A 72,089-nucleotide genomic window follows, 5' to 3' on the forward strand; every position below is an offset into this window, starting at 1 on the left:
CTATGTTGCTTTCAAAGTATGATTGTATTGACATTATACTATCATTAATGACAATGAGGCCCCAATAGGCATCACATGGTAAAAAATAACATAATAGCCACTAATATTATTTAAATATATGATTGATTAATGCATGAAGGATTTGAATAAAACATGTTAAATCATCTACAATAGATGAGAGTAAAAAAATGTATAAGATGATACGTATTGAAATGTCTTGATCAAGAAAGTAGTCTTTAATAGAAGAATAGGCCTCTAAATCATATTCCTCTTACATACAAATTTTGTCATACATAAAAGAAACCTTAGGAGAGGGACAAGTATAATTTTTTAGGGAATTATTTCTATAAGAAAGGGTATGAATAGAAGGTAAAGCCTCATAATTAGGATTTTCAATGTCTTGGGGAGATTCATAATGAGACTTGTCAATGACCATAATTTTGTTATGAGTAGGATGAGTGTTGAGAGATGTAGAGTATGATCTCATTGAGATGAAGCCATCATCACTACTAAATATAGCATTCACATTGAGAGATGGTATTTTTTATGCTTTGGTTGGATTTGAAGGATTATATCCAAGTCCAAATGAAGCTTCACGTATGGTGTTTTCTAAAGGAACCTTAATTCCTTGTTCATTTACGCCACAATCAATTCCATTATATCCACTCTTAGCTAAAATGTAAAAAGTCAAACCATAAAGAGATGCCATATCAGAAAGAGATGGTGAGGCCTCATAGGTCTCAATATCATTATTAGATGAATTAGAAGAAGATTTTGAACATTAATTTGAATTAGAAGAAGCCACAAAATGGTTACTAAGATTTTTAGACAAATTAGGTTTCTTTTTAGTTTTTACAATATCATCTTCCGTTTTAGTCTTAGGCTCTCTTGGGGGGATTTAATATTCTCCTATAAAGGTAGGCATAAACTCCAAGGACCCCCAATCATCTTCCAAGATTACTATTTGCTTCACCAATAGGAACAATAACTATAGCTAAAGTCTCAACTCGAAGTTTGGACATTCACTCTATAAATTTATTATCTCTGTAACTAAATTTCATATGTTTATCAACGTAGGGACGCATTACTTGAAATGGATCCGCACCATATATGCACTAAGTTTCTGCGATAGCTATTCTATATTACTATAGCAACTAAACCTATTTGAAATAAGCAAGCAATAATTATAACAACTGATTGGATACAGGAAAACTTTAAATTAACATAAAACCCAATTAAATAACTATTAACTAAGTCCAAAGTTGACAAATAGGAATTACTATGTTTGCTTTCGCTATAGGAAAAATCACATGATCTGTTTCCAATGGCTGCAGGAATAGTCAATTGCCAAAACACCTACTGCAACAGAAAGGGAAACTAAGTTTAAAAAATGCACAGGAATACTCACCAAGTGGGCCCCCTTGGATGAGTGTATCCGGGCTTCCAAAGATAACTCTAAATACTTAAAATAGAATCATTTTATTCATTGTTTTTCAAAGGTCGATACAACACACCTAATGAAAGAAAGCTAAAAATACTCTGCAACTTTATTTCTAAATCTTTTGTCTCTCTTCTCCTTATCTCTAACCTATGAGAAGAGGCACAAACTCTTATTTAAAAGAAAACTACAAAAACTTCCTACAATCTAGGTCACATAGATGAAATAAGGTGGAAAATATTTATGACAGAGAACAAACAGAGTTAAGCCACTAAAAACATGAATTTATACTACACCGAAACCAAGAATATAGCATGGAGGTATTACAAGATTTTATGTTTACTGAAGACAGACATAAATGAGTCTTGCACACCCTGTTATTCCTTTACCGCTCCTTATGCCCATTATTCTCTTTGTTGTTTCGAACTTTTAAACATCCCTTGAATATATATAACTTACTTCATCATGTGACACAATAACCACCTCTACAAAATCTTTTTTATTCCTGCAATTAAAAAGATAGAACATACAAGAATACGCATATATCTATTTTAATTAATCAAAAAACTTATACATTTCACACATGATATCACCTATGATAATCCGCATAGCAATAGGAATAATTCACATGGCAACAGAAATAATTGGTCAAGACAAAACAAGATTTAATGGATTCAATTAACATCTGGAATGCATATAGTAAAACTCTAATAGATCATTACTATCCCATTATATGAATTAAAACATGGTAAAATCTTATAATTTCTAAGAATAAAAGGAGCTTAATATCTCATCTCATCATGCCCCCCAACTTAGTGTCTTGTTGATCCTCTGGCAAGAGGAAAATTTCTAATCCGGGCACTTACTTGCAAGTCACCAATAGTTCCCTATCTTGTCCCTCCTGTAGCCAAATTCCAATAAAATACCTTAATTTTTTCCATTCTGGCACATCTAGCTTCTTCTGGGGCTTGCTCATATGGTTATTCTACAACCCTGCATCCCATTAATGACCACATAAGGAAGGGCGGCTGAAATATCAAGGGTATCCAGTTCTTGCTCTTCGCCCTACCCAAATGGATGTACTTAGGAGGTCTTTCTATAGCTGCATAAAAATTAGGTAGTGAATGAGGTTCACCCTGTTTCAGGTCTTCTAGAAGATTATTTCAACACTGAACCAAATATTCAACTACAGCTACATTTTCATTTGTTATCAAGCGTTAATATTTCTGGTATGTTTCCTGTCTTATTGGTAACACCTGGCTCCCTAGATTAGGTCTTGCTAACAATTTTTGCCAATCATAATAAAGAAGCCTTGGATTCTTGGCTTCAGATTTGAGTGGTAATGGACAATCAAATTCTAAATTTCTATATATTTTAGCCTGAGTACCCATACTAATTTCATTTTTCACCCATGGCATTAATGCTTTTATGTGAATGTTGTGTGTGTGTAAAGTGAACTTGTATCTGTATCTGCAATACACAACACTTCAATCAAGTCATTACATGCATGGTTAGTCAGATATAATCAATGAATAATAAACCATAAAAAATCGACCCATTGCCTTCTAAAAGATGTGAGTATAAGTTTGCTCTCAGATTATAAGCAATACCAGTGACTGGACAACATCAAGATGAAGGATTTAATCTATATGAACATGATGAATGCTAGATGGATGCAATATTAATCTAACAAGATTTAAGCAATATTAAGCTAAATGATTTAAATCAATGAGATAATTAATATGCAATATTCAATGAGTCTAGAGTAAAAATAGTATAATAACAATATATTCTCCAGCCTCCCTTTTGAATGAGATATGAACCTGAATTTATAGAAAATTCAGAAAGAAACCAACGGTTGAGATCAAATGATGATGAACGGTCAAGATTTTGCAAGAGGAAGCACAATACAGGTGAATTGATGTGATTGGATGCTTTTCTTAGTTTTAATGGAAATTGAACTAAAATTAAGATTAAATAAAGAAAAAACTAATTTAAAGGAAATTGAACTAAAATTAAGAGAAAATCAGGAAAAAACGGATTTATTATCTATTTCATTCAATTTTAATATTTAATTGTTTTGATTGCTTTCTTTAAGATTGTCGATCAATTTTTAATTTGTTTTTTCAAGATTATCTCCAATTGATTTCTTTTCTCAAATTTTAATTCTTTTTTGTCAATTAATTCCTTTTTTGATTTATTTCCATTTTTGAAGATTTGTGCTCAATTGATTTATTTAATTGAATTAATTCCTCTTTCTTGATTTGTTTCCTTTTTTGAAGATTTATGGCAATTTGATTTATTTAAATAAATATTCTAGGATATTTAATTAAAATAAATAAGATAATTGTTTAAAATGATTTACATAGAATGATTTAATTAATTAAATAAATATTTGATTAATGTTGAGTGATTGATTTGCCACATGACATTTGATGATTTTAGGAATTAATTGTGTGCTCAAGATTTATTTAATTGCCTTTGGTTAGGACCTTGGTGACATTGTCGAGATTAGGGGCTCATGGTTTAGATGACCATTTTTAGGGTATTACATTTGACCCTCTTTGAATTAATGTGCAAGCAGCACGTTGGTTCAAAGAATAGTTGATGTCTAGGAGATGCCAGGTCTGAACTTGATTGATCACAAACTACATAAAAAAGTGAGGTGTTTAGTTTGATTCGAAGCGACAAAGATGAATAAAGTTTGTTTAATGTGATACCATTCTGGAACTTGATTGAACTTGGGAATGATAGAAAACAAAAGATACTGAACTTGAACTTCATTGATCAAGAAGCGGATATGTTCAGCTTGATCAAGAAATGAATAAAATATAACACATGTTTAGATTTAGCATGATCAAAGATACTCTTTAAACCCTGATTGAGTTTAAATGAAAAATCAGCTTGATGAAAAGTGATGGAACTGATTAACGTAAAGAGATTGATTCAGATAAAAGACAAATATTAGCTTGATATGAAGCGATGAAACTGATATGCCCCTAGAGATTGAATTGATTTAGATGATCTTGAAATCTCAACTTGATATAAAGCGATGAAGTTGAGATGCCCCTAGCGATGAGGTCTTATTTGATTTTCTTTATTTGAAAAGATTTTTATTTGCTCAACTTTCGATGAAGATTTGAAAAAATTTTCGACATTGAAGAATGTGAGGTCATAAGGTGTATGTGTGAAAAGTGAACCTATATCTGCAATACACAACACTTCAATCAAGTCATTACATGCATGGTTAATCAGATATAATCAATGAATAATAAACCATAACAAATCGACCCATTGCCTTCTAAAAGATGCGAGTATAAGTTTGCTCTCAGATTATGAGCAATACTAGTGACTAGACAACATCAAGACGAAAGATTTAATCTATATGAACATGATGAATGCTAGATGGATGCAATATTAATCTAACAAGATTTAAGCAATATTAAGCTAAATGATTTTAATCAATATGAAATAATTAATATGCAATATTCAATGAGTCTAGAGAAAAAATAGTAGAATAACAATATATTCTCCAACCTCCGTTTTGAATGAGAGATGAACCTGAATTTATAGAAAATTCAGAAAGAAACCAACGGTTGAGATCAAATGATGATGAACGGTCAAGATTTTGCAAGAGGAAGCACAATCCAGGTGATTTGATGTCATTGGATGCTTTTCTTAGTTTTAAAGGAAATTGAACTAAAATTAAGATTAAATCAAGAAAAAACTGATTTAAAGGAAATTAAACTAAAATTAAGAGAAAATCAGGAAAAACTTATTTATTATCTATTTCATTCAATTTTAATATTTAATTGTTTTAATTGCTTTCTTTGAGATTATCTATCAATTTTTAATTTGTTTTTTAAAGATTATCTCTAATTAATTCCTTTTTTGATTTATTTCCATTTTTGAAGATTTGTGCTCAATTGATTTATTTAATTGAATTAATTCCTCTTTCTTGATTTGTTTCCTTTTTTGAAGATTTATGGCAATTTGATTTATTTAATTAAATATGCTAGGATATTTAATTAAAATAAATAAGATAGTTGTTTAAAATGATTTACATGGAATGATTTAATTAATTTAATAAATATTTAATTAATGTTGAGTGATTGATTTGCCATGTGACATTTGATGATTTTAGGAATTAATTGTGTGCTCAAGATTTATTTAATTGCCTTTGGTTAGGACCTTGGTGACATTGTCAAGATTAGGGGCTCATGGTTTAGATGACCATTTTTAGGGTATTACATTTGCCCCTCTTTGAATTAATGTGCGAGCAGCGCGTTCGTTCAAAGAATAGTTGATGTCTAGGAGATGCTAGTTCTGAACTTGATTGATCATGAACTACATAAAAAATTGAAGTGTTTAGTTTGATTCAAAGAGACAAAGCTAAATAAAGTCTGAATAACGTGATACCATTCTGGAACTTGATTGAACTTGGGAACAATAGAAGACAAAAGATACCGAACTTGAACTTGATTGATCAAGAAGCGGATATGTTCAGCATGATCAAGAAATTAATAAAATATAACACCTGTTTAGATTTACCATGATCGAAGATACTCTTTAAACCCTTGATTCAGTTTAAATGAAAAATCAGCTTGATGAAAAGTGATGGAACTGATTAACGTAAAGAGATTGATTCAGATAAAAGACAAATATCAACTTGATATGAAGCGATGAAACTGATATGCCTCTAAAGATTTATTTGATTTAGATGATCGATAAATCTCAACTTGATATAAAGCGATGAAGTTGAGATGCCCCTAGCGATGAGGTCTTATTTGATTCTCTTTAGTTGAAAAGATTTTTATTTGCTCGACTTTCGATAAAGATTTGAAAATTTTCTCGACATTGAAGAATGTGAGGTCATAAGGTGTATGTGTGAAAAGTGAACCTGTATCTGCAATACACAACACTTCAGTTAAGTCATTACATGCATGGTTAATCAGATATAATCAATGAATAATAAACCATAGCAAATCAACCCATTGCCTTCTAAAAGATGCGAGTATAAGTTTTCTCTCAGATTATAAGCAATACCAGTGAGTAGACAACATCAAGATGAAGGATTTAATCTATATGAACATGATGAATGCTAGATGGATGCAATATTAATCTAACAATATTTAAGCAATATTAAGCTAAATGATTTTAATCAATATGAAATAATTAATATGCAATATTCAATTAGTCTAGAGCAAAAACAGTATAATAACAATATATTCTCCAGCCTCCCTTTTGAATAAGAGATGAACCTGAATGTATAGAAAATTCAGAAAGAAACCAACAGTTGAGATCAAATGATGATGAACGGTCAAGATTTTGCAAGAGGAAGCACAATCCAGGTGAATTGACGTGATTGGATGCTTTTCTCAGTTTTAAAGGAAATTGAACTAAAATTAAGACTAAATCAAGAAAAAACTGATTTAAAGGAAATTGAGCTAAAATTAAGATAAAATAAAAAAAAAACTGGTTTATTATCTATTTCATTCAATTTTAATATTTAATTGTTTTAATTGCTTTCTTTGATATTATCTATCAATTTTTAAATTGTTTTTTCAAGATTATCTCCAATTGATTTCTTTTATCAAATTTTAATTCTTTTTTGTCAATTAATTCATTTTTTGATTTATTTCCATTTTTGAACATTTGTGCTCAATTGATTTATTTAATTGAATTAATTCCTCTTTCTTGATTTGTTTCCTTTTTTGAAGATTTATGGCAATTTGATTTATTTAATTAAATATGCTAGGATATTTAATTAAAATAAATAATATAATTGTTTAAAATGATTTGCATGGAATGATTTAATTAATTAAATAAATATTTAATTAATGTTTAGTGGTTGATTTTCCATGTGACATTTGATAATTTTAGGAATTAATTGTGTGCTCAAGATTTATTTAATTGCCTTTGGTTAGGACCTTGGTGACGTTGTCAAGATTAGGGGCTCATGGTTTAGACGACCATTTTTAGGGTATTACATTTTCCCCTCTTTGAATTAATGTGCGAGTAGAGCGTTGGTTCAAAGAATAGTTGATGTCTAGGAGATGCTAGTTCTGAACTTGATTGATCACAAACTACATAAAAAAGTGAGGTGTTTAGTTTGATTTGAAGTGAAAAAGTTGAATAAAGTCTGATTAACATGATACCATTCCGAAACTTGATTGAACTTGGGAACGATAGAAAACAAAAGATACCGAACTTGAACTTGATTGATCAAGAAGTGGATATGTTCAGCTGGATCAAGAAATGAATAAAACATAACACCTATTTAGATTTAGCATGATCGAAGACACTCTTTAGACGCTTGATTGAGTTTAAATGAAAAATCAGCTTGATGAAAAGTGATCGAACTGATTAACGAAAAGAGATTGATTCAGATAAAAGACAAATATCAGCTTAATATGAAGTGATGAAATTGATATGCCCCTAGAGATTGATTTGATTTAGATGATCAAGAAATCTCAACTTGATATAAAGTGATGAAGTTAAGATGCCCCTTGCGATGAGGTCTTATTTGATTCTCTTTAGTTGAAAAGATTTTTATTTGCTCGACTTTCGATGAAGATTTGGAAATTTTCTCGACATTGAAGAATGTGAGGTCATAAGGTGTATGTGTGAAAAGTGAACCTGTATCTGCAATACACAACACTTCAGTCAAGTCATTACATGCATGGTTAATCAGATATAATCAATGAATAATAAACCATAACAAATCAACCCATTGCCTTCTAAAAGATGCGAGTATAAGTTTGCTCTTAGATTATAAGCAATACCATTGACTAGACAACATCAAGACGAAGGATTTAATCTATATGAACATGATGAATGCTAGATGGATGCAATATTAATCTAACAAGATTTAAGAAATATTAAGCTAAATGATTTTAATCAATATGAAATAATTAATATGCAATATTCAATGAGTCTAGAGAAAAATAGTATAATAACAATATATTCTCTAGCCTCCCTTTTGAATGAGAGATGAACCTGAATTTATAGAAAATTTAGAAAGAAACCAACGGTTGAGATCAAATGATGATGAATGGTCAAGATTTTCCAAGAGGAAGCACAATCCAGGTGAATTGATGTGATTGGATACTTTTCTCAGTTTTAAAGGAAATTGAACTAAAATTAAGATTAAATCAAGAAAAAACTAATTTAAAGGAAATTGAACTAAAATGAAGATAAAATCAAGAAAAAACTGATTTATTATCTATTTCATTCAATTTTAATATTTAATTGTTTTAATTACTTTCTTTGAGATTATCTATCAATTTTTAATTTGTTTTTTCAAGATTATCTCCAATTGATTTCTTTTCTCAAATTTTAATTCTTTTTTGTCAATTAATTCCTTTTCTGATTTATTTCCATTTTTGAAGATTTGTGCTCAATTGATTTATTTAATTAAATATGCTAGGATATCTAATTAAAATAAATAAGATAATTGTTTAAAATGATTTACATGGAATGATTTAATTAATTAAATAAATATTTAATTAATGTTGAGTGATTGATTTGCCATGTGACATTTGATGATTTTAGGAATTAATTATGTGCTCAAGATTTATTTAATTGCCTTTGGTTAGGACCTTGGTGACGTTGTCGAGATTAGGGGCTCATGGTTTAGATGACCACTTTTAGGGTATTACATTTTCCCCTCTTCGAATTAATGTGCGAGGAGTGCATTGGTTCAAAGAATAGTTGATATCTAGGAGATGCCAGTTCTGAACTTGATTGATCACGAACTACATAAAAAAGTGAGGTGTTTAGTTTGATTCGAAGCGACAAAGCTGAATAAAGTTTGATTAATGTGATACCATTCCGAAACTTGATTGAACTTGGGAATGATAGAAAACAAAATATACCGAACTTGAACTTGATTGATCAAGAAGTGGATATGTTCAGCTTGATCAAGAAATGAATAAAACATAACACCTGTTTAGATTTAGCATGATCGAAGATACTCTTTAAACCCTTGATTGAGTTTAAATGAAAAATTAGCTTGATGAAAAGTGATGGAACTGATTAACGTAAAGAGATTGATTCAGATAAAAGTCAAATATCAACTTGATATGAAGCGATGAAACTAATATGCTCCTAGAGATTGATTTGATTTAGATGATCGAGAAATCTCAACTTGATATAAAGCGATGAAGTTGAGATGCCCCTAGAAATTAGGTCTTATTTGATTTTCTTTAGTTGAAAATATTTTTATTTGCTCGACTTTCGATGAAGATTGTAAAATTTTCTCGACATTGAAGAATGTGAGGTCATAAGGTCATGAGTATGCCCCCTCGGGAGCGAAATCAAAAGATAGCGAGGGTACATGATGATTATGGGCAATTTTGAGCGATGATAAGTTGTTTGAGCACAAATTGATTCAGAGGAAATTTTGAAAATTTAGCGAGAAATTGAGCGCAAAGTTGATTTGTAGAAATTAAATTGAGATTCAGTGTTGATTGATGAGAAATTAAGCACAAAGTTAAAGAAAGAGCATTTGATGAAAAGAGCGCTAAGTGGTCCAAATTTTGAAATTGACTAGCAAAATGATCTCGATTTTTGATTTCTATCCCAAAAATGGACTCAAGATAGCCAATTTACAAGCTCATGATTTGATTTCATCATACTTGTGTTGATTAATTATGAGATGTTCTATATGCTTTATTCTATATGTATGCATTTCTTTTCAGCATGAATGTATGAATGCAAATGGAATATGAGTTTTTATTTTTGTTTCTTTTCATATGCAAATAAATGAATGTGAATGAGTAATGAGAATGAGTAATGCAATTTTTTTTTGTTTTTCTATGCAATAAGATGAATGCAAATGAATGCAAATGAATGATAGTGAATGTATGAATTGATATAATATGCTTATGTATGCAGCTAAACATCTCAAAACATAAGTACTCGATTAGAGAAATGATGAAAAGAGACCACTTAGGGAAGAAATAATGATGCTCCAACTCTCATTCAGTAGACAAAGAGGAAGCATTGTTACTATACCAAAATCACTCGAAATTCACAAAATGCAGAATGAAATTCAAGATGAGATGCAAAATGAGATGCAACCTAAACCTAGTCATTGGACTTTGAAAAGCTTAATTGTCATCATTGAGCGTTTTACAAGTATAGCACGTAGAATAGAGTTCATTTCTTTTCATGTGCAATATTAATTATCTTGTCTGCAATGACCCTTTTTTTCTCATTCATATCCCTGGACAAATTACGCATGGACCCGGATTGCACAATAAAGAAATTTCCTCAAAATAGACAAAGAAATGATGGGAACCTCCCTATAGCATTCAAATAAGTGGAGTCAAGGTATGTGTGGTGATCTCACCTTGATGTGAAGGCTCTTATCATAGACACCCAGCTAATTTAGATGTTCCCAGATCATTGGAATCATTCCTTCAAGGAGAAAACAAAGAAAATATTATGCACCCAATCCTTGCTCCTCTTAGTCAAGATAGACTTCCTCGAGTTACTCAGAGGGATAATAATTGAAAACCAATATAGAAGATGACACACAAAGAAAATTTCCATGCATAGCTCAAACTGTTTAGTGATTGTTTTTCATTATGTTGTTTTGCTAGTTAACTCAGTGATAAAACTCTTCAGTAGTCAGGAGATAGGTAACTGACTTGAAGTGGGCGACCAGGTTTCACTAATATAAGATTGACTTGGTTGACACTGATTAGGACATGTAATGTGCTCTTGTCGATGGACCTAAGACTACGACAATGATCGGTTTCAATATATCAGGGTTCCAACGAACTAGGATGTCACAAAAGTGACTGAAATATGTACAAGCAAAAGCAAAGATGCATGAAAGTAGGAATTCCAATGTTGCATTGATAGATGGAGCGCTTGAGTACCTGTTTACCAAGTTTTCACCTGCTTGGCAAAGATTCATATATTTTTTTTTTACCAAGGTGCCTGTTTACCAAGTTTTCACCAGGGCATTTTCTCTCTTTTTTCCTTGTTTTTTTTTCCTTTTCTTCAGGACTTTTTCTGGTTTTTAGGATTTCTTCAGGACATTTTCTAATTTTTATGATTTCTTCAGGACATTTTCTGATTTTTAGAATTTCTTTAGCACATTTTCTGATTTTTAGGATTTCTTTAGGACATTTTTTGATTTTTATGATTTCTTCAGGACATTTTCCGCTATAAAAGCTGCTGGAACAGAGAATATCTAGGTGAAGAATTTCTTCAGATGGATGGTGTTAATCGATTCACGAAGCTATTCTCCTTCCGATGTTGAGAGTTGATAGGCACTAGAGCTGAAAGCTACAGTGACGATATAGGGACCTAGCCAATTGGGTTCAAACTTCCTTTTGTTATCTCGAAACTATTGATTTTTAGGATTCTCTCTAAGAACTAAGTCACCAACGTGAAATTCTCAGTGTCGAACTTTCTTGTTATATCCTCTGGACATCCTCTTTTGATACACTGTGAGATGATCAAACACCACTTGCCAATGCTCATCTAGCAATTCAAGCTCTTGCAATCTAGATATTCTATAGTCTTCATCAGTAACAAGACCTTGCAAGGAAACTCTTAGAGATGGTATTTCTACTTCAATGGGTAATACTACTTCAGACCCATACACCAAAGAAAAAGGTGTAGCCCCAGTAGGTGTTCTGATACTTGTTCTATAAGCCCACAGTATAGGATTGAGCTGCAGATGCCAATCCTTCCTAGATTTGTTCACTGTTCTGTGCAAGATAGTTAGTAGGTTTTTGTTAGATGCCTCTGCTTGTCCATTACCTTGAGGGTATTATATTGAGGACCAACGTTGTTTGATTTTAAACTTCTCATAGAGTTCATCTAGATCTTTGTTCTTAAACTATCCTCCATTGTCTATTATAATTGATGAAGGTATACCATATCTACAGATGATATAGTTAAGAATAAATAGAGCTACTTGTTTTCTTGTTGCCTTGATGAGTGGAACTGCTTCTACCCACTTAGTGAAGTACTCAGTGGCAATGATAATAAATTTATGTCCATTAGATGACACAGGATATATTTGGCCTATTAGATCGAACGCCCACTATTGGAAGGGCCAGTGCATTACAAATGGTATAAGATCCCTTGCAGGAGCGTGGATAAGGTGCCCATGTAACTGACACTTTTCACAGGTTTTAGCAAATTTTATGGCTTCCTTCTCCATGTTTGGCTAGTAGTAGCCAGCCCTTAGTATTTTTTGTGCTAAATTTAGACTGTTCGAATGAGATCCACAAACACCTTCATGAACTTCGGATAATGCGTGTTGGGACTCCTCAGTTTCTAGACATCTAAGCAAAGTATTATCTAAACCTCACCTGAATAAGTTGTTAGCAATAATGACGTACCATGACGCATTTCAGATTAGGTTTCTTTTTTCATTTCAGGAAAGATTGGCAGGGACAACTTGGTCATGTAGGTGTGAGTAAATGTGGCTATAACAAGATGAGTCATGTCCAATAATAGAACAAACTACCTGGGACTCGGGAGAATCATAGGCAGGGTAATGTAACTCTTCCACCAGGAATTCAAAGTGAAAATTAGACTCTTATAGCTGTGGTATAGATGTCAAAGTGGCCATTGCATCTGCCGCTCTATTTGTTGTTCTGGGTATCTGCTGAAATGATACGAAGGTGAAATATTTCTTGAGGTCATCCACCATCCTCTTGTAAGGCATTAGTTTCTCATCTTTCATCTGATATAGGTCATTAATCTAGTTGATAATGAGTTGAGAATCTCCATAGATGTGTAATTCCATGATCTTCCACTCGATGGCCAGCTTGATCCCATTTACCAAAGCTTCATACTCTGCAATATTGTTTGTGCAAAGGAAGAGAAGTTTGTAAGCTTTTGGAATTGAGTATTTTTGGGGAGTAATAAATAGTATCCTAGCACTAGAGCCATGTTGAGTACAAGACCCATCAAAGAACATCTTCCATGATTATTCAGTAAGGTGCATGATTGATTCATCTGGGAATTCTATATGTAGGGGTTCATCGTCTTCAAGTGGAGCTTCAGCAAGTTGGTCTGCGATAACCTATCCTTTGATAGTTGTACATTCTACATATTCAATGTCAAATTTTATAAGGACCATGACCCATTTAGCCAGTCTTCCTGTAAGTGTTGCTTTACTGAGAAGGTACTTAAGTGGATCAATCTTGGCTACCAGCTTAATAGAATGTGTCAACATATAGTGCCTTAACTTTTGTGATGCAAAGACTAATGCTAAGCATGATTTTTCTATTATAGTGTAATTCATTTCATATGACACCAATGTTCGACTAATGTAATAGATAGCTCATTCCTTTTTATTGTCATCCTGTTGTGCCAGAAGTGCCCCCAGTGAAGTATCTGTAGCTGATATATACATGATCAGTGGCTTACATTGAATCGGTGGCATTAATATGGGTGGATTAGAAAGATATTCTTTGATTTGTTGTAAATGTAGTTCACAATCTTTATCCCAGTTGTATTGAATCCCTTTCCTTAATACCTTCATGAAGGGTTGAGCCTTGTCAGCTAGCTGAGATATAAAATGCCTTATGGACTGAAGACGACCTTGTAGACTTCTCATCTGACTGATATTCTTGGGTGGAGGCATGTCCATTATAGCTTGGACCTTTTTAGGATCAACCTCAATTCCCTTTTTTGAAATTATGTAACCAAGTAATTTTCCTGATGTGACTCCAAATGCACACTTTTTTGGATTCAAGCGGAGCTTGAATCTTTCCATTCGATCTAATATGATGCCTAGCTCTTGAATGTGTGTAGATCTCTTCATAGTTTTTAAAAGGGTGTCATCTACATAATCTTCCATATTTTTATGCATAATATCATGGAAAATAGTGGTTACTGCTCTTTGGTAAGTTGCTCCTGCGTTCTTTAGACCAAACAGCATAACATTCCAGCAGAAGGTTCCCCACGCACATGTGAAGGTTGTCTTCTCTTGATCTTCAGGTGCTATCTTGATCTGATTGTAACCAGAGAATCCATCCATTAATGAATACATCTCATATCTAGTAGTCATATCTACTATCATGTCAATTTTGGGCAATGGAAAATCATCTTTTGGACATGCCTTGTTGAGATCCCTAAAATTTGTGCAAACTCTAATAGATTTATCTACTTTTGATACAGGTACTATGTTGGATATCCATTATGCGTAGTCTATAGCTCTGATAAATCTAGCTTTTAGCAATTTCTGTAGTTCAGCCTTGACTAGTAGTGCCACATGAAGATGCATTTTGCGGAGTTTTATTTTGATTGGTTTAACTCCTAGCATAATAGAGAGATGATTCATGATGAGATCAGGATCTAGTCCTAGCATATCTGAGTATGTCCATGCAAAGTTAATCTTCTTTTCTAAAAATAGATTGGTGAAATCTTTTAACTCTTCTGCTAACAGTGATTGGGCTAAATGAATGACATGCGGTATCTCTTGACTCCCAATGTTCACTGGCTGAGTTGGTTTGATCAATATGGAAGATCTCTCCTACAAGTGGCTCAGTAGTATATCAAGTACCTCACCTTTAGGCACCTCATAGAGGTTTTCACCTTTGGGTACGTCCTTTATTTTCTCTTTTTTAGAGTCTGACATCGCCACAATGTGGTTTTTGCTATCAGATCTTTTATTCTTATTTTTCTTGTTTTTGTGACTAAGATACTTGATATTTGCTTCAGTCATGTTTTCATTTTGTTCGCTGGTGGAAGAGTACATGGGTTCAACTACATTGAGATAGTAGGCTAGTGTATAGTCATTGGCAAAAGTAGGCACGTTCAAGGGTTGGTTATAAAGAGTATTATCAATCAGTTTTGGATGTATTAAGGATAAGGTTGGGACAGGCTCAAGAGAGTTCACGGTACTATCATCATTGTTTCAAACCGACCAATCGAGTTCCAGAATACTACCTTACGTATGTGTTTCGAGACTTGAAAGAGTTATGACATGGTTATTGTCATTCATGTTAGTATTTATTGGACCTAACTCAATCGACCTACTTCCAACATCGTCATCTACTTCAGACTAGGCTACATACTGTGGTATAACAGTAGACAATATTTCATTATTCATGATAGAGTAGTCACAATGTGTTGTTGAAAAGTTGTTGTCATAGATAGAGCTCCTGTCTGAGCCATCAGAGTCATAGGATGGAGTTGCTGACTCATCTTCAAGTGGTTTAGTGAAGGTATATATAGTATCAACACCCACATCCTTGATGTTGCAAGTTCCTTCTTGATTTGGTTCATTGATTGCTTGCATTTGACACACTTGTGGACATGACTTTGACGATTCTGTTAACCCCTGTCATATGTTCCATTCAACTTCTTCTAGACTGATGACTGGTTCTCTTGCTCTAGCTTCTAGTTCTTCTTGTGTGATTCTGTACTTGATTTGTCCTGTCTCATTAGGAGAATTGGTAGGTGAATGACTTGCTTATGTCCTTTCTTTCTTCAGTTGTTAGTCATAGTCTTCTTGTCATTTTAATCTGATTTCTTCTTTTCCTTTTGCATTCTTAGGCGTATCAGCTCTTGTGCGTCATCTGCGGTATCCCTAAGTTCTTCAAGCATTTCTGTAGTAGATGTATCTGAGATGTGATCTGGACCCCATTCATACTCATTTGAATCAGTTTCTGAGTCATCTACTTGTTGTCTGCTAGTATATGTCACCAGAATGTTCAGTGGTGCAAACAATTCTCTGATTCTATATATTTCATCTCTCATATCCTTTGGAGCTTCTACTTCATGTGGTATCATAGCTAATACAATTGGAACTTGATTACCATCTGTTTCCTTTCCCTGGGTGGGTAATTCTTTTTGTTCACCATCACATTCCTCTTGAGTTTGTTGAGTATTTATTTATTGTGTTGTTAGAGGTAGTACCCTTTTCTTCCACTTACGTTGATGGCAAGGTGTGTGCTTCTGATCTAATGAATTTCATGGATCATATCCCAGTCCAACTTTATCATTGGTCGAGTTAGTTTGTAGCTGAATAGGTTCAACAATACCTTTTTGACATTTATCGAGAGGACCAGTACCTGAATATCCCATGCGTTGAAGCATCTTATAGCTTGGACCATATTGCGTTGGAGAAATCTCACAATGTCGTATTTCTTTATCTACACTATCTTCTTTGAAGAGAGATTTAAGGACATCATCCCCTTCTATTTCATTTGCAAGAGAAGTAGAGGACTCTATAAAGGTGCCATCATAAATGACTTTTGGAGTTGAATTTTATGGCCTCATGCCCTCTGATGGTTTTCCTAACTGTCTTGGTGATGGAGGAAGAGACGTGAGTGAGAGTATAGGCTCTATCTTGTAACCATCCATGCTAGTGTTTGTGATTTTCAGTTTCTTTTCCAAATCTTTTAGCAGAGATTCTGAACTTTCAGCTGTGGAAGCTACTCTATTATTAGGAACAAAAGCATTAGCACCTAGCATTAATGCTTTGCAGGCATAGCTTGTATCAGCAGGAATACTGACCTCTACTCCATTATCAGGAAACTTCAGACATTGATGGTACATAGATGGTACTACTTTCATTTCATGAATCCATGGCCTACCCAGTAAGATGTTGTATCAAAGATGAAGATCCAGGACTTGAAAAATGATATCTATCTCCATAGGTCCTACTCTGATTGGTAATGATACCAGTCCCTTAGAAGTTCTTTCTTCTTCATCATAAGCCTTGATTGTTATCTTCTTTGTTGGATCAATAACATTTTCAGAGAATCCCAGCTATGTTAATAGATTGTAAGTACAAATATTCAACCCAACACCTCCATCTATCAAAACACGTTTAACGCGGTGTTTGTGGATCATGGCTTCAATGTGTAATGGTTGGTTATGTGGATGACTTGGTGAGTTATCATCTTCTTCAGAGAACATGAGGTAATGAGGGGAGGTCAAGTGACCTACTGTAGATTGAAACCGATCTACATCTAAATCTTTAGGAACACTGGTGATAAGAAGAGCCTTGTCTAGGACTTCTTTATGAGCAGAAGAGATCTTAAGTAGTTCTAGAATGGAGATCTGAGCATTGGTTCTCTTTAATTGTTCAACAATAGTATAGCTAAGAGAAGACAATGAAACTAGTTGCTTTGATTTGGCCATGATTGTGTCTATTTGTTTATTTGGTGGTTTTGATGTTGTTTGATCAAAAGTGGAGGAACTATCTCCTGGGAGAGAAATCTTCCTTTGAGCACGAGTCATAGCATTAGCAGCTTGTTCTTATTTTTTATGCTCCTGGACTATGATCGCATTGCAATATTTAGGTTGAACAGATTCAATCATGCTGATCACATTCTCATTGTTAGTGTAAGTATAATTGACTCTAGCTCCTCCCTTGGATTTTGAGGAATCTCCTTGTTCATAAGTGGGTAAGGGATCTTTAAAGGCCTTATGATCAACATTAGTTGTGTGATTTCCCACAATGATCTTGCCTGCATCAATGAGATCTTGTATTTCATGTCAGAGTTTCATGCAGTGGTTTATGTTATGTCCCTTGTTCCGATGGTAGTCACAGTACTCATTTTCTCTCCACCATTTGGGTCTAATTTCTGGGTCATAGGGTCGGGAATTGTCAGGCAATGTTATCAAATTATTTGCCAATAAAGTTTTAAAAGTTGATTCATATGACTCATCTAGAGGAGTAAACTCACACTTAGGCTTTGAGACCCAAGGTTTGTCTTTAAACCAATCTCTTGTTTTCTTTGGGGGATTCTCTGTTGTAGTTTTAGCTACCTTGAGTGCTTGTGTGCCACTGGCTAAGTTAAATATTGTGGATTTTGTTTTTTCCTGAACAGTATCTACCACTCCATCACTAACAACATTCTTGTTGTTGTCTTTGCTATATTTCCAGTATTTAGTCTTTTCTTTAGAGCTAGAACCTTGCGATGTTTCTTTCCAAAGTGATATATCTCCCTTTCTGATAAGTACATCTTCCATTCTGAGGGTGTTATCTACCATTTTGTTGAATGAAGGGTGAACTTGCATCTAGACATTGTATTTCAATTCAGGGACTAAGTTGTTGACGAAGATGTCCATTTTCTCAAGATCTAGGATAGTCCTTGAATATCTAGAGAACATCTTTCTCCATCATTGGAGGAAAGTGAGAAAGGGTTCTCCTGTCTTTTGTCTAGTATTGCAAAGCTCTATCATAGTGACTGGGTGATGAATGTTGTATGAGTATTGCTGTAAAAATAGTTGGATTAGTTCTTCAAATGTTTTTATCCCTTTGGGTAGACTTGCGAACCATTCCATTGCTTGACCTCCTAAGCTCCTTGGGAAAAGGTGCATGAGGTACGTTTGATCGTGCATGAACTCCATACAAGTGACACAGAACTCTCTGACATGATCTTGAGGATCTAAGGTACCATCATACTTGTCAAATTTTGGTATCTCAACTCGTGAAGGAAATGGAGACATGTAAAGGTTTTTGTCAAATGGGAATGGGGATATTGTATCCAAAGAATATTGTTTTGGCGTTTTATCTTTGTTTTCTATTCTTGTGATCATAGTTTGTAATGCTTGCATTTGTTTGCTCATTTTTCCCCATGGTGTCTCTTCCTCTTTAGCAACGAGGGCCTCCACATTATAACCAATAGGGAGTTTGGCACCTTGTTTTGCTAATTCTAGGAAATAGTCTTCTTTTTCCCTAGCCATGATGACCTTCATCATTTTCCAAAATTCTTTATTATTCTGACATCTATGTACTTCATCTTCAGGAGGTTCAGCTTGCTCAAACTCAGTTGATGAATCGCTGTCAATGGCATGATTGCTGAAGTCGTCATGAGTGTTTTGTTTATTACCTTCTCTTTCTTGTCTTTCCCTAGACATGGTGGGAGATAGGGGCCAATCAAGGATTGGTATATCGTAAACTAGTATCTGTGATGAGGACGGTATCTATGACGAGGATAGTTTATTGTAAAAGGGGTTTTCTTTGAAGAATAGACCGTCTTTGGTCGAAAAGGGGGTTTCTTTTTCTTTGTCTTTTTTATTGCGAGAACTTCTGGTTTGAACAGGCATTTCCAACCAACAAGACCAAGAGCGAGATGTTTTGCAGAAGTCAAGATCAAATTGTAGCTAGTATTTTGTTTAACATAGTAATTAAGAGAAGTAACTTAAGATCTGGTCTGGTTTCAGGAATGATCTATCCTATGTAAGATGTTATCCAAGTTGACTTAGGTTTGATAAAATGTTCATTTGAACTAGCTTAAAGATGATTGACAAAATCATCCAATGCAATGACAGAGGTAGACTATCAAGGTTGTTTGTGCTCAAGAGGATGGTAACCAATTTTAGGCTCACTGTAGACTATTTTGACAATTTTGACAATTTTGACTGATAAGATCAGGAATTCATATGACAGAGGATTGGATAGAGATGAGATTCTGACAGACAGAGTTTCAATGACTGACGACTACTAGTTTTTGATAAGGATTGATGTTTCAATGACTAACAGAGACCAGTTTGGACACAGACAGAGTTTATCACTAATTTTGTTTGTTGTTTTCTCTAGTTTTGGTATTCCAGTTTTAGTTTTAGGGATGAAAACATAGAAAACACGCAAGATATATAATAATTCAATCACAACACGCTAACCCTATGGAAGTTGGCTTAGAGAAGAAAACCTTTTATTCCTGACTTAGGTACACACCTAATAGCTAATTAGAATATAGTCGTTGAGTCTCACGCAATGGATTCTCAATGTTGTATTAGCCGACTCCAAATGCTAATGGGGGCACGATATGGCAAGTGTCTTGGGAGAATTACTATCTCTCTTGCACAAATATTATCAACCTTTCAGAGGTGAATCGAGCAGCTTCTATCTTATAGTTCTTAGTCAGGAATTTCATTTGAAATTACCACTTGAAGTCACGCAAGCATGATTGAGGCCTATAGCCCAACAAGGTACCAAAACAAGATGTAGTCACGTAAACGTGATCGAGACCACGAGGCCCTACAAAATGCTCGATATGAGAGATCTCAAAGAGAAAACTCAAATAATCCCATCCTTTGAGACTTTAATCACCAAAGGCTTATTTATTATAATGAGTTGGAATGCTCAGGTCCAGCTGTACTCACTTGGGTCATTCTCATAGGGTGATTACTTTTTCCCACTGTGACAGGCCCGCTAAAGGTACACAAATCTCAAAACTTAGAAAAAAGCTTCGAGGGTCTAGATTTCTGATTGTCTATAAAAGACAAGAGCATACTCTCCTACCTCTTAGATTTTTCTAAAAACATGAAAGATAGATTTGTTCTTTAACCAGATAGCAATTTAAGTGCCTAAGAAAATACTAAATGAATACACAATGTTTAGTCGATTCTCCTTAGGCAACCTGCAAAACCAATATGTCAGTAGTCATTTTCTTCTATATTCTTTGGCAAGCGTATGTTTGAATGATAGATTCTTTGACAAGTGTCCTGCAAACATTAAAAGCCCAAAATTAGTTGCCAAAATAACATAAACAAAATCATCAAAAGAAAACTCTATCATGTAAACTGTAAATTCAACTAATCTAGCAAGAATTTCCATTTTATGAATATCCTAGTTATGACAATTTTTGATAGTACTGCACTCTGTCATTTATAACTTTTTTACCAAAATTAATTTGGGAAATTGTGTCAGTGGAAATGTGGAAAACTTAGTTTTACAAAACATTTTAAAATTTGGGTTAGATCCAACGGTTCAATAAAATGTTATGCCCTCTGAATCGAGACAATTTTTGACTGTCACAAAACAATAAATAAAATGACAGTCCTACACTTTGTCAATCATAACTTTCAAATCCGTTCGGTGAGCTTGTAGAAAACGTGGTTTTCAACAACCTACCAAAAATTGATTGTGATCTAACAATTAAATAAAAGGTTATGCTCTCCAAACTGAGACCCTTTTTTGACTATCATAGCTAGAACAAACAAAAAGAAAGATTTTTATCTGCAAATTTAACACATGTTTATTAGTTATAAAAACCAAACATTAAATTTGTTCAAGAAACATTAGAAATCTTGTAGTTGTGGGTTTGAGCCCCACAGTGGGCGCCAAAAAATGTGTGTGTGGAAAGTGAACCTGTATCTGTATCTGCAATACACAACACTGCAATCAAGTCATTACATGCATGGTTAGTCAGATATAATCAATGAATAATAAACCATAACAAATTGACCCATTGCCTTCTAAAAGATCAAGTATAAGTTTTCTCTCAGATTATAAGCAATACTAGTGACTAGACAACATCAAGACGAAGGATTTAATCTATATGAACATGATGAATGCTAGATGGATGCAATATTAATCTAACAAGATTTAAGCAATATTAAGCTAGATGATTTTAATCAATATGAAATAATTAATATGCAATATTCAATGAGTCTAGAGCAAAAACCGTATAATAACAATATATTCTCTACCCTCCCTTTTGAATCAGAGATGAACCCGAATTTATAGAAAATTCAGAAAGAAACCAATGCTTGAGATCAAATGATGATGAACGGTCAAGATTTTCCAAGAGGAAGCACAATCCAGATGAATTGATGTGATTGGATGCTTTTCTCAGTTTTAAAGGAAATCGAACTAAAATTAAGATTAAATCAAGAAAAAACTGATTTAAAGGAAATTGAAGTAAAATTAAGATAAAATCAGGAAAAAACTGATTTATTATCTATTTCATTCAATTTTAATATTTAATTGTCTTAATTGCTTTCTTTGAGATTATCTATGAAATTTTAATTTATTTTTTCAAGATTATCTCCAATTGATTTCTTTTCTCAAATTTTATTTCTTTTTTGTCAATTAATTCCTTTTTGATTTAGTTCCATTTCTGAAGATTTGTGCTCAACTGATTTATTTAATTGAATTAATTCCTCTTTCTTGATTTGTTTCCTTTTTTGAAGATTTATGGCAATTTGATTTATTTAATTAAATATGCTAGGATATTTAATTAAAATAAATAAGATAATTGTTTTAAATGATTTACATGGAATGATTTAATTAATTAAATAAATATTTAATTAATGTTGAGTGATTGATTTGCCATGTGACATTTGATGATTTTAGGAATTAATTCTGTGCTCAAGATTTATTTAATTGCCTTTGGTTAGGACCTTGGTGACATTGTCGAGATTAGGGGCTCATGGTTTATATGACCATTTTTAGGGTATTACATTTGCCCCTCTTTGAATTAATGTGCGAGTAGCGCATTGGTTCAAAGAATAGTTGATATCTAGGAGATGCCAGTTCTGAACTTGATTGATCACGAACTACATAAAAAAGTGAGGTGTTTAGCTTGATTCGAAGCGACAAAGCTGAATAAAGTCTGATTAACGTGATACTGTTCCAGAACTTGATTGAACTTGGGGATGATAGAAAACAAAACATACCGAAATTGAACTTGATTGATCAAGAAGCAGATATGTTCAGCTTGATCAAGAAATGAATAAAACATAACACCTATTTAGATTTAGCATGATCGAAGATATTCTTTAAACCTTTGATTGAGTTTAAATGAAAAATCAGCTTGATGAAAAGGGATGGAACTGATTAACGTAAAGAGATTGATTCAGATAAAAGACAAATATCAACTTCATATGAAGCGATGAAACTAATATGCCCCTAGAGATTGATTTGATTTAGATGATCGAGAAATCTCAACTTGATATAAAGTGATGAAGTTGAGATGCCCCTGGCGATGAGGTCTTATTTGATTTTCTTTAGTTGAAAAGATTTTTATTTGCTCGACTTTCGATGAAGATTTCAAAATTTTCTCGACATTGTAGAATGTGAGGTCATAAGGTGTGTGTGTGAAAAGTGAACCTGTATCTGCAATACACAACACTTCAATCAACTGATTACATGCATGGTTAATCAGATATAATCAATGAATAATAAACCATAACAAATCGACCCATTGCTTTCTAAAAGATGCGAGTATAAGTTTGCTCTCAGATTTTAAGCAATACCAGTGACTAGACAACATCAAGACAAAGGATTTAATCTATATGAACATGATGAATGCTAGATGGATGCAATATTAATCTAACAAGATTTAAGCAATATTAACCTAAATGATTTTAATCAATATGAAATAATTAATATGCAATATTCAATGAGTCTAGAGCAAAAACAGTATAATAGCAATATATTCTCCAGCCTCCCTTTTGAATGAGAGATGAACCTGAATTTATAGAAAATTCAGAAAGAAACCAACGGTTGAGATCAAATGATGATGAATGGTCAAGATTTTCCAAGAGGAAGCACAATCCAGGTGAATTGATGTGATTGGATGCTTTTCTCAGTTTTAAAGGAAATTGAACTAAAATTAAGATTAAATCAAGAAAAAACTGATTTAAAGGAAATTGAACTAAAATTAAGATAAAATCGGGAAAAAACTGATTTATTATCTATTTCATTCAATTTTAATATTTAATTGTTTTAATTGCTTTCTTTTAGGTTATCTATCAATTTTTAATTTGTTTTTTCAAGATTATCTCCAATTGATTTCTTTTCTCAAATTTTAATTCTTTTTTGTCAATTAATTCCTTTTTTGATTTATTTCCATTTTTAAAGATTTGTGCTCAATTGATTTATTTAATTGAATTAATTCATCTTTCTGGATTTGTTTCCTTTTTTGAAGATTTATGGCAATTTGATTTATTTAATTAAATATGCTAGCATATTTAATTAAAATAAATAAGACAATTGTTTAAAATGATTTACATGGAATGATTTAATTAATTAAAAAAATATTTAATTAATGTTGAGTGATTGATTTGCCATTTGACATTTGATGATTTTAGGAATTAATTGTGTTCTCAAGATTTATTTAATTGCCTTTGGTTAGGACCTTGGTGACGTTGTCGAGATTAGGGGCTCATGGTTTAGATGACCATTTTTAGGGTATTACAAATGTCACCAATGTATAATAAGGGATTCCACTCATTGTTTGAAGTCACGGCATAGTTATGCAAATAAAATTGAAATAAAAAATTCTGAACAATTGTTGGAGAGGTTTGATAATTGTTTTAAAATTACTTTTGGGTATCTAAAGAAGGACTAAGGTCTCTAGCAATTCAGTTTATCTTAAAACTTAAATACTTGTTTTCAGATGAAAATCATAAACCCTTGGAGGAGCCCTACTTTGTATCAACTCAGGAACCATACTGGCAATTTTGTCAACTTTAGCTTTCAGTTCCACAATTTGATTATCCCTCTTTTCAATTTATTTTTGTTGCTTATCAATAATTCCATGTAACCTAGCCCTCTCTATCTCCCACTGCCTATAAAATGCAAGCACAATAGACAAACTAGTGAGGGATGAAGGAGGTCTATTAGTTGTTACCTGAGGGCGTGGGATTTCTTCAATATGTTCTCCAAACTATTCTGCTACATGTGCCAAATTTGAAAGTTTATTGGCTCCATTTTCTTCTTGTGATTTAATCTCTATTTGACTCTCATGCCCTTCTTCTGATGTTTCTACTGAAATGACTTCCACTGCATCCCCTGTTGCTTGAACTTTTTGTTTACTCTGCTGAGTCCTTCTTGCATTCTTTCTCAGAGTGGCTGCAGGAACAGTTTCGGCAAGAGGTGTTGTCGCAGGAGAATTTTCTTTTAGCTTTCTCCTTTTAGCAGCAGGAGAAACCTGCAATGCTTGAGGTTACACTATGGTTTCTTCCTCCACGTCAATTGTATCTACTTCTTTCCTTTTCTTTTAAAAGATATCACTCCACTTTGAAAATGAGTGGACGGTTTCTCAATATTTGTTTCAATCACCATTTCTTCTACAATAGTCAAAGCTTCATTGGCAACAAGAAGTTCATCATTTGCAAAAACCCTACGAGATGAGGGTTCTCCAATATCCTCCTCTGGGGCTACTAATTCTACTGCAGGAGGAGCATTTTTCTCCCTAAATTGTAGTCTATCTTTGAATACCCCCCATTCCATTTGAGAAACATCCCTACGAGAACATTCTACTAACCATTTTATCAGGTCATGATGACTAACAAAATGATTTCCACCCTTTCGTGTTTCTTTTTCACTTATTGAAATAAGGTGATATAGAAAATTGGGAACATTTACCCTTTGGCCATGGCGTAAATGACTAAGAAATTTAAAATGAACCAAATGCAAATTTGAGTACCTTCCATCACAAGTAATGTATTTCATCACATACAATACCACTTAGGGCCCTTCCGCTGGAAAACACATCCATCTGGTTCGTTGTTTGTCCACCCTTAGGGGTCCACCTGCTAGGTGTGTAAATTTTGTTTGCATTACAATGGGAGATTGTTGGTATAAGATTAATGAGAAGGTTGTTGGAGATTATTGATATAATTGATAAAATGATGATTACTGTCTTAACAATATTATTTTGTCATTGATGTCAAGCAATTGATTTTTTGATTAAGTATGATGTTGCCATATCTTAAGAAGTATGTTTTGATGAATATAAAGATGTCGGTAAGTGACACAGAAAGAATGAGAATGTGAAGGGGAATAATAAGTTATTCAATGGGCAACTATTACCAAGTTAGACAGTGATGAGATTTTATTGTTTTGATTGTTTTGATATCTTATATATATGTATTCATTGGCTGAATAAAGATTTCATTCAGTGGATGAATATAGGTCTAATACTGTTCTATGTTACCAAGCAAAGAACCTAGTCAGTAAAACCTAAGGTTATCGATATCAGTTAAAGAATACAGAATGTCTACCGAGTGAAGTTCAGTATTTACCAAGTTACAACCGAGTTCCAACTGAGAAGTAACAGAATGCATTGGATGAATAAAAGCATTATTTAATGAAGGATTCCTATTAGCTATAGATGAATAGATGATTTGGTATGACGTGCAAGAAGTTTGTTGAGGATCTATGACAAAGATAATACAAAAATTAGATCTACGACATAGAATAAATGGTCATAACCTAGCACAAGTACCAATGGAGGAATACAAGTTCCAAGGCGAGATAAAACATTTTTCAGATCAAAGGATACAATGAACCTAGTCTATTTTGAAGATCTGATGGTTAAGATTGATCATAGGAAATGTGATCAAGGAGATTAAGCGGTTAGGAGTTGTTTATAAATAAGGAATTGTTGATAAACAATGTATGCGGGCAAATGTAAGCACAGTGATGCTACAAGGTGATTATAGAGCATAGAAGCTTGAAGATCTGTTTGATGAATAGAGTGAGAACCCCAATAGGAGGAAAGACAAGTCTTTTAACAAGATTATTTTGACCACATAGAATCTACTTTAGCATTTTAGATGTTAAGTTGCAGATATATTTTTACTGTTGTTTATTTTGTAAGTAACAAAAAATCTCTTAACCGAGTGGACTTAACAGCCTTATTTGTAAATCCTCTAGAAAGGTAACATTCTAGTTGAGTGTTTGAAATCCTTTTACAAGGTCACTTCTAACAAAGTGAAGATTCTAACAAATCTGAGGGAAATCCCTTAACCGGGTCACATCTAGCAATGTGTATGTAATCTGTAATAGGATTGGCTTTAACCGAGCATACTCTAGAAGGGTATATTTCTTAGTGGATCTGAAATCCCACAATGGTTTTTCCCTATTTGGTTTTCCACGTTAAATCTGGTGTTAAATGTGTTATGATGTTTTTTATGGTTATCTGTTTATAAGTTTCAATGATTTATAGTTTTGGATACATATATGTGTAAAGGCTACCAAGGTTGAATCGGTTGCATATATTCACATTTGAGTTTATATGATTCACCCCCCCCTCTCATCTTATTAACAATTGGTATCAGAGATTTGGACTCTAGAAGAAAAGTTTAAAGGAACTTGAGGCAAGATCCGAAGATGTATAAAAGGGATGTACCAAAGCTGAACAAGTCTAGTTTCTCCACATGGCAGAAAAGAATGAAGTTGCACTTATCAGGGATTGGAAAATATTCAACACATTATCTAGAGAATGACTATACTGCACCTAGCATCTACTCGATGACAATGGAAGAGATAAAGGCAAAGCAAGAACATATAGAAGCATTGATTGAAATAACGTCTACTTTGACCGATTCAGAGTTCAATGATCTGGAAGGTTGCAATGATGCCAAGGCGATGTGGACTAAGCTCATATTGGTGTATGGTGGTGATGAACATGTTCAAAGAGAAAAAGTAGATAGTCTAAGAGGTCAACTTGAATCCATGAGAATGAATGAAGGTGAGAACATAACCCAATACAGTACAAGGTTAAAGGAAATTGTCAATCAAATTAAAGGAGCAGGGGGAACTATTGAAGAAAACGATATAACAAGTAAGTTGCTTAGAACACTTCTACCTACCTATGCCATTCGAGTTTCTATGATTAATGAATTAAGGTATGTACCAAACATGCCAGTCTCTTTGGATGCTACCATCGGTAAGCTACATGCATTTGAGCTAAGTAATTTTGATAACAGTGGGTCTTTGGTAAACAAAATTGAATCTGCATTCAATTATTTTCATCTTGGTGAAAATAATGATTACAATGATAGACTGCATAAGTATATTGAAGGAAATCATAGTGGAGCAAGTGAGAGATTTCACAAAAACATGGAAGAGGTACACAAACTATATGAGGAAATCAGAAAGCAAGAAGAGTTTGAAGCATTATTATCTAAGGTTACCAAGAGGCAAAGGTAAGTATAAAGGAAAGTTACCTTTAAAATGTTTTAATTGTGATAAAATAGGACATATGGCTTCTAACTTCCCTGACAAAGAATCTAGTGAAAAGACAGAATACCGAGATGATAGACACAAAGACAATCATTATAGAGGACACCAAGGCTTTAGAAGGAGAGATAGGAAGACATACCTAGTAGCTGATGAGGAATCCAATAATGATAAATCTGATGAAATTGAAATAGAGGAAGTTGTTTATGTGGCTATTAACGATGGATCAGATAAAGAAAGGTATTAAAAAAATCTTTAATATCTAACATTAATAATAATGATTCTTGGATCATAAACAATGGATGCTCACATCACATAACAGGTGATAAACACAAGTTTGTTAAACTAGAAGACTATGATGGAGGTTTTGTAAGATTTGGTAATGATGCACCATGTCTAGTGAAAGGTAAAGGTTCAATCACACTTCTTGACACTGCCAAATGTAATGATGTATACTAGGCTGAAGGTTTGAAATACAATTTGTTGAGTGTAGCACAACTAAACAATACAGGATACTGAATAGAATTTCAAAAGGGAACTGTCAAAGTTCATGACAAGCATGGTAAGTTAGCTGCTATCAAGACTCAAACAAGATATAATACATTTCATCTTGACTCAACTCAGGACAATTGTCTGTATGCAAGAATAGAAGATACCTGGTTATGGCATAAATGGTTTTGTCATGTAAATTTTGATAATCTGATCAAAATAAGTTAGAAGCACCGAGTAAGAGGTCTATCGAGCTTGGAAAAACCTGAGAATGCTAGGTGCCGAGGATGCCAGATGTGTAAGATGACAAAATCAAGCTTTACAAGTAAGTCCTACACTTCTACACAAATTTTAGATCTTGTATACACTGATCTTTGTGGTCATATGAAAGTTTAAAGTTATTATGGTGATAAATATTTCATATTATTTATGGATGATTACTCAAGGATGATGTCAGTTATTTTTTTAAAAGAAAAATTAGAAGCCTTTCAAATGTTCAAATGGTACAAGGCAAGAGTTGAAAATGAAACTGGAAGATAGTTGAAATGTCTTAGATTTGATAGAGGAGGAGAGTTCACTTCTAATGAATTTAACTTATTTTGCAATGATAATGGTATAAAGGGACAAGTGTCTGCACCGAGAACTCCACAACAAAATGGGACAGCTGAAAGAAGAAACGGATCTATTGTAGATTGTGCCAGAACCCTGATGATAGAAAAGAGGGTACCTCAAACATTTTGGAGAGAAGCAATAAGCACCGCAGTCTATACCTTGAACTGAGTACAACTGAAAAAAGGAACTTTAAAGACACCATATGAAATCTGGTATGGAAAGAAACCTAATGTAAGTTACTTTAAAATATTTGGAAGTAGATGTTATGTTCACAAAGATGATAGAAATGGAAAATTTGATCAGAAAAGTGAAGAAGGAACATTTCTTGGTTATTCTTCTAGAAGAAAAGCATTTAAATGTCTAATCAAATCATCTAACAAAATAATGGAAAGTGCAAATGTGAAAATTGATGAATTTGCAGAAAGAAATGATGAAGGAAATTCTAAAGAACCAGAAGATTATGAAGAATTTATATATGTTCAACCGAGAAGTTCTACCGAGAAAGTTGCTGAAGAGAATGAAGAAAATATCCAGTTACCGAGTGATGAAGAAGATCATATGGAGCCTACCGAACCTATATTAGCCAAATATGTCAGGCAAAATCATGCATCAAGTCAAATTATAGGAGATAAGGATGATCTAGTAATGACAAGAAACAAATTGAGATAGAACACATGTCTGATATCTGAATTTGAACCGAGGATAGTAAAAGAAGCATTTAGCAATGAAGATTGGGTAAATTCTATGATAGAAGAGATTGAACACATCAAGAAAAATGAAACATGGACACTGGTCCCAAGACTGAAAAAGAAAAATGTAATCGGTACAAAGTGGGTTTTCAGAAACAAGCTAAATGAAAAAGGTGAGGTCATTCAGAATAAAGCAAGAATAGTTTGCAAAGGTTATGCTCAAGAAGAAGGAATAGATTATGGTGAGACTTTTGCACCTGTGGCAAGACTAGAGGGAGTGAGAACATTGTTGGCATATGCTGCTTACAAAAATTTCAAAGTATATCAAATGGATGTTAAATCAGCATTTTTGAATGGTATATTAGAAGAAGAAGTTTATATTGAATAGCCTGAAGGATTTATTGAAGAGAAGAATAAAGATTAGGTATGTAAATTGAACAAAGCTTTATATGGTTTGAAACAAGCACCTAGAGCATGGTATGAGAGATTGCACTCTTACTTAATCAAGATTGGTTTTGTGAGAACAAGTGAAAACAACAATATGTACATGAAGAATGATGAGGACAATGGAATATTGCTATCAGCCATATTTGTTGATGATATTATTTTTTGTGGAAGTAATTCTATGCAAGAACTTTGGAAATGAATTGTGCAAAGAATTTGAGATGTCATTAATTGGTGAAATAAAGTATTTTATAGGTCTACAAATACTACAAATGAAAAATGAGATTTTCATTACTCAATCCAAGTACATAAAGGGAATCTTGAAGAAATTTGGAATGGAGGATTCTAAACCTGTAAGTACTCCTATGACTACCAACTATAAGCTATCAAAAAATGATGAATCTGCATCTGTTGATGAGATACTTTACCGATCTATGATTGGAAAATTGCAATATGTTGTTCACAGTAGGCCTGATATTGCACATGTAGTAGGTATAGTTGCAAGATTTTTTGCAGATCCCAAGGAAACCCATATGACAGCAATCAAGAGAATTTTCAAATACCTAAGAGGCACTGAAGATTATGGCTTAGTATATAAAAAGAGGAATGATTTTGATTTAAAAGTCTATACTAATGCTGATTGGGAAGGAAACATTGATGACAAAAAAAGCACAAGTGGTGGTGCTTTCTTTCTGGGTGAAAGATTAGTAAGTTGGCTTAGCAAGAAACAAGGATGTATTTCATAGTCAACAGCTGAAGCTGAATATGTCACTGCTGCATTGAATTGCACCAATATAGCATGGATGAAACAACTGATGGAAGGTGTGAATGAGAAAGTTACTGAGCTAGTAACTATATTCTGTGATAATATTAGTGCTATTAATATCTCAAAGAATCCGGTAATGCACTCTAAGACAAAGCATATCTCTATAAAGTATCATTATCTCAAAGAAGAAGTTCAAGAAAAGAAAGTTGTGCTGGAATATGTTATCACTAAGGAACAAATAGTAGACATCTTCACAAAGCCACTGCCAAGGGACACTTTTTAGTATCTTAGAAGCAAGTTCGGGGTCCTACCCCTATCTTCTACTCACTGACAGAGTTCGGTGAAATAATCAATTCTATGACTCTAAAAAATACCATTTGTGAGTTGATGCTGGTTTACGCACTTTAGGAAGTTTTTTTTTCTAAAGTTGTGCAGATGATAGTGATTGAAGACAAGTTACTTTGACCAAGACTGAAATGATACAATTGTATATATTTTATCTACGACGTCCTTACTTCTCAGAAACAACTCATGAATTAGTTCTTTTACTTTTTGGCATTGTTATCAAAGGGGGAGAAGACTAAATGGAGAAAATGGGAGAACACTAATGACAGAGGGAAAGAATTTCAAGAGAAATCAAGGATAACAGGAGAAGATTTACAACAATCCAAATCAATTGGAATAAATCAAGTTGGTATTGCCATCAATGCCAAAGGGGGAGATTGTTGGCATTACAATGGGAGATTGTTGGTATAAGATTAATGAGAAGGTTGTTGGAGATTATTGATATAATTGATAAAAGGATGATTATTGTCTTAACAATATTATTTTATCATTGATGTCAAGCAATTGATTTTCTGATTAAGTATGATGTTGCCATATCTTAAGAAGTATGTTTTGATGAATATAAAGATGTCAGTAAGTGACACAGAAAGAATGAGAATGTGAAGGGGAATAATAAGTTATTCAATGGGCAACTATTACTGAGTTAGATAGTGATGAGATTCTGTTGTTTTGATCATTTTGATATCTTATATATATGTATTCATTAACTGAATGAAGATTTCATTCAGTAGATGAATATAGGTTTAATACTGTTCTATGTTACTGAGCAAAGAACCTAGTCTGTAAACCCTAACATTATCGATATCGGTTAAAGAAGGCAGAATGTCTACCAAGTGAAGTTCAATATTTACCGAGTTACAACAGAGTTCCAACTGAGCACTAACAGAATGCATTGGATGAATAAAAGCATTATTTAATGAAGGATTCCTATTAGCTGGAGATGAATAGATGATTTGGTATGACGTGCAAGAAGTTTGTTGAGGATCTACAAAAAATATAATACAAAAATTAGATCTACAGCGTAGAATAAATAGTCATAACCTAGCACAAGTACCAAGGGAGGAATACAAGTTCTAAGGCGAGATAAAACATTTTTCAGATCGAAGGATACAATGAACCTAGTTTAGTTTCAAGATCTGATGGTTAAGATTGATCATGGGAAATGTGATCAAGGATATTAAGCGGTTAGGAATTGTTCATAAATAAGGAATTTTTGATAAACAATGTAAACGGGCAAATGTAAGCACAGTGATGCTACAAGGTGATTACCAAGCATAGAAGCTTGAAGATCTATTTGATGAACAGAGTGACAAGCCCAATAGGAGGAAAGATAAGTCTTTTGACAAGATTATTTTGAGCACATAGAATCTGCTTTAGCATTTCAGATGTGAAGTTGCAGATATATTTTTACTGTTGTTTATTTTGTAAGTAACAGAAAATCTCTTAACCGAGTGGACTTAATAGTCTTATTTGTAAATTCTCTAGCAAGGTAACATTCTAGTTGAGTGTTTGAAATCCTTTGACAAGGTCACTTCTAACAAAGTGAAGATTTCTAACAAATTAAAGATTCTAACAAATCTGAGGGAAATCCCTTAACCGGGTCACATCTAGAAATGTGTATGTAATCTGTAATAGGATTGGCTTTTAACCGAGCATACTCTATAAGGGTATATTTCTTAGTGGGTCCAAAATCCCACAGTGGTTTTTCCCTATTTGGGTTTCCACGTTAAATCTGGTGTTCAATGTGTTATGATATTTTTATGGTTATCTATTTATAAGTTTGAATGATTTACAGTTTTTGATACATATAAGTGTAAAGGCTACCAAGTTTGAATCTGTTGCATATATTCACATTTGAAATTATATGATTCACCCCTCCCCCCTCTCATCTTATTAACAAATTTTTCCCTAGCGCTTCTCGCATCCTTAGATTCAGAAAATAGTTCTCCTTCCTGCAACAACCCAGTAACTTTAGCTATTCCTTGCTTTGTGGAAATGACTCTCAATCCCTTGATAGAGGCCTCTCCTTCATTGAATGTACACATGAATTCAGAGGTGATTTCTTCATTGAAATCCATTATTTTCAAAAAATAATCAATCCACCCATGCATACGGAAGTAATGCTCACACTAGACATCTTGCAACAACATGTCATGAATTATAGGATCATGCCGGATAGGATCTCCACCCATGAATATTTCAGATCTCAAAATAATTTCCATAGCAGACAATGAAGGACTGAAATAACCTGTAGAACTGAAAATGTTGTGCTTGAAAATACCTTACTTCTAGTTCCTTTCAATGATTTTAGTGGCAGGATGAACTAATCACTCATGGAAAAGAATGTCTTATTCAAAAATGATGTTAGGAAAATCAAAGCACATTAGTGACAAGAATGGATAATTATTCGACTTGGAAATCAGACCATAAAACACCCCCCCAACTTATGATGACACATGTCCACACATGTGGAAAGGACAAAGGGAAGGGTATACAAATTTTAAATAGGCAATAATAATAGAAAAATAATAAATGCATAATTAATAAAAAATAAATAATGTACATACATGCAATCATACTAATAAATGCTGCATGAAACGATTAGCTAATAGAAAGGGGTGAAATGAGATGATGTGACATGAATGAAGTGGTAGACAAAGAGATGAAATGGGATGACATGGACAGAAAAAAATTATTATCGGAGAATAATATTTCCATAAGGCATAGAAATATTTTTATGAAAGCATGCTCGAAGATTTTATTGATTGCTAAGAACGCTCCTTGCAGAAGCTGGAGGAACCGCACCCTTAATGTCTTCCCCATTTGCTGCAAGAACTTCTTCAGATGCTGAAGGAACTTCTTGAGTTACTACATGAATTGATGTTTTATCTTGGCTGGCGAATTTCTGCAGGAACTATTCTTTGGTTACAAGCTTATGATACAGGCATAGTCAATGACCATTGACTAGAATCTTGAATCTAACTGGATCTATAGTTGTCAAGCGAACTACTCCATTTGTAAAAACTTCATCTATTTCATATGGGCCTAACCATCTTGTCTGCAACTTTCCCAAGGTATCTTTATATCTGGAATCATATAGCAGTGCCCAATCACTCGTTTTAAATTGTGTCTCCTTTATGTACTTATCATGCCATTTAGCTCTTTGATTTTGAATAAGTTCTGTAAGTTGGACAACCATCTTCCTTACCTCATCCAGATCATTTAATTGCAGAATGTGGTCTCTTTGTGCTTCAGAGAGAGTTATATTCAATTTAAGAGTTGTTCTAAGAGTTTTATGCTCAAACTCAATGGGTATGATTGTTATATTCCATTAACTATTTCAAAAGGTGTAAAACCAAGTGGTGTCTTCCATGTTGTTCTGTATGCCCAAATGGCTTCAGGAAGTCTATGTGACCAATATTTCTTATGAAAAGATATTGTCTTGGTAAGAATGGCTTCTAAATCTCTATTTGTGACTTCTACTTGACCATTTTCTTGTGAATGATAAGAGGTAGACTTCCTGTGCCTAATATTATATTCATTAACCAATGTTGTAATCAATGTGGAAGTAAACTGTGGTCCTTGGTCTAAAACAATCTCTCTTGGAATGCCATACCTGGTAAATATTTCTTCATAGAGAAATTCAACTACTTTATTATCTCTTGCATGTGTCATAGCTCGTGCTTCCACCCATTTAGTGACATAATCAGTGCATACTAGAATATAAGATTTCCCATTTAAAGGAGGATCAATCGGCCTAACAAAATCTAATCCCCATTTATGAAATGGTGCAACTAATATCTGAGGATATAATGGAATTTCATCAGATCTGGTAGGCCTACCCATGCACTAGCATCTATCACATTTTCTAGTATATTGTGTTGCATCCTTATATAATGTTGGCCAATGTAATGCCCATACCCTAGTCGGACTTTTAAAACCCGTTTAACCGTGATTGACTTCCTATGTGGCATTCTTGAATGGTAGATCAACCAATATGCAATGTGTAGTTTAGATAATATAAATAAACTGTGCATACTTATTATTGTGCTTTTGCATCGATTTTCGTGTAAATGTAATTGTTTCCTGACCCTTGAGATAAATCTTGAGCTAACGTCTCCATTGAATATGTATATGTATATGCATGCTTGTATGAATTCATGGGTGCAGGAGATTGCAGGTACAACACCGCTTAGGGCAAGGTTCACCTCCTTTGGAATTTGCAAGGTTGAGTATGCCCTTTCATCTTTTGAATTCGGAATTAGTGGTCATATAACGCTCCTCTTGCCTTAGCCATGGTTAGGTGAGCATCGTGCATGGATTCGTGGAGCTTGCCTTTCATTGGGATGCGTGTCGAGAGATTTGGAGGACTACCTCGATTTGCGTGCCTTGCACGAGGTAAGTGAGGTTTGTTATCCTAAGTATTAAATTTAAAATTATGATTAAACGTACACATTAGAGATATAGAAATTTAAATAGGTAGCTTATTTATACGATTAATCAGTAATTAAAGAGATTTGCTTTAAATTATTATTGTAGCAAGTTTAAGGTATTTAACTGGGGTTAGTGTGCTCATTTACGCATTTGTAACATTTACGCAATTGTAGTCGAGAAATTAGAATAAATTAAAACTCTTGCATTAGATTAGCCATTTATTTAAAAATATCGCTTTATTATGTTATAGCGAGTTAATTTAATAGCTAATTTTAAAATAATGAATTTAATGAGATTATGCGTTTTTGGAAAGGAAAAATTTAAGGACATTTGGGAGATAGCAATAAATTACGCATTTTCGCATTTGGAGGGAAAAGGGAAAATTATTATTGTTTAAAAGAAATTATTTCTTCTTACTTGTATAGTTGATAAAATATAAAAGTTTGAATTTTAGAAAATTAAATTAGAGTTGAATATGAAATAGAAGCTTTTAAATTTTAAAAGAAAAATGAACAAGGAGGGAATGAATGATTCCCATTTGGATTTTCATTTATTGTATTTTAGAAATAAAACCCTAAATTCGAAATTGAAATTAGGGCAAAATTAGGGCTTTTTCTTTTTAACCTAGTTTTGGAGACATTTTGGGGGTTCTTGGTTTTGGGAGTTTTTTTTTTGAAAGAAAAATGGAAGATTTGGATGGGAGCAGCAGAATGGGAAGCATTTTATCAAGATTCATGCCTGGAAATTGCATTTTGAGGTAGGATTCCAATCTACCTGTTTGTTTGTTGTTGTGTTATCCATGAAATGTTGAAGAAAAGAAAAGAAATAAATGATATTAGTCATGAATGTTTCCTTGAAGCTTAGTTCCAGTTTCTTTTCAAACTTGGTTATTTTAAATCAATCCTTCTTGTTAAAAGATTTTGTGATTCAAACCTGTTAGGAGACATTCTTTCCATAAGGAGATTTTTGATACAAATCTGGTAATGAATGGGTCTGTAAAAAAAAAAAAAGGGAGAAAAGAGAAGAATAAAAGAAAAATAAATGACGGGAGCTGTGAATGCATTATCCCTGTATTTTTTTAGATTTATTTTGTTAAAACCCAACTGTAAGTCGGATTCATATGATAAAAAAAAGAGGGGGGGGTTAAATTTCGAACTGTAAACCGAATGAAGAAAGGAAAGGAAAAAAAAAAATTTTAAACACAAAAAAAAAATTGAAATGCAAATTTTGGGGTTCGGGGGGGGAGCCGAAGCTCGACCCGTCCCCTCCCCGCGCGCGCACTCGCAGCTGCCTCGGTGCCCACACACAGTGGGGGCCGAAGGGGACTGCGTCTCCTTTGGAGGCCGCAGCCCCCTCCGGCACCACTGTGTGGGGGGTGCCGTAGGGACTGCGTCCCCCATGGCGGACACAGAGCCCCGGGCTGCGCTGCCATGGTGGCCGCAGTTCCTAACGGCAGGTTCCGCTTAGGGTTCGGCCGCCGTTCCTCCTTTTATTTTTAAAAAATGTTTTTTTTGTATGATTTGATTTCCACACAGTATTTGTGTGTGATTTAAAACTCGGTTTTGGGATTGTTCATAGTATTTATAAAAAAAAAAGAGATGCTTATTAAAATAGTTTTATTTCATGTAATATTTGTGATATAAAAAAAAAAAAAAAAAGAAAAGAGATGGGTATTATATTTTTGGTAAATAATGTTTATATACATATATATATGTATATGTGTGTGTGAGCGTGCTAAACACGAAGCTTACGTATAATATCTAAGAAATAAAGAAAGAAAAAGGGGCAGGCTGATAAGTGGATTTATGATTAATACAAGGAAATTAAACCTAGTTCTTACATATCATTTACATTCAAAGTTCAATCTCTTTTATGTTAATTAATCTCTGATTTGCTAAATAACATATGTGGGTTTTAGAGATGCAACATTTAGTTGACCCCTACTATAACACAAGTTACTAAATGCATGTTGTATAACGTACTCGAGTTAACTTTTGCTAGTGTATAGTTCCAGACCAACATGTCAGTGATGTGTATCCAAGGATTAAGTAAAATACCCGAATGAGAAATGCTTACATTTATGTGAACTCAGTTGGAAAACTTGTAGAGTGTATTTACTGATTGAAATTATCATTTGTAGTTGATTGTGATCGCCAAAAGACAAGATTGTAAAGACATGTAAATATGTAACCTTAACTATATATAATACCAAGGGGTCTTGCAGTTGAGCAGACCCGGAGATGTAGCCCATCCGGGGTGAACTCCGAGATCATATTCTGTGTCATGCGATGTTTATATCGTACCTTGTTTTATGTTTTAAATTATCTTGAATGGTTGTATTCCTGCAAAGTGTATGGTGGAAATTTAATGAAATCAAATTTAAGTGCATAACATTATTTATATGGATAAACGCAGTTATTTAAGTTATTAAACATTGTGAATTATGAATATGGAAGGGTAATTTAAATATTGAAATTAAAGTTGTGGAAAAAGTAATTTGATAATGTAAATTTAAAATGTAATAGTGGAAAGAATCTTGCTAGTTTTCTTTATTGGATTAACTTGTTATTAAGTATATAAATGGAATGGATGTAAAAAGGAAACAAAGTTAAAATTTATGTCACCATTCCTAGATTGAAATCTAAAGGTTGAACATCATATCAACATCTATCCTTTTGCCTTAGTGAATGAAATTCACGCCACGTTAATTATGCTTCATTGCATTGGATGATTCATTAAGTTATTTCACGCTTTAACCTTAACTATATTCCTCACTAGAGTAAAATGATAATCGTGTGGACCCAATTAGGTAATTCATGTTGTATATTGGATGAATATACTTAGTAATTTATGTTGTAATTTTAATCAATAATCCTCACCAGATTTATTTTATAATTGGGTGAACTCAATTAGATATCCATATTTTAATCCCTTATAAAAGGAATCCCTCATGATTACTAAAATTAATCTAAAATGGGAAAGTAATTGATTTGTTGTTTAAACATTAAATCCTAGTAAAAGTATCTCTCTCATTTTAAGATCATTTAACAAGAAGAGAACAAAACAAGAGATATGCAAAAAGATAATTGTATTTTAATCCGAATAGAAGAACGTCATTATGATCTAATTACTTCAATCTTGAAATGTTAAATATTATCTTCCTAACTATATCATAAAGTTAAAGGATGAACTCTTGTGGCTCAAATACATCTTTCATGTAATGATTCTAGCCATCTAGTAGTATTAATTTTTAAAACATCAAATGTATCCTATGGCTACTCATATTTTACCTTTCATAATAGAACTTCAACTCATTAGTAGGCTACGCATGATAAAAAAAAAGAGCCCTCACTCTACTCATGGAAGTTTAATCCGAAAGAAACAAATTTATCTTATTAACCACACTGTTTAATATTTTAAAGGAGGTATCAAATGTGGGTGAATATTTTAAGATCAAATGAAGGAACCCTCGCTTTACTAATCATAGCTTAGCCTTAACTGAATGAATCTCATTAAGCACATTTATAGCATTGAAGGGGGATGTCAAGTGTGGATGGTTATTTTAAAACTCTAATGAATGAACTTTGTTATATTTAAAATGCTTGAACCCATTTGGAGACCTCCTAATGTAATTATGAATTAAAGTGCAATGAATAAATAACTTCTCAATGGCCCCCAAACCGCCTAAAGTAAATGATCTCTTCCTAAAATGATAAGACGTCAAACCATTGAACACATTTGTAATTATGATCTATGCATTATCCCGTAATAAAGATATCCAGTTTAAAGGATCTAATGACGCAAGTTGAGTTAGGTGTAAAGTTGTGTAATCGCGTTGGGAAACTCCTTAGGATCGTTTCAGCCTTCCGCTGTGTTATCTAGATAGAGATAACTTGAGATCACTTCAATCTATCTTAATATTGTAACCCTTTCATTAACGCTCTTAATTATTATTTAAAAAAAAAAAAAAATTTACACTCTATTTGAGTGTTTTTAATTTAAACCCATAGGGGTTTCCTGGCGGGGCATTACACTTGGTATCAGAGCCCATGTTGCAACACTGGGATCTCTGGTTTCACTTGTGCTCTTAGTTGGTGTGTGTGCATCTATCTTATGTTGTATGCTTGTCCACCTTGATGTGAGAGTGTGATTTAACAAACCCTATTTGTGTGTAACATGTGTGATTCACACTTTGCTTTCACCTTATTGATGTGGGTGTTTTGGAAATAATTATGGATGTATTGTCTACCTATTGAGGTCTTGGTCTATGACTTCTCTTACTTGAAAAGGATTCGTATGTACCTTCATTCTTGCCTTGTTTTACTCTTTGACTAATCTATCTAAGTTGGTTGTTAATATCTTGAACCTAAAAGTACGAAATGTGTTTGTTTGTGGTTTTGGCTCTATCTGCATGATTGTCCACTTGAAAGAATAGTATGGCAAATGTTAGTTCTTATTATGTAGTACATTTAGTGACTATGACTCTTCCTCTTCTCTCTTTAGTAAATTAAAAGGATTTGGTATGTGTGATTATCTCTTATTTAAGTTTTCTTATTGCAAGAAAAAGGATGGTATTTCTTGAGCCCATGTGTAAGTTTCATAACGTTTTTGTGCTTTAGATTATGGAAAGGATTGATTTAGGAGTTAATTTTTGGTTGATGATAGAAAATTGTATGGTTGCATTAAAGGGTGCTCTAGGTGCTTGGTAGGAGTAATATAATCAAATTTCATCTGAAGTAAGGTGCTTTAAATGCGTATGGTTGATTTTGTGCAAATTGCTTGATGTGAAAGGAAAACCAAAAGAGGACATACTGTAGTAGTTTCAAGAGTAAATTGATGTGCTTCTCAAAAGATTGTTTTATGTGCTTATTCAATTAGTGTGATTAGGACCTATTAAATGACGCACCATTTAACTTGATTTGGAATTAGATAATTGCCTTATTATGTTTCGAAAGGAGTAAATCAAAGACTTGTGGAATTGTATGCACTAAATGTGTAAAATCTAGTAGATAGCTCTTTAATTACCTCCTTATCATATTATGAAGTTTCAATGTTAAATTTGAGGTATTATTGTATTGTAACATATTACAAATAGTGATTGTGCTTTAGAAGACTTGTATTACAAAAAGAAAATTTGGTCATTTTGAATTCTTGTTCAGAAAACTAGAACATTATAGAGCAGCAATAATGATTAGAAAATGTCATGATAGGATGTTTTGGCACCTTCCTAGAAGATAGCGAAATGATAAACTTATGTCCGAGCATATGGTGTGATTTTGAAATTCTTGTGTATTCGTAGGAAATAGTTGATTTTCCAACTCTCTTCCTCCTCTCGTTTAAAATATAGGAATTGTTGTTTTTGAAACACTATTTAGAATGCAGTGAATTAAGAAGAAATTTTGTTATAATGCATATGAAATTTTATGTTGCTTTGGGCTTCTAATTGAAAGGGGAAAGTTTTTCATCTTGAAAAGGGAAATTGCATAGTTAATAATGTGAATGAAAATGCTTAGGGAAGATTGAGAAAGATATTAGAATGATGTTATCTCATTGTGTAAATTGAATTGTTGAAAATTTCAGTACGTGGATCTAGAGTAAACTTTGTTTGGTGATTCATGTGTAAAGCATAATTAAAATTTCCCTTAAGTATATGTTAGTATAATGTAAAGTACTCCTCGTAAATGTGACTAAACCAGTAATAGTGCTATTCTGTGTGTGTTGTGAGAAAACCCGTACTTGCTTTGTGTGCCCATGGGATGGTGAAGTAATCAACCATGGGGAATGTGTTGTTTATGAGTATGGGAAACCATACCTATCTATGTGGTGTTGCTTGTTTGTTTCCCTTACTGAGTGCCAACCCACGGGTTGTTGATAAGTCAGTATGTGAAGGGGTAGTAGTAGAAGTCACCATTCCTCGAATAGTATGAACAGCGTACGAGTAATGTCGACGTGAAGCGACTTTAGCTTCTCTATTTTGAGGAAAAGCATGGTTTTGTAACGAAACTATAACACAGGTGTACTCAATACTTCCCCTTGTGATGAACCGATTTATGAGGTTCATGTGTGCCAGCCTTATTCCTATCCTTTATCTTGAGCATATAGATGATAGTTTTTGAGCATAATGTTGGATTCCATTGGAGCATTTGTTGCCTTGTCTTCATGAGAGGCGTGTTATTGTTCTACATAAGTTACCAACTGGCTAGTGTTGGTAGACTTATGGGTAGACCTTAGCCATGTATACCTCTGGCTTACGGCGAGTATCCTGAGAGGAACATCGCTATGCGGAGTGTGACCAACGCGTGCCTTATCCGCGGGGTACACTGCCATGCGGGATACGTCCATTGTGTGCTTTGTCCGCTTGGAGTATTGCCATGCCGTGCTGAGACACGATGCGGGATGTAGTAGACATCGCCATGCGGCCTACCAATAGGTATAGGGTAGAGCCATGCCACGTGACGACGTGATGCGGGGTGATGCCGAGGTGCACACTGCCATGCCATGTGGATGTGTGACTTGGCCACACCACATGATGAGCTACTAGGATAGCTAGACGATTGTTCCTTCCTTCCTCGTTGGTGGCTAGCTACTAGTCACGTAGTGATGTAATGTGCAATTATGATTTTCTTGTAATTATTTATTTATTTCCTTGTGGGCCAGCAATTTATTTTACCTTGACCTTGACAGTTTAGCCACGATCTTGCGATCTTGATTTTACTTGATTTGATGTTGCAAATCCGGAAATTATTTTCTTGTTTTATTGTTGGAATTGACAATTATTATCTTTAATCTATTGTACTTTAGTGGCTAAACCGGTTTATCCTTGTTGTTTTCGTATGCTGGTCTTGTGTTGTAATGTGAATTCCTCTCCAAGAACGTGGGAGACGGGCTTGGATGAGTGTATACGAGGAAGTAGACGCAAGGAACCTTGAGGATGGAGGTATGTGAGGCTGTGAAAACAGCTAAGATCCACTACCTACCTATGAGTGGTGACTATCTCTTGGAGGCTAAACACCTTACACAACAAGGGATATTCACGAGGGACTTGTATGGAAGGAAGCACCGCTATGGTGTACCCTATCACCATCAAGCCCTCGAGTGAGATGTTGGATATTTGTTGATCATGTATTTATTCTGAGAGCAGGCATTAAGATGTGGACCATATATGTTACCTTTGACCGAGCATTGGACATGCTCACATGTGGCCTATTGTGTTGTGCAAACCAGTCTTGTGGATGGAAATTATGTGTAATCATGGATTAAATGGTATTAACTTGTCACTATGTTATGGGGCATAGTCATTGGAAAAGTTCTTGTATGTCTGAAAAGTGTAAACAATTGAGTTCTTATGTTGCTCTTATATGTTGAAAAGTTAACTTGGTTGTAAAATTGATATGTGAAGCTAGTCCTATGTGATAAAGTTTTGTGAAAGAGATGAATTGGTGAGAGAAATTGACCTTGAGAGCATATTTTCGTGTCTTGTTTGATAAATGAGTATGATAACTGTGCTTATATATTTTAATTGCTTTAAATTTGGTGAAATAAAAAGGGAAAAGTCTCGTATCCTTGCTATGATTGAGTGTAGATTATAGAATGTTTGAAGGTGTGAATGATGTTAGAAGCATTTTTATTGGTGAATAATGTTTTAAATTGTTGACAAAATAGTTGTTTGTGCAAATTGATAATTGTTAATTGAGTCTAAGGACTAATAAGTGTTGCAGGACTTCCGTTTAACTTTGCGACTTCCAGGAGTAAGTCGGAACCTAGGGGGGGAGAATGTAATGCCCATACCCTAGTCGGACTTTTAAAACCCGTTTAACCGTGATTGACTTCCTATGTGGCATTCTTGAATGGTAGATCAACCAATATGCAATGTGTAGTTTAGATAATATAAATAAACTGTGCATACTTATTATTGTGCTTTTGCATCGATTTTCGTGTAAATGTAATTGTTTCCTGACCCTTGAGATAAATCTTGAGCTAACGTCTCCATTGAATATGTATATGTATATGCATGCTTGTATGAATTCATGGGTGCAGGAGATTGCAGGTACAACACCGCTTAGGGCAAGGTTCACCTCCTTTGGAATTTGCAAGGTTGAGTATGCCCTTTCATCTTTTGAATTCGGAATTAGTGGTCATATAATGCTCCTCTTGCCTTAGCCATGGTTAGGTGAGCATCGTGCATGGATTCGTGGAGCTTGCCTTTCATTGGGATGCGTGTCGAGAGATTTGGAGGACTACCTCGATTTGCGTGCCTTGCACGAGGTAAGTGAGGTTTGTTATCCTAAGTATTAAATTTAAAATTATGATTAAACGTACACATTAGAGATATAGAAATTTAAATAGGTAGCTTATTTATACGATTAATCAGTAATTAAAGAGATTTGCTTTAAATTATTATTGTAGCAAGTTTAAGGTATTTAACTGGGGTTAGTGTGCTCATTTACGCATTTGTAACATTTACGCAATTGTAGTCGAGAAATTAGAATAAATTAAAACTCTTGCATTAGATTAGCCATTTATTTAAAAATATCGCTTTATTATGTTATAGCGAGTTAATTTAATAGCTAATTTTAAAATAATGAATTTAATGAGATTATGCGTTTTTGGAAAGGAAAAATTTAAGGACATTTGGGAGATAGCAATAAATTACGCATTTTCGCATTTGGAGGGAAAAGGGAAAATTATTATTGTTTAAAAGAAATTATTTCTTCTTACTTGTATAGTTGATAAAATATAAAAGTTTGAATTTTAGAAAATTAAATTAGAGTTGAATATGAAATAGAAGCTTTTAAATTTTAAAAGAAAAATGAACAAGGAGGGAATGAATGATTCCCATTTGGATTTTCATTTATTGTATTTTAGAAATAAAACCCTAAATTCGAAATTGAAATTAGGGCAAAATTAGGGCTTTTTCTTTTTAACCTAGTTTTGGAGACATTTTGGGGGTTCTTGGTTTTGGGAGTTTTTTTTTTGAAAGAAAAATGGAAGATTTGGATGGGAGCAGCAGAATGGGAAGCATTTTATCAAGATTCATGCCTGGAAATTGCATTTTGAGGTAGGATTCCAATCTACCTGTTTGTTTGTTGTTGTGTTATCCATGAAATGTTGAAGAAAAGAAAAGAAATAAATGATATTAGTCATGAATGTTTCCTTGAAGCTTAGTTCCAGTTTCTTTTCAAACTTGGTTATTTTAAATCAATCCTTCTTGTTAAAAGATTTTGTGATTCAAACCTGTTAGGAGACATTCTTTCCATAAGGAGATTTTTGATACAAATCTGGTAATGAATGGGTCTGTAAAAAAAAAAAAAGGGAGAAAAGAGAAGAATAAAAGAAAAATAAATGACGGGAGCTGTGAATGCATTATCCCTGTATTTTTTTAGATTTATTTTGTTAAAACCCAACTGTAAGTCGGATTCATATGATAAAAAAAAGAGGGGGGGGTTAAATTTCGAACTGTAAACCGAATGAAGAAAGGAAAGGAAAAAAAAAAATTTTAAACACAAAAAAAAAATTGAAATGCAAATTTTGGGGTTCGGGGGGGGAGCCGAAGCTCGACCCGTCCCCTCCCCGCGCGCGCACTCGCAGCTGCCTCGGTGCCCACACACAGTGGGGGCCGAAGGGGACTGCGTCTCCTTTGGAGGCCGCAGCCCCCTCCGGCACCACTGTGTGGGGGGTGCCGTAGGGACTGCGTCCCCCATGGCGGACGCAGAGCCCCGGGCTGCGCTGCCATGGTGGCCGCAGTTCCTAACGGCAGGTTCCGCTTAGGGTTCGGCCGCCGTTCCTCCTTTTATTTTTAAAAAATGTTTTTTTTGTATGATTTGATTTCCACACAGTATTTGTGTGTGATTTAAAACTCGGTTTTGGGATTGTTCATAGTATTTATAAAAAAAAAAGAGATGCTTATTAAAATAGTTTTATTTCATGTAATATTTGTGATATAAAAAAAAAAAAAAAAAGAAAAGAGATGGGTATTATATTTTTGGTAAATAATGTTTATATACATATATATATGTATATGTGTGTGTGAGCGTGCTAAACACGAAGCTTACGTATAATATCTAAGAAATAAAGAAAGAAAAAGGGGCAGGCTGATAAGTGGATTTATGATTAATACAAGGAAATTAAACCTAGTTCTTACATATCATTTACATTCAAAGTTCAATCTCTTTTATGTTAATTAATCTCTGATTTGCTAAATAACATATGTGGGTTTTAGAGATGCAACATTTAGTTGACCCCTACTATAACACAAGTTACTAAATGCATGTTGTATAACGTACTCGAGTTAACTTTTGCTAGTGTATAGTTCCAGACCAACATGTCAGTGATGTGTATCCAAGGATTAAGTAAAATACCCGAATGAGAAATGCTTACATTTATGTGAACTTAGTTGGAAAACTTGTAGAGTGTATTTACTGATTGAAATTATCATTTGTAGTTGATTGTGATCGCCAAAAGACAAGATTGTAAAGACATGTAAATATGTAACCTTAACTATATATAATACCAAGGGGTCTTGCAGTTGAGCAGACCCGGAGATGTAGCCCATCCGGGGTGAACTCCGAGATCATATTCTGTGTCATGCGATGTTTATATCGTACCTTGTTTTATGTTTTAAATTATCTTGAATGGTTGTATTCCTGCAAAGTGTATGGTGGAAATTTAATGAAATCAAATTTAAGTGCATAACATTATTTATATGGATAAACGCAGTTATTTAAGTTATTAAACATTGTGAATTATGAATATGGAAGGGTAATTTAAATATTGAAATTAAAGTTGTGGAAAAAGTAATTTGATAATGTAAATTTAAAATGTAATAGTGGAAAGAATCTTGCTAGTTTTCTTTATTGGATTAACTTGTTATTAAGTATATAAATGGAATGGATGTAAAAAGGAAACAAAGTTAAAATTTATGTCACCATTCCTAGATTGAAATCTAAAGGTTGAACATCATATCAACATCTATCCTTTTGCCTTAGTGAATGAAATTCACGCCACGTTAATTATGCTTCATTGCATTGGATGATTCATTAAGTTATTTCACGCTTTAACCTTAACTATATTCCTCACTAGAGTAAAATGATAATCGTGTGGACCCAATTAGGTAATTCATGTTGTATATTGGATGAATATACTTAGTAATTTATGTTGTAATTTTAATCAATAATCCTCACCAGATTTATTTTATAATTGGGTGAACTCAATTAGATATCCATATTTTAATCCCTTATAAAAGGAATCCCTCATGATTACTAAAATTAATCTAAAATGGGAAAGTAATTGATTTGTTGTTTAAACATTAAATCCTAGTAAAAGTATCTCTCTCATTTTAAGATCATTTAACAAGAAGAGAACAAAACAAGAGATATGCAAAAAGATAATTGTATTTTAATCCGAATAGAAGAACGTCATTATGATCTAATTACTTCAATCTTGAAATGTTAAATATTATCTTCCTAACTATATCATAAAGTTAAAGGATGAACTCTTGTGGCTCAAATACATCTTTCATGTAATGATTCTAGCCATCTAGTAGTATTAATTTTTAAAACATCAAATGTATCCTATGGCTACTCATATTTTACCTTTCATAATAGAACTTCAACTCATTAGTAGGCTACGCATGATAAAAAAAAAGAGCCCTCACTCTACTCATGGAAGTTTAATCCGAAAGAAACAAATTTATCTTATTAACCACACTGTTTAATATTTTAAAGGAGGTATCAAATGTGGGTGAATATTTTAAGATCAAATGAAGGAACCCTCGCTTTACTAATCATAGCTTAGCCTTAACTGAATGAATCTCATTAAGCACATTTATAGCATTGAAGGGGGATGTCAAGTGTGGATGGTTATTTTAAAACTCTAATGAATGAACTTTGTTATATTTAAAATGCTTGAACCCATTTGGAGACCTCCTAATGTAATTATGAATTAAAGTGCAATGAATAAATAACTTCTCAATGGCCCCCAAACCGCCTAAAGTAAATGATCTCTTCCTAAAATGATAAGACGTCAAACCATTGAACACATTTGTAATTATGATCTATGCATTATCCCGTAATAAAGATATCCAGTTTAAAGGATCTAATGACGCAAGTTGAGTTAGGTGTAAAGTTGTGTAATCGCGTTGGGAAACTCCTTAGGATCGTTTCAGCCTTCCGCTGTGTTATCTAGATAGAGATAACTTGAGATCACTTCAATCTATCTTAATATTGTAACCCTTTCATTAACGCTCTTAATTATTATTTAAAAAAAAAAAAAAATTTACACTCTATTTGAGTGTTTTTAATTTAAACCCATAGGGGTTTCCTGGCGGGGCATTACAGCCAATAATATCATGTGCCAAGTATTTTAAGTGTTGTTCTTTTAGCATCATAATGTCATCCACATAGCTCATCATGACATGCATGAATGATATCATATGTTTCATCATCTCTTACACATCTTCTCATGACTTGGCCAGGTCCAGTCTAAAATAAACAATCAGTAATCCATGATAAATTAAAGCTTTTCTCAACTAACAATCTTCTTTCTTTGGGAGAAAAATGAATTGGCATCTTATTAGTAGTTAAATAATTCACAATATGAGCATACCAGGGAGTGTGGGGCGGACAGGGGCTGTAGCCGGCAGAGGCCGGGGAAGCACCGGTAGGGGCTAGGAAGGCAGGGCCGGCGACGACTGGGGAAGGTGGTGGCGGGGGCCGAGAAGGTAGGGCCAGTGATGATCGTGGAAGGCGTCGGCGAGGGTCGGGAAGGCATGACCGATGGTGGCCGGGGAAGCATCGGCGAGGGATGTACTGACACCTACAGTGCCTGCAACAAGGCAGGGGCCCCACGGTACCCTACGTACCATGGGAGCCCCAAAAAAACTTATTTTTTTATCCAAAAAAAAAACTTTCAACTTTTTAAAAGATTTTTTTTATTTTTTATTTTTTTCCTTTTTTTTTTTAGAATCAAAAAATTGGTCGGCATGTCGTAAAAAGGCAAAAAAAAAAAAATTGAAATTTTTTTCTCAAACTACGTGCCATGGCTGTACGACCTCGTACTGGAGAAAAAAATGCTCCCAAAGGCTCAAGAGCCAAAAATGGTCAAATTTTATATGACTATAGGGGTTTTTGGGCCTTCTAAGCATGATGGTGAGGTCCATTTAGGCACAAAGTGCTCAGAAAAAAAAGACCTATCCATAAGTGCATAAAAAACTTCTTGAAACCCCGGATCTACTTCCAATGCAAAAATTCTCAAAAAAAAGAACAAATAGCTGCAAATCTAGAGCTCTAATACCATGTGAGAGTTGAGAAACACAACACCATAGGAGTCAAAAGATCTTCTGCAAGCTAAACAATTTGTTACAAGGAGAAGTAAGGAAGCAAAAATAACTGAAAGCAAAAACACAAAAAAATATGCTCAAAAGATGAGAGCTTTGTATTCACAAAATGTGTAATGTGATAATCCTTACAATACAATGAAAAGAATAAACCTCTAATAGGTCAAGAAACCCTAAAAAGGAAAACTTAGGCTTGCACATAATAATTAATAAAAGAATTAATTATTATGCACCTAAAGTTAGCTTAAGTGTAAAAGAGATAAAGGGAACTTAAATAATTAAACAAATATTGTTTAATTAATCAAGTAAATACCTGAATAATCTAACATCCCTAAGGACAAGTAAATGTAGTCTTTTCATGATCCTCGGGAGAAATTTGAATCTAATTGTAGCCACTGAATCCATCCAGGAATGAGAAGTACCACTTCCCTGCCAAGGAGTCTAATACATGATCCACAAATGGTAATGGAAAATGATCCTTCTTGGTTGCTAAGTTCAAATCTTTGTAATCCACACATACCCACCATTTACCTCCTTTATTTGGAACTATCAATAGAGGTGACACCCATTGACTATCCGAGATAGGATATATAAATCCAACATTTAATAATTTATGCAATTCGTCTTTAACTATTTCTCTTAATGCAGGATTAATTCTTCTATGTGGATGTATAAGTGGTCTACAATCCTCTTTTATGTAAATACAGTGGGTACAAACAATAGGATCAATTCCATGCATGTCTTTGTAATCCCATGCAAAAGCATGTTGATGACATTTAAGCAAGTCAATCGGTGTTATTCTTTGAGTCCCTATGAGTTGATTGTTGATATTCAAATATTTGTTTAGATCAACTTCGACTTTGACAGTAATATCAACTTGAGATGCTTCAAAAAGATGAGAAGTGCAGACTTCCTGCGGCAATAGTGTGTGCAGTATATCAGTGGCTGTAAGAAAATCTGATGCTGGAATATTTGATACCAACTCCTGCGACTATTGCCCTTGTCCTAACTAATTTTTCATAATTTTATAGAGAATTGAATCATCATCATGAAGTTGTAACAATGGCTCTCTATTAATCATCATAAGATGATTGACAAAGTCAACTCCTTCCTTAAATTATTCTCCTACGTTAGGCCAAATGGCTTGTTGTTGATCAAGTTGGGATTGAGTAGGAGAATACAGAGCCAAAGTTTTAGTTGTATTTTCATCTAAAATAGTCATATCTCCTGACCAACATCCAATATATGTATTGACTGTAGCAATACAAGGTCTTCCTGATATATCTGGATATCCTCCCAATGTGGCTTTAGGAGGTAGGATCATAAAATTGCAGGATATTCCCAAGAATCCAAAGTAACAACCACATCTTCAATCATACCATCAGGCCAAACTGTGGAACTGTCAGCAAGCTACAAGACTATAGGTGTAGGTCTAAGACTGGTTATGTCAAGTTTTTGCATAACATCTCTTGTCATTACATTTATGGTTGCTCCCAAATCTATTAAAACATTCTTTATCTGAGTGCCATTGATGACTATTTTCACAATAGGGCTACCATGATCAGTATATTTAAGAATTGAAACCTTTCCTAACATGATATCAACCAATTGACCCATTACATGAACTGTTTGGGGATCTTTTTTCTTTCTTCCTAGTTTCTTTAAACATGCCTCCTTAAGTGCCTTACCATAAATAGGGACATCCTTAATAGCTTATAATAATGGAATTTTAACACATACATGTTTCAACTGATCTATGATATCAAAACTTAGTTCCTCTTCCTGTAGAATCTCTTTATCTTGCAACCTCTGCAGAACTAGGGCTATTTGTTGATTTTAAGGTATTTGGGTTGCTGGACTAGAGATTTCTTATTCCTTTTGTATCTCAGTTATAACTAGTGGAGACGGGTTGGGTAAAGTTATCCTAGATCTAAGGTGAATATCACTTATAGAAAGAGAATAAGTTTGTTATTGATTAGGATTAGCTGGATAAACTTGTTGTTGTCGCTTAGGCTTGTTATTAGGATTTGGCATTGGTTGAGTGGGCATTTGTGTAGGTTTAGGTGGAACACTATTGGTTGCAAGATGAGTAATTATTATAGGGTGTTGTGGATGTTGCATAGGTTGTTGATAACTAGTTGACAGATTTTCCCCTGGATGACCTCCTCTCCATTGAGGGGAATGTTTCCAATTACCTTGGAATTGTTGCCATGGGCCCTGAGGTTGAGAACAATTTCCTTATGGTTGCTACTACTATGGAGTTTGATTGGAAAAATGTTGCCCTTGGCCTTGAGAATTATACTAATTTTGATAATTTCCAAAATTTTGAGTGTATGGAGATTGCCATTGATTGTTTTGTGCATAAGAATTTCCACTAGAGCCAGAAAAAGAAAGTGGATCGAGAGGCATACCTTGTCTTGGAAAATTTTTCCTTCTTTGAGAAACATAGAAAACTTGTTCATCATCACCTTGTATTGTCTTGAAATCAGGAACTTCAAGATTTGCAACCATCTTACATCTGCAGTCTCTTTTCCTTTATTTATAATGTGGACAGAATTCTGCAAGAGCTGCATCAACTTCCTCATGTTTCTTCTTAGCTGAAAGTGTGTCCAATTGAGTAGCCATATTGTTTATGATATCCTCCTTAAAATCCTTCAATAGATGACTAAGATCCATTCGAGAAACTCCATTACTGGATGATGATGAAGAAACTCCCGTCTTGAAATGCCTACTATTCTTATAAGAAGGTATGGAATACTTCTAACAAATTTGTCCAATGTCATTCCATGTTGATTGTGTTATGTCACCTCCTCTCATAAGATCCAAAGCATCTATGCACTCATTACTAATTCATGTGAAAAATATTAACTTAAGAGACTCTTCATTTAGAGTACTATGCTTGGACTTCTTGACACTGAATAGAAATCTCTCTAGACAATCTTCTAGACTCTCATATTCTTTTTGTGTCATTCTAAAAATATAATTCCCATGGCGGTCAGTCCCTCTACAATAATCCTTGTATTTCACAAGAAACAACTGTTTCATCTCATCCCAGGTAGTGACTGAACTACTCCCTAGACTCATAAACCATCTCAAAGCTAACTCTTTCAAAGTGGTAGGGAATATTTTGAGTCTATGGGCATTTGTAGTATAATAAAAACTCCTAAAAAGGACATCAAATTCAAACAAGAAAGTGTCATGGTCTTTTGTCACTAATCCATAGAATTTCAGAAGGAAAGAAGCTAGAATATTCTTGAGATTAGCATTATCATGCTGATTAGAAATAGGGAACTCAAATGTTGGAGTCACAGGTGGAGGTGGGTTATTCCTACCAAGGGGTGGATTTATTTGAATTAGGCTTTGAGGAGGACTTACTAAATGAAGTTCCTCTTCAAGAGGTACAAAGAGGAAATGGAGGTTGTTCTCAAGAAGTTCAAATTCAAGAGGGTTCAAATTATCTGGAGTTTTGTAGAGTACAACAAAAGGATTTACATCTGGGGGGTCATATTGATTAAGTCTTGTATGATTAGGATAGTTGGGAAGGAATATAGCTTGATCATCTCTTCTTCGTCTATGCATGCAGATTCATGAGAATTAATGTAAACAAATTGAGTTATCAAAAACAACTATACTGAAAGCTAAAAATTAATAACCATAATAGGTTCTTAGTTTGACACCATCCCCGACAACGGCACCAAAAATGTTTGCTTCACCAATAGGAATAATAATTATAACTAAAGTCTCAACCCAAAGTTTGGACATTCACTCTATAAAGTTATTATCTCCATAACTGAAGTTCATTTGTTTATCAATCCATGGACGTATTACTTGAAGTGGGTCTACACTATATATAAACTAAGTTCCTGTGATAGCTATTCTGCATTACTGCAACAACTAAACCTATTTAAAATAAGAAAGAAAGAATTATAACAACTGAATGGCTACTAGAAAACTCTACATTAACATAAAACCCAATTAAAGAACTGTCAACTAAGTACAAAGCTGACAAACAGGAATTAATCTATTTGATTAGATTGTAGGAACAACCACGGGATCTGTTTCTAGTGGCTGTAGGAATAGTCAATTGCCAAAACACCTACTACAGCAGAAAAGGAAACTAAATGTAAAAAATGCATAGGAATACTCACAAAGTGGGTCCCCTTAGATGAGTATATCCAGGCTTCCAAAGAAAATACTTAGAATAACATCATTTTATTCATTGTTTTTCAAAGGTCGATACAACACATAGAATGAAAGAAAGATAAAAATACTCTACAACTTTATTTCTAAATCTTTTATCTCTCTTCCCCTTCTCTCTAACCTATGAGAAGAGGTACTCACTCTGATTTAAAAGAAAACTACAACAACTTCCTACAATCTAGGTCACACAGATGAAATAAGGCGGAGAACATTTACAATAGAGAACAAATGAAGTTAAGCCATTGAAAACATGGATCTCTACTAAACCGCAACCAAGAATATAGCATGGCAGTATTACAAGATTTGATGTTTACTGAAGATAGACATAAATGAGTCTTGTGCACCCTTCTATTCCTTTTCCGCTCCTTATGCCCATTATTCTCTTTGTTCTTTTCATCTTTTAACTGCCCCTTGAATATCTCTAATTGCCTTCATGACGTGACACAATAACTGCCTCTGCAACATCTTATTTATTCCTACAATTAAAAAGATAGAACATACAAGCATACACATATATCTATTTTAATTAATCAAAACACATACATTTCACACATGATATCGCCTATGATAATCCGCATGGCAACAAAAATAATTCACATGGCAAGAAGAATAATTGGTAAAGACAAAACAAGATTTAATGGGTTTAGTTAACATATGGAATGCATATAGTCAAACTCTGATACATCATTAGTATCCTATTATATGAATTAAAACATGGTAAAAACTTATGTTTTTTAAGAATAAAAGGAGCTTAATATCTCATCTGTATCTTTAGGAGGAGATGGTGTAAAATCCAAAGACACCCAATCATCACCCAAGAGAACTTCTTCAGATGAGGAAGAAACTGGTGATTCAATGTGAGTGGAAGAAGAATCAAAAGTACTTGAAGAAGCAATAATAGTTGTGGATGGAGGAGTATTTGAAGAGGAATTAGAAGTAGTTGAACAAGATTTAGAAGATGAGGTTTGCAATGGACCTTTTAAATTGGCATCAAAAAACAAAGTATACATCTTATTATTGTAGATGAACTTAAGTTTCTTATGCAAAGTAGAAGGAAAGACTTGCATACAATGAAGCCAATATTTCCCTACAAGAAGATTGTAAGTAAGCTTATTCGGCATGACATGAATAGGTGTAGCTAAAATAAAAGGTCACACCTTAATAAGGAAGGCTATAGTACCTAAAGATTATTTAGCAATATTGTCAAAGAAATGAATAGTAAGGGAATCAGGTTGAATAGAAGAAGGATTTGCCTTAATCTTATGCAATAAAGTAATGCTATAAATATTAAGGCCCAATCAATTATCCACTAAGGTTCTTCTTATAGCATTACGATTGATAAGAACAACAATTATAAAAGGATCATATTGATGTTAAAATTTTGGGGAGGTTAATTCATCTTGTGTATACATAATCTGGGCTTTAGATTCTTTTATATGATCAATCAAAGAAGACATATTATTAGGTGTCACTATAGGTGCAAAATCTAGGTTCTTTAAAGAATCTTGTAATGTTTTATTCAATGTGGATGAAGCTTGAATAAAAACCCAAAGAGATATCTTGGTAGGAGTAGCTTTCAGTTGTTCAATAAGATCATCCTCCTTACTAAGGGTTTGTGAGATACAAGGTTGTGGAGGAAGAATGGGTTGAGAAGTAGAAAGTGAAGAAGGAATAACTGGAGGAGGTTTATGTTTCCTATTGTTCCTCATATTATATGTGTGGGAAACTAAATTTCATCTCTCTCAAGTAGTTTGTTTAGCATACGCATAAGGAATCTTGGTAGGATATCCACCTTCAATAGTAATAAACAGTTTTTTAGGAGTACAAAAGGCATCATTACTATAACCACCTTGAATGACAAAGAGAGTCTTGTTACATGGCTGATAATTTAAAGGAGAAATAGCACCTTAAACCATGAAGAGGGGTTTATTAGTTTTTTTATAACCATTCACATGTATCATATTGATCGAGGATAGTTTGGGAACATGTGAGGATGGTCTAGTAGAGATTAAATCATTAGATGGTTTATAAAGATGACTATCAACCTCAGACAATTCTTCATGAATAGGTTTTTCTTCAAATTAAATGAAAGGGACATTCTAATAGAGGGGATATTTATTGATATTGAACCGTTGTAACCTAAGATTATTCTCTTGTTCCAAAGTATCCATTCAATGGGTGTACATTTTAGGAGAAGGATCAAAATCATTGCTCTGAAGGGAATTATTGAATTAAGTGTTGATAGTCTCTTCTTGCACCAAAATATTATCATGAATAGAATCAATGTTCGGAGAGGGATTACCACTAGTCATTGACATTTGATCCCTATAAGGAAGAGTATTAAAAGAATTTGTAATGTTAGTAGGATTTAAGGTAGCCATCATATCATCCTCTATTACCCTAGTGTCCACATGGGAGAGGTAATCTCTAGAAGAAGAAACAACATTATTATTCAAAGCTTCATCCTTGAAAGTATACATCTTATTATTGTAGATGAAATTAAGTTGCCTAAATACAAAGTAGAAGGAAAAAATTGTATAGAATGAAGCCAAGGTCACCCTAATAGAAGATTATAAATAAATTTATTGGGCATGACATGAATAGTTGTATGCAAAATAATAGGTCCCACCTTAATAGGAAAGGTTATAGTGTTGGCATTATGGATGAATTGATTATGTATTGCATTGATGTTTTTTCATTCATGTCAACACTAGATGTTATGGTTAGTTACCGACAAAGAGGTTTTGGTTATCGATAGATAGGTTTTGGTTACTGGTAGAAGATCTAGTGTTACCAACAGAAGGGGCTATCTGTTAGATGCTTCCGACATGTTTAGATCAATAGAGTATGTTTTATTTTATGTGTTACATGTTCTTGGAGCATGTTTTGGTCAGTTGGTATTGACTTGGTAATCAGATGCTATTATAAACTCTTGTAGACCCTTACCAGTATTGGTTTAAGGTTTAACCAGTAGAGATTTCACTAAGGAATCTTGACAGGATGCATAAGTGGTGTTGGTGTGGCTTGTAGATGGATTTCAGGATGCTAAAGATGTTTTTGGATCATGCTTCAACTAGGTGGAGACATTGCTTTGGCATGGTGGATGTAGAATAGGTTTGTGCCTATCTAGGTTATGGACTGGTATCATATTAATGTGTACTCTACATGTTACCAGGATATTTCTAGATGTTCTATGGATTGGTTATTATTGTTTTGTTCTTAAGATAACATGGAATGTAATAGCATATGCAAAGGAGATTTGGTCGGTCATAGGTGAGCGAGATGCGATTAAGGAAGAGGTCAAAGGCCTTCGGTATTGAGCTTAAGAGAGACTATAATCAGGCACGGTAGATGCTATCTCTAGCAACTCATTACTCTAGATTGTTTTCCATTTATCTTGAAGTGGTTATATCCTCTTTGTAGTTAGTGAGACTCTTTTGTAATGAGCAGTGCATTTTAGGCAGTGTGCCTTCCTATATTTGTAGGTCCCTCATTGTATCCCATACTTTCTACAGAAGTATCATCTGACTATGGGTAGGCTTCCCACCATGATTTTTCCCTTTCTAGGTTCTCCACATACAAATCATGGTGTTATGTGGTTTGGTTTCTTTGCATTGATTATCTGTTTAATTATTAAGTTGTATTGTTTACCGGTATTTGTTCCTATCGACATTTGTTTTTTCTTTACTGGTACTTAATCTAGTTAAAGATTATTAAGTGGATTAATTGATATAATCTAATAACAACTGATTCATCCCCCCTCTCAGTTGTTCACTAGTTATGCTAACAATTGGTATCATAGCCTTGGTCCTCTTTTGTATAATTTTAACCGCTTGAGGTAGATCCTATGGCAGCTAACACTTCAAATCCACCAACAACTATTTTTAGAAGAGAAATCCCTAAGCTTTATGGAACAAATTATGGGATATAGAAAATTCGAATGGAGATTCAATTTAGATGTATTGGCAAGGATATTTGGGAGATCACTGAGAAAGGATACACACCTTATGATCTAGCATTTGGCAGTCCTGCTCTTGTAGACTTGGACAAGAATATCGAAAATGATTGAAGAGCTAGAGAAGCCATCTTGTGTGCACTTACTGATCAACAAATGATGGGATTGATTGATAAATTATTGACAAAGGTTATGTGGGATAAATTGAAAACTATGAATGAAGGTGATCCTACTATCAAAATTGTTAAACTTGATGGTTACCGAGTATGATATGAAAACTTGAAGATGGAAGATAATGAAAGAATTATTGTGTTTATTGAAAGAGTAAATGAGATTGTTATGAGAATTCAATGTTGTGGGTGATCTTTGAGTGAAGATGAAATAGTTTCCAAAGTCTGGAGAGACCTTCCACCTGCTTACAAGATGAAGACAACTACAATTAATGAGTTGAGAACAATGACAAACACTTCAATTAACATAGACATTCTAATTGGGAAATTATCTTCTTTTGAGCTTGAATAATTTGGATCTTCTGGAGCTATAAAATCTGAACTTTCTTTTCATGCAAAAGAACTCGAAGATATGAGGAAAGTGATAACTCAATAATGAACGGTAAGTACCAAACCGGTACTAAGAGGGGGGGGTGAATCAGTACAAGCACAAAATCTTCTCCTGAACTGGTTTGATTGCAAATAGTAAACTTGATTGGCAATCACAAATACCGGTCTGAACCAGATTACTACCGGTTAAATACAATGCAACTAGGAAAGACATAAACTGGCAACACTTAGATTTCAATACAACCTACTCCCTCATTTCCACTTTATCCTTATGCATAAAAAAATACTCTATCATCAGAGATACAATAATTTACTAGCATAACATGATTAACCGCTTGATAGAAAATAACAAAACAACACATGAAAGAGACATCACACAGGACACACATATTTTTCATGTGGAAACCCAACTGGGAAAAACCACAGTTGGGATGAATACCCACAAGTTGTTTGAACTCTTCCAAAGTCTACTCTATTAGGAGCCTGGTCTGGTTAAGGACTGTTACAATAGGTTTTGTTAGGAACCGATCTTGTTAGGGATAACCCAGTTAAGGGTTACACCCTGTTAGAGGTTACCTTATTAGAGGATCTCAAGAACTCAATGGCTTTGAGTCACCCTATTAAAGGATTTATAGCAAGCTGGTTAAGGCTACCCTGTTAAGGGATTTTCCAACTGTTGAAGTGGTTAAAGATCAAGAGGTATTACAATGACCTGGTAATAGCACTTAATGCCAATACACATCTGGTTTGGTTCCTTCCTTCTGTACACACTCTTTGCAGGTATCAAATCTCCAATCTAGTCTGGCAAGAATCTGTTGGCAAATGGACACTCTAATGAGACATTGTGTGTGACTGAAGGTTTTGTCATTGATGGCAACCTTGCAATCCTATGGCACCGGCAAGACATTATACCAGCAAAGCATTACATAGGCAACCTTACAATCCTATGGCACTAGCAAGACATTCTACCAGTAAAGCATTATTCAAACAAGACATTATACCAGCATTAGAAAGATCACTCTACACCGGCACTGGCACCGGCACAGAAGAAAAGATGTATACCGGCACAGAGGCCGATAAGATTTTTGATATGTAATATTTTGTTTATTATTGTAAGCCAACTTGGCAAATTGTAAAATGACTCTTGTATATAAAAGAGATCATTGTAGTCATTTGTAGGATATGGAGAGGAAGCATAAAGAAAATTATAAGGCAAACCTAATGTGCGAATTGTAGGTCAAGGGTATATGTAAAGAATAGAGCAAGAACTGGTACTGAATTTGGCATTGAAGATGCTATTGTAAAATAGTACAGATCATTGGATTTGCATAATCCTCATTGTAAGTCAGTTTGACTTCTTATTGAGCAGTGTGCTCTAGGCAGTTGGCCTTCCTGCATGTGCAGGCCCCTATTGTAAGTAATATTCTCTTATTGGCCAGTAAGTGAATATTGTGGGTCACAAATCCCATCAAGGTTTTTCCCACACTGGGTTTCCTCGTTAAACATCTTGTGTTATGGTGTTCTTTTCATGTGGATGTTTTTGATTCTGTTAATTTCATTAATTCTTGCATACCATTACACTATTACTTTATGTTTTGCATGTTCTGTTTTAAGAAAATCACATTACCGGTCAGATACTGATTCACCCCCCCTCTCATTATCTGTGGGAACCCTAACAGAATCAAGTATCTCTGCACTTAGATATGCACACAAAATTTACCAACAACCTAAACATGAAGCACAACATCAACCTTATAAGAAACAAATAGGTCGGTAGCATAAAACCTAAACCCTAAATGCTTAGGTTTAGGAATTCAATCAGTTCAATCCTGACCATTGAACACTTTGCATTTGAATACAATGGTCTTTAATGGATCTTAAGACAATCTCCATCATTCATTCTTCACCACTTCATGGAGGTGATAAGCCATCACGTGTTCTCCACCGTTTGCAGAGACTACACACATTCCCGAGGTAGATAGGATCAATCCTCTTCATGCAAGATGCTTCCTACGTACAAGGCTGATGTGGCAGCATGATCTAACCCACATTACAATGCTAACTCATCACAAGATGTTATCAGTTGTATCACATAGGTAATGAATCAACTGGAAACCCTGAAGCTAAGACTACCAGTCGGTAGCCATGCAAAACTTCCATATACCGGTTCTCATGCCAACATACTGGTTCACAATGTTATACCAGTTCTCTTTTTCACATACCAATTCACAAATGTTATATCGCTTCTCACATATACCAGTTTGCAGCATATTACCGGTTCACTTTGCTAGTTTATTAACTTCACTATACTAGTTCACTCTACAACATATTGACATCAATGACAACACAATATCATCATGTCAACATACCGGTTCACATATGCCAACAATCTCCCCCTTTGGCATTGATGGCAATATACAAAGATATCTGTTTGTTGTGCATCTTCTTCTTCTCAATACTGCAAATATCTTCTCTCCTTCTCTGCTTCACATCTTCTCCCCCTTTGACAACAATGCCAAAGTGGAGGTACAATCTACCCATGCTCCACTATGCTTCTCCCCCTAAGGAGTAGCATCCTTCAACACATCAGTCCTAAAAATATTTTACACTGCAATACCTGACTGATGTGGAGCACATACCTTTAGTTCACCTCATTAAGGGGAAGCACCCCTAATTCACCTCTCAAATAGGTAAGTGTAGCCTTCAGTAAAGGCTTGGTGAATATATCTGCTAATTGCTCCTTACTAGAAACATGTTCCAATACAATTTCTTTGTTCAAAATCTTTTCCCTTAAGAAATGATACTTGAGTTCAAAGTGCTTGGTTCTAGCATGTAAAACCAGATTTTTGGAAATATTGATAGCTCTTATGTTATCACAAAATATACTTACTAGTTCAGATACAAAAACTTTGAAGCCATTCAACACATGCTATATCCAAATAGTCTGAGTGCAATTCATAAATGTCACAACATACTCTGCTTCTACTATGGACTGAGAGATACAACTCTACTTCTTACTCATCTGTGAGACCGATCTTCCATTGAGAAAGAATGCACCACCTGTTGTGCTCTTCCAGTCATCCCCATTACTAGCCCAATCAACATCTATGAATACTTTCAGGTTGAAATCATCACTATATGGATACCATAATCCATAGTCAGTAGTTCCCTTTAGATATCTAAGAATCCGCTTGACTGCTACCAAGTGGGATTCTCTTGGGCTTTTCTAAAATTGAGCTGTAATCCCCACTGCATGTGCATTGTCCGATCTGCTATGCACTACATAATGCAACTTACCAATCATTGATCGGTATTCCTTCTCATTCACCAATGTTGTGTCATCCTCATTCAGCTTGTTTCTGAAGACCCATTTGGTACCAATGACATTTTTATGCTCCAGTCTGGGTACCAAAGACCATGTACCATTCTTCTATATCTGGTCAAGTTCCTCTTCCATTTCCTTGATCTAGTCTTCATCTTTATGTCCCTCTTTCAATGATTTAGGGTCAAATTCAGAGATCATACATGAGTTTTCTCTGACCTTTCTTCTTGTGAGAATTCCTGCATCTTTGTCTCCTATGATCTACATTGGATCATGATTGAGTTTGACATACCTAGGTATACTCTTAACATATTTCTCTTGCTTTTCTTCTTCATCCTTATCTTCATCATCATTAGCCTCTACTAGTGTAGGAGTACAATTATTGGTACTGGGCAAATTTGTAACCAGTTCCCAGAAGGTTACTACCGGTTCATCTCCTACATGCTCACTATTAGTTTCCTCAAGTTTTTTAGAGTTTTCATCAATCTTGACATTGATTCTTTGAACTATTCTCTGAGTCCTATTATTGAAACATTTGAAATCTTTGCTCTTGGTGGAATATCCTAGGAATATTCCCTCATCGCATTTTGTATCAAACTTACTCAGATGTTCACTTATCTTGATATAGCATTTTCTACCAAACACTCTAAAATAGCTTACCACTGGTGCCTTACCAGTCCAGTACTCATAAGGAGTCTTTTCCTTTCCTTTCTTGATGAGTACCTGGTTCATTGTATAGACTGCAGTTCTCACCACTTCTCTCCAAAAGGTGTCAGCAACCTTTCCTTGGATCAACATAGTTCTTGCCGCTTCAACCACAGTCTGGTTGTTTCATTCTACTAAGCCATTCTGTTGTGGAGTATGAGGGGCAGATAGTTGCCTCTTGATGCCATTCTCTTCACATTATTTGTTGAATTCACCAGAAGTGAATTCCCTTCCTTGATCAGTTCTTAGGCATTTGATTCTTCTTCCACTTTCCTTTTCTATCAATGCTCTAAAAGCTTTGAAATTTCTAAAGGCTTCAGACTTGTCCTTCAAGAATGTGACCCACATCATTCTTGAGCAATCATATGTAAGAATCACAAAATACATATCTCCCTACACAATCCTAGTTTTAATAGGACCACACAAATCAGTATGCACAAGATCAAGTAAATTGTCTATAGTGAAAGATTTACCTTTGAAGGTTGAGGAAGACATTTTCCCCAGTTGACACTCTCTGTACAAAGGATTTTCCAGTTTGCTTAGCATTGGCAGTCCTCTAACTTCTTTGATCTTACTGGCCTTCACAATGTTATCAAAGTTTACATGATAGAGTCTCCTATGCTATATCCAGCTATCATCAAACTTAGACATAAGACATTTACTTATATTTGCATTCAACTGAAATAGATTTCCTTTGGTCTACATACTGGTAGCCATCAGTTCACCATTCTTTCCTTTGATTTTGCACACTCCATTTTTGAATTCCAGAGTGAGTCCACTATCATTCAGCTGGGCAACACTCAATAGGTTGTGTCTGAGACCTTCTACCCAATACACATTGTCAGCACTGCTTCTTCCATTTAGAGATATGGACCCTCTGCCTTTTACCATAAATGGTGCATCATTACCAAAATGAACCACACCACCATCATACTCTTCCAGATATATAAACTTGCTCCGGTCACCAGTCATATGGTGAGAACAGCCACTATAAATAATCCACTCAATGGAATTATCAAAGTGGGAGACAAGAGCCTTCTTGTCTGACACATCTTCCTTGACTACAACAAACATAATATCTTCATTTTCTTCATCTTTTGATTCCTCATCAGTGACACCTTCATCAACTTCTACAAAATAGTTTCTCCAGTTTCCTCCTTTGAACTTCTTGAACCTTTCCAGTTTGTCCTTGTTATCACCATTAGGATAGTTTATAGCGATGTGTCCTATCTAGTTACAAGAAAAGCATTTCAAAGAGAGCTTAACTTTGTATTTACCAGTTCCCTTAGAAATTCTCTTGGCAAGAAGAGCTTAAAATTCCATCAGGATATCTTCATCATCCATTTCTCTCTACTGTCTTGATTCCGCACTCATGCTTGCTTCTTTTCCTTTTCTAGATGGTACAAGAGATGCTCTAAAAGTTGATTCAGTCTTCTGAATACTTCCATCCAAATTATTTAGCTATAGGCTATCAACTTTGCAATGATGGAGTCTAGGGATACCTTAGTCTTATCTATTGACCTCAACTCTTGAATACTAGAAACCCTTATTGCATAAACCGGTAACAAGGATCTCAAAACTTTGCTCACAATGGTGAAATATTCCATTACACCACCTGCACTCTTAATGTCACCAATAATAGTTTTGATTCTTATTCCATACTGTTGAATGGTCTCTCTTCAACCATCTGCATGTCTTCAAACTTTCCCCTAAGGCTTTCTTCCTTAGCCTGTATCACATGCTCATCACCGCCATAGATATTCTCAAAAGTGTCCCATACATCTTTGGGATTTTCTTTGTCCTGGACATCAATAAACTCAATGTTAGATAGGCTACTGATTAGGGCTTCCATGACTTGCCCATTCTTCTAGATCTCTCTCTTTTGATCATTGGTGAGAGTAACGATAGGAATAACATAAGCATTCTCAACATAGCTCTAGTGTTGAGCACCCATGCTTCTAATGTATATTTTCATTCGGTCCTTCCATATACTGAAATTTTCTCTGTTGAACTTGGGACCTTCCCTCTTCATCATTACAATAGGATCTTTCCCTCAAGCGGTTAAGCTTACAACACAGAGGACTTGGAGGATGCTCTGATACCAATTGATAACTCTATGATGAATGGTAAGTACCAAACCGGTATTGAGAGGGGGTGTGACTCGGTACAAGCACAAAATCTTCTCCTGAACCGGTTTGACTACAAATAGTAAACTTGAGTGGCAATTACAAATACCAGTCTGAACCAGATTACTACCAGATAAATACAATGCAACTGGGAAAGACATAAACCGACAACACTTATCTTTCCATAAAACCTACTCCCTCATTTGCACTTTATCCTTATGCATAAACATATACTCTATCATTAGAGATACAATAATTTACTAGCATAACATGATTCACCGCTTGATAGAAAATAACAAAACATCACATGAAAGAGACATCACACATGACACACATATTTTTCATGTGGAAACCCAACTGGAAAAAACCGCAATGGGGATTAATACCCACAAGTTGTTTGAACTCTTCAGAAGTCTGCTCTGTTAGGAGCCTGGTTTGGTTAAGGAGTATTACAATAGGTTTTTTTAGGAGCCAATCTTGTTAGGGATCACCCAGTTAAGGGATGGCAAAAATACCCGGTTAAGGGTTAAACCCTGTTAGAGGTTACCTTATTAGAGGATCTCAAGAACTCAATGGCTTTGAGTCACCCTGTTAAAGGATTTATAGCAAGTCCGTTAAGGCTACCCTGTTAAGGGATTTTCCAACTGTCGAAGTGGTTAAAGATCAATAGGTATTACAGTGACCTAGTAATATCACTCAATACCAATGCAGATCCAGTTTAGCTCCTTCCTTCTACACACACTCTTTGCAGGTATCAAATCTCCAATCTGGTCTGGCAAGAATCAGGTATCTCTGTACTTAGATATGCACACAACATTTGCCAACAACCTCAACATGAAGAAAAACATCAACCTTATAGGAAACATATAGGTCAGTAGCATAAACCCTAAACCCTAAATGCATTGGTTTAGCAATTCAGTCAGTTCAATACGGACCATTTAACACTTTGCATTTGAATACAATGGTCTTAAATGGATCTCAAGACAATCTCCATCGTTCATTCTTCACCGCTTCATGGATGCGATAACCTATCATGCATTCTCCACCATTTGCAGAGACTTCACACATTCCTGAGGTAGATAGGATTAATCCTCTTCATGCAAGATCATTCACATGCACAAGGCTGACATGGCAGCATGATCTAACCAACATTACAATGCTAACTCATCACAAGATGTCATCGATTGTATCACATAGGTAATGCATCAACCAGAAACCCTGAAGTTGAGACTACCAACTTGTAGCTATGCAAAAATTCCATATACCAGTTCTCATACCAACATACTAGTTCACAATGTTATATCGGTTCTCTTTTTCACATACCGGTTCACAATGTTATACCGGTTCTCACATATACTGATTTGCAGCATATTGCTAGTTCACTTTGCCAATTGCTTAGCTTCACTATACTGGTTCACTCTACAACATATTGACATCAATGACAACACAATATCATCATGCCAACATACCGGTTCACATATGCCAACAATAAGATGAATAATTTGAGCAACTTGAAGGGTTATTTTCTAGAATAGTACCTAAAGGATCAACAAGAAGTATGAAGGAAAAACAACTTTTAAATGTTTTGCATGTAATAATATTGGTCATTTTTCATTTAGATGTCTTGAAAGGAATGCAATATTTGAAGAAAGAGTTAAGAAATAATTAAACCCTAACCAAAATAGATATAGATTCAAGAAAAGTAAACAATTCTACATAGTGGATGAGGAAAGAGTAAGTGACGACTCTGGGAATGAACCAGTAGAAGACTCTACTAGTGGATCCAACAATGGAAAGGAATGGGTGTACTATGCTTTAAAGGAAGATGAACCAGAACTGGCTATCATGAATGAAGAAAAGGCCCTGACAAAAAAAGTTGAAGATAAGGATGCATGGGTAATTGATAGTGGATGCTCACATCATATGAATGGAGATAAAAGAAATTTTTTGTCCCTGCAAGAATACAATGGTGGTCAAGTTAGATTTGGAGATGACAAAGCATGTATGACCAAAAGTAGAGGTATTATTTCTTTGGATGGAAAGCATAATATTGATAATGTCTATTATGTAGAAGGTTTAAAGCATAATCTTTTGAGTGTTGGTCAATTGGTGGACAAGGGTTTCCAACTTCAGTTTAAAGATAGAAAATGCAAAATCATTAACAAGACTAGTTTGGAGATTGCAACTAGTAATCAAACTGAAGGTAATGTCTTTCACTTGAACAACTGTAATAAGACATGTTTGATTTATCATATTGATGAGAGTTGGTTGTGGACTAAGAGATTGTGTCATGTTAATTTTAATTGTATTGTTAAGATCAATTCAACTAAGGCAGTTAGGGATATACCTAAGATTATGAAGCCTCATAATCCGGTATGTAAGGAATGTCAATTGGGAAAGCAAGTTAGAACTTCTTTTAAGAGCATACATGATAAATCTAATGATGTAGTAGATTTGATTCAAACTGACTTATGTGGTCCTTCAAGGACTAGAAGCTTTCAAGGTGATAGGTATTTCAATTTAATTATTGATGACTATTCTAGGATGATGTGGGTGACTTTTCTTAGGGAGAAGTTGGAAGCCTTTGATAGATTCAAGATCTTTAAAGAAAAGGTTGAAACAGAAACTGGATTGAAAATCAAATGTCTAAGATCAGATCAAGGCGGTGAGTTCACTTCTCATGAATTTAACAGTTATTATAAGACAAATAGAATTAGGAGACAATTATCTGCACCTCGGACTCCTCAGCATAATGGAGTAGTGGAAAGAAAGAACAAAACCATTTTGGATGCATCAAGAGCTATGATAATGGAAGCCAAATTTCCTCACATCTACTAAAGAGAAGCAGTGAGTACAACACTCTACACATTCAATAGAGTTCACATCAAAAGTGAAACCTGTAAGACCCCTTATGAATTATAGTTTGGACATACACCTACTACTAAATATTTCAGAATTTTTGAAAGTAAATGCTATATCAAAAGACATGATTCAATTGGAAAGTTTGATCCTAGATGTGATGAAGGGATATTTCTTGGTTATTCAATTCAAAGAAAAGCATATAGATGTTATAACAAAAGATTGCAGAAAATTATGGAGAGTTCTAATGTGAAAGTGGATGAGAAATACAAAAATAAATCTATATCATATGATAGGGAACCGACAGTGGAAATGATCATAAATGAACCGACAATGTCTCAATCGATATAGGAAACTAAGACACTTACACTGGCACAATCATAAAATTCAACTATGACTGATGATCAAAGCAGTGAATCTGAAATTCAGAAGACAACAAGGTATGTAAGATTAAATCACTCTGAAGATCAAATAATTGGAGATAGAAACAAGGGAGTTATGACAAGAAGAAGACTGGCAAATGAAAAGGTATGTCTTATTTCTCAAGTTGAACCAGAATCTATTGTTGAAGCTTGTAAGGATAAACATTGGTTAAAGGCTATAAAAGATGAATTAGATCAGATAGAGAAGAATGAGACTTGGACTTTAGTTCCCTAGCCTAAAAATAAGAATGTTATTGGAACTAAATGGGTTTTTAGGAATAAATTAAATGAGGATGGTCAATTTGAAAGAAATGAGGCTAGATTGGTTTGTAAAGGATATTCTCCAATGGTGAAACATTTGCAGCTATAGCCAGAATTGAAGTTGTTAGACTATTTCTCACCTATGCAGCTTATAAGCACTATATGGTTTAACAAATGGATGTTAAATGTACATTTTGAATGGTGAAATTGAAGAAGAAGTATACATTGAATGGCTTGATAGATTTTCACTAATAGATGATAAAGATATGGTTTGAAGATTGAAGAAAGCTTTATATGGATTGAAACAATCTCCTAGAGCTTGGTATGCAAGGTTTGATAAATATCTTTTGAATCTTGGTTTTACTAAAGGCAGTGATGATAGTAATTTATATTATAAGATCACTGATGATGATATTCTGATTATTGAAGTATTTGTTGATGGTATCATTTTCGGAGGAGAAGATAAATTGTGCATGGAATTTTTTAATAATATGAAGAATGAATTTGAAATGCCCATGATTGGTGAGATTATATTTTTCTTAGGTTTGCAAATTACTCAAACTGACAAAGACATTTTTATCTATCAAACTAAGTATCTAAGGGAATTGTTGAAGAAGTTTGGTATGGATAATTCCTAACTAGTAAGTACTCCTATGGTGACAAGTGAGAAATTATCTATCAAGGATACTTCTACATCGGTAAATTTGACAAGGTACAAGTCTATGATTGGTGGCTTGCTATACTTAACTCAGACTAGACCAGATATTATGAATGTAGTAAGTATTGTTTCAAGATATCAAAGTAATCCTAAAGAAAATCATGAATGTGTAGTAAAAAGGATATTTGAGCATTTGCAAGGAACAACATAATATGGCATATGGTATTCTAAAAATGATGATTTCACTTTGTGTGAATATACTGACTCAGATTGGGTAGGAGATAGAGATGATAGGAAGAGCACTTCTGGTGGAGCTTTCTTTCTTGGGAAGAAATTGGTTCCATGGATCAGCAAAAAATAGTCATGCATTTCTTTATCTACTGCAGAAGCAGAATATGTTGCAGTAACAACTAATTGCACTCAAGTCTTGTGGATGAAGCAAATGTTGAAGGATATCAAGGTAAATTATAGTGAACCGATAGTTATCTACTGTGATAACTCTGCAACTATTGACATGTCTAAGAATATGTTATTTCACTCTAAGGCTAAGCATATATCAATAAAGTATAACGATCTAAATGATAAGGTATTAGGAAAGGAAGTCAAATTGGTTTATGTGAACACTAAAGAATAGATCATAAACATATTCACTAAACCACTCTCTAAGGAATCATTTGAGTATTTGAGAGATAGGTTAGGGGTTTCTGCCCCTCTGATAGAGACTTGATTGATGCAATTTTTCATCAGTCTGACATGCATTATTAGAGATATTATTCATTCTAGCACTGATGAGTGGTGCTACTACTCAAGGGGAGTAGCCAGGTTTGAGATTCAGATGTTTACATTATTTCTTTGATATTTGTGTCAGATATCTCACATTCATTTCCAAGGGGGAGAGATAGTGATGTGAAAAAGAAATTCAAAATTTTTTAGAGATAGTAATCAAAGTGGGGGAGTTATTGATATCCAAGAGATTGTTGGTTGTCTTCCACAGGGGGAGACTTGTTTGGGATTTTTTTGGCACTTAGATGTTTTCACATCTAGTGTTGCTATGAATGCCAAAGGGGGAAATTGTTGGCATTATGCATGAATTGATTATGTGTTGCATTGATGTTTTGTCATTGATCTCAACACTAGCTATTATGGTTGGTTACAGGCAAAGAGATTTTGGTTACCAGCAAACATGTTTTCATTATTAGTAGAAGATCTAGTTTTACCGGCACAAAGGACTATCTGTTGGACACTTCCGACATGTTTGGATCAATATAGTATGTTTGATTTTGTGTTACATGTTACTGGAGAATGTTTTAGTTAGTTGGTATTGACCTGGTAATCAGATGCTATCATACACTCTTGTAAACCCTTACCGACATTGGTTTAAGGTTTAACCGACAAAGCTTTCACTGAGGAATCTTGACAGGATGCATAAGTGGTGTTGGTGCAACTTCTAGATGGATTTCAAAATGCTAAATATGTTCTTTGATCATGCTTCAACCAGGTGGAGACATTGCTTTGGCATGGTGGACCTAGAATAGGTCTGGTTCCTATCTAGGTTATGGACCAATATCATATTAACGTGTACTCTAAAAATTACCAGGATATTTTAGGATGTTCTATGGATTGGTTATTATTGTTTTGGTCTTAAGATGACATGGAATATCATTGTAATATGGATTTATTTAATGATCTTATTGTAATATATTTTAGGCAACCGAGATAATTGGTTTAGGCCTTACGATTGGTATAAAATGATGTAAGATCTCATTATAGATCATGGGGATAAGTGTCATGGTCATGGAATGTAATAGCATATGTGAAGGAGATTTGGTTGATCATAGGTGATCGAGTTGGGATTAAGGAAGAGGTTAGAGGCCTTCGGTATTGAGCTTAACTAAGACTATAATCAGGCATGGTAGATGCTATCTCTGGTAGCTCATTACTCTAGATTGTTGTCCATTTATCTTGAGGTAGTTATAACCTCTTTGTATTCAGTAAGACTCTTTTGTAATGAGCAGTGTGCTCTAGGAAGTGTGTCTTCCTACATGTGTAGGCGCCTCATTATATCACATACTTTCTGTAGAAGTATCATCTGATTGTGGGTAGGCTTCCCACCATGGTTTTTCCCTTTCCAGGTTTTCCATGTACAAATAATGGTTCTATGTGGTTTGGTTTATTTGCATTGATTATTTGTTTAATTATTAAGTTGTATTGTTTACCAATATCTGTACCTACCGGCATTTGTTTGTTCTTTACTAGTACTTAATCTGGTTAAAAGTTATTAAGTGGATTAATTGATATAATCTATTAACAACTAATTCACCCCCCCTCTCCATTGTTCACCAATTATCCTAACATACAGTACCTAAATATTTATTAGAAATATTGTCAAAGCCAGAAATAGTAAGAGAATCATGTCCAATAGAAGAAGGATCCACCTTAATTTTATGCAAAAATGAATGCTACAAATATGAAGGTTAGATCCATTATCCACTAAGGTTCTTCTTATATAATTACGATTGATAATAACAACAATGATAATAGGATCATATTGATATTGAATTTTAGGGGATGGTAATTCATCTTGTGTATACACAATTTAGTCTTTAGATTCTTTCATATGATCAATCAAAGAAGTCATATTATTAGGTCCCACTATAGTTGGGGCATATAAGTTCTTTAAAGAATCCTATAATATTTCATGATATGTGGATGATTTTTAAAAAAAATCCAAAAGAGATATCTTAGCGAGAGTGATGATATGATGAATCAATAAGGATTCAGACAACTCCTGAGAGGGGGAGGGGGGTGAATCTGTAGATAGAAAACAAACTAAACTTTCACCAAAATAAAAACCCACCTCATAAATCAATTACTAAACTAATTGGTTCAATCACTGAGCAATAAACTGCAACTTCATTGTCAAGTTTATCGGTTGACTAGCACAACAATATAACAGTGAAACATATCTGAAACTCTAAAACCATTTAACCAATACATCAAAATAGTTTTCTAACATTAGTAAAAGCACTGTTGAGATCACTTCCAGTCATCTTAACACATATAAATGGCTTTACCAGTTAAACAAATTAACCATATCAAAACATAATCACAAAACCATTCACCACTTGACACAATGATTTTTGACATGGAAACCCAAATGGGAAAACCCATGGTGGGGATAAATACCCACAAGTATTCTAAACTCTTTGAAAGTTCACCCTGTTAGGAGCCAAGCCTTGTTAGAAGCTTTACAATAATGTCCTATTAGGAAAAGATCCAGTTAAGGACCACTCGGTTAAGGGATTAACTATAATGCCCTGTTAAAAGAAATACCCTATTATGAGTAACCTCGATAGAAGATTAAAAATCCAAGGTAATGGATCACCTGGATAGAGGATTTAGAAAACACCAAGCCTATTAAAGCTTACCCAGTTAAGGGATTTAACTATTGTAATTGTTAGAGAACAACAAGTTTTTTGCTGATCTAGTAATAGAACTACTTTGCTTGATCAGATCCTTTTCATGCTCCTATATGTCTTTGAACATTTTGTAGATACTCCTTCTGGTTTGGCAATCAATCACACTAAAACTTAACCAAAATTTCCAACACTACAAAAAAGATACTCATCGACCTTATAAGAAATACAATAGGTTGGTAACACATCATAAACCTAAGATCTCGTAGAGATTACAAATGAATCGGTTTAAACATGACCATTGGATTACATAGTAATCATCAATACATTGTTCAAGAAAACCTCGACCACTCCTTG

General features: G+C 34.2%; 1 protein-coding gene across 1 annotated transcript; it reads right to left on the bottom strand.

Annotated features, from left to right (window-relative positions):
* Window positions 1–34,239: 34,239 nt before the first annotated feature.
* LOC131874002 (uncharacterized) lies at window positions 34,240–51,833 on the bottom strand. Its single transcript, XM_059217202.1, has 5 exons — window positions 51,765–51,833; window positions 48,506–48,766; window positions 45,475–45,702; window positions 37,174–37,401; window positions 34,240–34,386 (listed from the first exon to the last, which is right to left on the bottom strand). Exons 1-5 carry the CDS (start codon window positions 51,831–51,833, stop codon window positions 34,240–34,242), a joined length of 933 nt encoding a protein of 310 aa, XP_059073185.1.
* Between the last annotated feature and the right edge of the window lie 20,256 nt (window positions 51,834–72,089).

The sequence above is a fragment of the Cryptomeria japonica genome, chromosome 3, assembly GCF_030272615.1.
Source record: "Cryptomeria japonica chromosome 3, Sugi_1.0, whole genome shotgun sequence".
In the NCBI taxonomy this organism is placed as follows: domain Eukaryota; kingdom Viridiplantae; phylum Streptophyta; class Pinopsida; order Cupressales; family Cupressaceae; genus Cryptomeria; species Cryptomeria japonica.

Bases quoted from the DNA above. Each gene is read 5' to 3' on its own strand.
- LOC131874002 (XM_059217202.1), bottom strand. From the start codon at position 51,833: ATGAGGAAGTTGATGCAGCTCTTGCAGAATTCTGTCCACATTATAAAT. The intron at 48,767-51,764 runs GTAAGATGGTTG...CATGGTACGTAG, and splicing joins AAGGAAAAGAGACTGCAGAT to GGTACCGTGGGGCCCCTGCC. The intron at 45,703-48,505 runs GTGAATTATTTA...TAAAAATAAAAG, and splicing joins CTCCCTGGTATGCTCATATT to GAGGAACGGCGGCCGAACCC.